At 32.8% G+C, this 72,089-nt stretch overlaps 1 protein-coding gene across 1 annotated transcript; it reads left to right on the top strand.

Annotated features, from left to right (window-relative positions):
• Positions 1–38,587: 38,587 nt before the first annotated feature.
• LOC149562660 (protein DETOXIFICATION 42-like) lies at positions 38,588–56,158 on the top strand. Its single transcript, XM_089826117.1, has 14 exons — positions 38,588–38,698; positions 39,439–39,661; positions 39,813–39,934; positions 41,793–42,161; positions 42,574–42,755; positions 43,020–43,155; positions 46,511–46,607; positions 50,445–50,545; positions 53,294–53,457; positions 53,705–53,776; positions 54,745–54,861; positions 54,958–55,053; positions 55,134–55,255; positions 55,553–56,158. The coding sequence occupies exons 2-14, from the start codon at positions 39,561–39,563 to the stop codon at positions 55,611–55,613; spliced, it is 1,740 nt and encodes a 579-aa protein (XP_089682243.1). The 5' UTR covers positions 38,588–38,698; positions 39,439–39,560; the 3' UTR covers positions 55,614–56,158.
• Positions 56,159–72,089: the final 15,931 nt, after the last annotated feature.

Below are 72,089 nucleotides of genomic sequence, written 5' to 3'. Positions count from 1 at the left end.
ACGGAGAAGGAATATCTAATGTTCAATTCACTAATGATACAACCATCAACATTGTGATGGATGAAGAAAATATTAGGAACATAATGATGAGAATGCATTTATTCTGCAAATCTTCTAGAAGTAAAGTTGTGTCCTTACCAAAGTCCATTATGTTAGGTTGGCATGAACACCCCTCCCCCCTACCTCATCATGGTGTGCTTAGTTTGGGTTTTCTTGGGGATGACCCAATTATATTATTAAATATCTAGGGTTCCCCTTCTTAGTTTGCCCAAATCTGGAGGAGATGTGGAATTTAGTGAAGAATAAACTTGACAAGAAGATCCATAAGTGGATTAATGGATATTTATCTCTAGCTAGGAGGGTGTGGGTATGTAAAAATATCCTCTCCTCATATAACATCTACTACATATTTGCAGGTGTTTAATCAAAAGCAGGTCAATTACCTCTAGAAACTGGTAAGAGAGATTCTCTAATTTGATGGGAGATGCAAAGAAAGATGCATGTAGTCAAAAGGAAATGGTGTAATTTAAATAAATCATTAGGAGGACTAGGATTGAAAGACCTTAGAATACAAGGTATTTATTTGGCAGTAAAATGAATTTCCAGAGATACAAGGGGCTATCAACCATGGAAAGTATTGATTAGGAATAACATCTTAAGGGTACATTCAATAGAGGCCTCTTTTTGGAAGGGACTACATCTCTATGATCTTTTATCAAAAAAATGAAGTGAAAGTAAAGGTTTCAATGTGTTTAAAGCTATTTGGAAGTGTTGGAAAATGGTAAGGCCTTATATTAGCAACAATGAACCAATGAGAAAAGATAGTAGAATCTGGAGGGAAAATTCAACATGGTGGAACTTAAAACATAGAGGAAAACCTCTTGCACTCATCCAAGGTTGCTCAACAAAAAAATGGGCTAGTGTGGGCATTAACACATTTGAGAATATAATGGAAAATGGTAATATCATCAGTTGGGATAATTTTTGCAATAGATTTAATCTTCCTCTCACCAACAAAAGAACCTATGCCATCATCCAAAATGCTTGTGAGCCCCTGTTCTCCCTAAAAGAGTATTAGTTGATGAGAACAAAAGTTCATTCCTTTCTTGGAGTGATGGATCACCCCTCCCCTACACCAAAGCTAAGTTGATCTATGATCTTATTACCTCCACTCATGCCATATATGACCATCTCAACTTTGCTTGGAACCTCTCATTGATCCCTAAAGATTAGAGGACCACCCTTGACAACTTATGGCATAAACCAGTTGAACCCAAACAACATTACTTCTTATGGCGCCTCCCTCTACACAAGTTTCTTGTGATTAAATGTGATGGGGACATCAATATCTAGACCTATTATAGGAAACCTAAATTTATGAAACATATCTTCTTTGAAGGCATGTATTCCAAAGAAGCATGGGTTGTGTTTGGTTTTCATTTAATCAAAACTCTAATCTCAATAATGTTATAACAAGAACAAGACTAAGTGCCAATAATAGTTCCAATTCCTTTAGGTCTATTTTGTCAATTGAAACTCTATGGCTTCTTTGTAAAAATAGTAATGACAAAATATTTGTCAACATAGCTAGACATCTTATTGGGTCTCTCTAGAGACTCACTTACTTTAACATTTTAATGCAGGTCACTTTAGCATTAAAGATAGATGAGACAAATATTATGGATCTTCTGAATGATGGAGCTGACATAATCTTATACTTAGTAGAACAAAATGCATTTTCATCCTAAAAAAGAATATGTACATAGTCTAAATTAAAATAGTTACATATTTAGAAACAAATACCCATTTCTATTGTATTATTATCATAATCATTTAGAGATGGGTATTGAAGAAGATCTTAAATCAAAATGGACAATTTGTTCAATATAGGTAAAAGTTTAGATTGAACACATTTTTCTAAATATGAATATTTATGAAATAACCACCTGATCCTATCATTTTTTTGTGCAATACTTTTTTTTAAAAGTGGACTCAATGGCCTGCACCAACCCTTTTAAAAGTGCAATCTAAAACTTCCTTTTATCTTTTTTTAGGAAGAACATCTTAAGTCAAAATGGGCATTTGTTCAATATAGGTAGGAGTTTAGATTGAACACATTTTTTCTAAATATCAATATTTATGAGATAACCACCTAATCCTATCATTTTTTTAAAAATGTGGACCCAGTGGCTTCCACTAATCCTTTTAAATGTGCAATCTTAGTCATTAATAAATCAATATAATTATAATAATTCTAAGTAGTGATCTATTATATTTGCATGAATTTTGTACCTCAAGAATAGAAAACTCTAAATTTATATGGAATAGGGTACTTAGATACTAAAATTTTATGTAAAAGAAGTCTCCATTTAATTAAAAGAAAACTTCTCTTTTAATTAAATAATTCATCTACATTGCATTAATTTTGATGGCGAAAAAAGAAGGTTATGCGAAAAGAACAAACCAAGCAAATAAAGTAGGGCACAAAGTTTTTCATCAAAATTTCCAAAAACCCTACTGCGGTAGAAACAAAAATATCAAAGAGGGAAGAAAATCGACAAATACATCAACAGAGCTGATTGGAAGACAGGTGCACCCCTGCCTCACAACCAAGAATCAGTTTGAAGCATTAGCAGTTGATGATGGAAAGGATCAATGTGCAGATTTATCTAAAAATTCTAATAACCAATGCCCCAAGCAAACTCTTTTAAATCAGCCGGTAGTGTTGCAGCAAACGATTGCGACAGGTATTCAAACTATTGAAAGTGTAGACAAGCAACTTTTTGTCTTTAATGCAACTAAATATGCTAAACGGTATTTGAATCCCTTTTTGCTAAAACAAAAGGGTTTCAAATTTTGCCCGACAAAAGAAGTTCCCACTCATCAGATCGATTTAGGAAAATGGCAATCATCTGCCACTTATATACCTCCGCATAGAAGGGAATATTTTTCTCCCCAAAAGAAACAATTAAATCATAAGAATCCAAAGGATGAAGATCAGGAAGAAAATACTCTCATTATAAGCAATCAAGAGAGCGAGGAATGTTGGCAAGATTGTCAAGATTTTGGAATTTTCGCATACTAGAATGGTCCCAAAACAGAACTTCTAAATCTGATTGACTGGCTGGAAGATCTTTGTGACCGCCAGGTAAGTATTTCTCAATACTCCAATAGATTTATTTATTTATTCTATGGTAGTAGTAAAATTAAAAGAGAATTTTTAAAGATTTCTGATCATTTATTTAAAGGTCATGCGATTTGTTTCTTTGATTGGATCCTCAATTGCAGAGAGGATAACTTAGAGTTAAATATTCCAACATGGTTTGTCTTCAATTCTTTTCCTCCAGAGCTTAATCTATTAGGAATTATTAGACGTATTAGTAGAGCGGTTGATAATCTAATAGGGGTGGATGCTACCTTTGAAAGTTGTAACAATCTAAAACTACTAATCAAACAAAATGTGAATAATTCAAACCCTAAACACTTAAAATTAATCACAAATAGATCAACATATAAGTTTAAATTTCAAAAATATGAGGGCAAAATCTCAGAAATCATCAGACTTGATGATAATAGAAATTCATCATTCAAATTCTTACCGAGAACCTCCAATCTAGATCAATATTTATCTGAAATCTGTCATAAACAAAAGGAATTTGAAAGGGATGAATTGATATTAGGGGACATATGGACGACCAACACAAAAGTTGACTCCATAACTTTTAAAGCAAATGATTTAAAGGATAAGTATGGCAAAAAGAATTATGAGACAAGAAGTCTTGAGGAAGCAGAACAGAAAGTTAAGAGCGATAAACAGGAAGAAAACAAACAGGAAATTCTCAAAAAAGACACAGATAATATACCAGATAGCAAAGAGGTTAAGAAATTCTCATTGGAACAACCAGCTCAAGAGAAATGCGCTACTCCGACAGAAGAGATCTTGAAAGTTGTTAAAAGACAAAGATTACAAAGTATAATTGTGGATGGAAAGAAACAAAAGAAAAAAGATAGGATATCAAAGAAATGGAGGGCAATCAAGAGAATGGACAGCAAAGAAGAAATACAGGCAGAATCAAACATAGCAGTTTATAAGGAACCAGAAGCTTCTCCAAGAAGTATAGAGGACAGGGAACAAGCTCTACTTTTTGAGCCCATAGCAGCATATGACAGGGGACAAAAAGATAAAATCCTGGAGGATTTAAGGATAGAATCTCCATTATCAAAGGAAACTAATGAAAAGGATTTTGCCAAAAGATTGACCAAATTTTGGCAAACTCCATCTCCAAAAAAGAATCACTTAGAGAGAGTGGAAGGAGCCACAGAAGGTATCTCCGAAGATATTCCCACTCTAGAATTTCAAAAGTTCCTAAATCAGAAAGAGGACAAGAGACAAATAATAGAGACAGAAAGGTTAGAGAAGGAGGAGATCGAGTATATAGAATAGTTGTCAGAAGAATTATGTAGAGTCTTCGGTTCTAAAAATGATGAGAAGGACAATATGACAAAAAAAGAGGAACTTCTAAAGAAATTCTTACAGCTAGGTGGAGCAAATTACACATTTACAGATCTGAGACGAGACTTACAGCTATTTGAACAAGAGGACAGATCTGATTATTATTCAAAATTTGAAAAATGGAATAAAGAACAACAAGAGGTAAATATTGTAACTCAAAAAGACCTATCAGAGCAGTTATTAATGGAACTTGCTACAGATGCAGAGACAGAAAAGGAAGGAATCTCAAAAAAAGAAACAACAGAGTATGCACAGGAAAACCTAGTACAACTGGGTATTTTAAAAAACTTGGAAGGAAATAAAATTCCTAACTATGGGAGGATGCCAGCAAAGAGAGGCAGAAAGTCGCTCAAAGAGCTCAGAGAAGCAGATGGTAAAGTTCGAGAACAACAAAAAATTAGTCATCTGTTTAATAAAGGGAAGGGGAAGTGCCTTCCCATGGAGTTATGAAGATTACAACTTGGAATGTTAGGGATTTAAATGCTCCTAAAAAAAAAGAATTTTAAAACAAAACATAAATTTTTTTGAATCAGATATAATTTTATTACAAGAAACTAAACTAAATAAATAAGAAGGAATCAATCTAGGTAAAAAATTAGGTTTTTGGAGCTATAGTATGCATGAGTCAAGAGGTGCTTCGGGGGGTTTAGGGTTTATTTGGAACCATAGGAAAGTTTCTCTAGATATTATAACCTTGAAAAATAATTGGATCTGTAGCATGGTTAATAGTGTTAAATCTGAAATAAAATTTATACTTTTTAACATTTATGGACCAGTAAGCACTTCTGAGAAAAACACAGTCTGGAAAGAAATCAGCACCTACTTGGAAAACTTTCAAAACATTCCAATAATTCGAGGAGGAGATTTTAATACAATTCTGAATTTGAATGAAAAAATTGGGGAAATTTCTAAGATTTCTCAACCAATGAAGGAATTCAAGGAATGATATATAGATCTTAATTTGATTGACATTCCTTGTTGTAATGGTATTTGCACATGGAATAATAGGAGAAAAGACTTTGCATATATAGCTGAAAAATTAGATAGATTTTTCATTAAAGGAGACTAGAAATAAACAATCTAAACATCCAGTCCGAGATTTTTCCATTTGCTGGTTCAGATCACTCTCCGGTGAGATTGGAGTTGATTGAGCCTCACAAACCATTTAGAAATGCTTTTAAATGTGAAAAAATGTGGTTTTTGGATTCTAGTTTTTAAGAAAATATCAAAGCATGGTGGTCTCAAGGAGAATTTGAGGGGTCAAAAATGTTTATTTTTGTCTCTAAAATGAAGATGCTTAAAAAAAATATCCTTAAATGGAACAGAGATCATTTTAAGAATATTTTTAAAGAAAAATTAGACATTGAGGATAAATTAAAAGAATTAAATCTAGAAATCATAAAATATGGTATGAATTATAAGAGTTATGAGCTAGAAAAAGAACTATTTGCGAAACAAGAAAATATCCTATCTAAAGAAGAAGTCTTTTGGAAACAGAAATCCAGAGAAAGGTGGTTGGACGAAGGAGACAGGAATACAAAATAATTTCATAACTCTACGCTCTACAATAGATCAAGGAATACCATTACTAGGATAAAAAATCAGTTCGATAAAGTCTCTAAAAACCCATCTGCTATAGCAGAAACTTTTGTAGAACATTTTCAACAACTTTTAAATAACTTGGAGGGATCTAACAAAATAGAGCAAGACCAAATGCTTGAAGTAATTCCAAAGCTAATAACGCTAGAAGACAATAAAACATTAAACTTGCCGATAACGCTAGAGGAAGTGAGAAATGTGGTATTTAATTTGAATCCTGAGAAATCTCTAGGACCAGATGGATTTTAGGTCTTTTTCTATCAAAAATGTTGGGATATCCTTGGCAGAGATCTTTGGGAGCCATTAGAAGCATCTAGAAAGGGAGGTTCTCTTTTGTCTGAAATCAATCACTCATTTATAACGTTAATTCCAAAAAATTCAAAACCAAAAAAACCTAGTGATTATAGACCAATTGCCCTTTGCAACACCATATACAAAATTTATTCAAAAAATTTAGCAAATAGACTTAAATTAATCTTGCCTAAAATTATATCAGAAGAACAAATAGGCTTTGTTCCGGGAAGATCCATCTTAGATGGAATAATCACCATACAAGAGACTATACATTCAGCTATGAAGAATAAGGAAGCATGTATGTTTATGAAACTGGACATTTAGAAAGCTTATGACATGGTCAATTGGCAATTTCTTTGTAAAATATTAGAAGCCTTTGGATTTTCTCGACAATGGATCAATCTTATCTTCAAATGTATATCTACCACTAGGATTTCGGTCCTAGTAAACGGGTCGCCGGAAGGTTTTTTTGAAGTATCAAGGGGAATTAGACAAGGGGATCCACTATCCCCTTTCCTCTTCATCATTATGGTGGAAGCTTTTGGAAGAGCCATAACAAAAGCATATAAGAATAAAGAAATCAAAGGGGTAACAGTTACTAGAAATATGCCTAATATTACACATCAACAATACGCAGATGATACGATCTTACCAGGGGAAAGCTCTCAAAAGGAGGCTTTTAAGTATAAATCTATTATTGATAGTTATATGAAAGCTTCAGGACAAAAAGTTAATGAAGTCAAATCGGAAATTTTCTTCCTAAATATAGAAGGAAAATTGGAAAATCAAAATTTTCAAATTATGGGATATAAAAAGAGTCCCTTTCCATGCAAGTATTTAGGTATAGACCTAGAAAGGAGGCCGAATTCGGGAAAGATATGGCTTAATACCTTGGAAAAAATGGAAGCTAGGATTGATAATTGGAAAGATAAGTGGCTAACGAAAGCATGAAAGAGTATTAAGATTAGATCAGTATTATCGGCCATCCCGACTTATCCCCTCTCTTGTCTTCCTCTTCTAAAACATATTTTTCATAAATTTGAAGCGAAATTGAGAGACTTCCTTTGGAAAGATTGTCCAAATTCTAAAAAATTGGCGCTTATCAAATGGGATAAAATATGTAAACCTAAGAAGCTAGGAGGTTTAGGTATAATAAATCTCCTATGGAAAAATGAAGCCTTAGGGGCTAAACTAGTATGGTGCTTGTATTTTGATAGAGGGCGAAAATGGGCTAAAATCTTGTTTAATAAATATCTATATGTTGAGGATCCGATTTCAATTTTTAGAATCAAGACACTTCCAAAGGGATCAGAAACCTAGAACTTTATCAGTAAGTGTCAAAATTTAATTAGTAAATTTTTAACTTGGGATGTAGGGAATGGAGAAGATACTCTTTTCTGGGAAGACTCATGGGATGGACTCCCACCCATCGACAACAGTCTTACCACAGTCAACCTCAAACAAAAATTGATGAAGCTGTGGGGTAGGAAAGTTAAAGATTATAAGGTAGATTCCATCATTGATAACAATTCTATATGGAAGTGGAAATCTCTTGATGGAATTAATATGGCTCCTCAAGAGATCTTGGAATATAATAAGATCATTTCAACCAGGATGATCAAACATACAAAGAGAAAGGATAAATTAATCTAGGCAGCTTCTAATGATGGCAAATATAATGTCAAAAATGGGTATAATGTCATCATTAACTCCCAAATCTGGGAGTCAATAGAGATTCCCCCTCAGTTATGTTGGGATACTGCATCTTTACCAAAAGTTGGTTTTTTTCTATGGTTAGCATTTCAAAAAAGGATTTTGACGGAAGATAGATCAAGGAGATTTGGAGTGGTAGGACCGTCCAGATGTCCTCTTTGTAAAAGAGAGTGTGAAGATGTTGATCACCTAATCTACAATTGTCCTTACTCTCGCAAATGTTGGGAATGGCTCATTCATAAATTGGGTTGGTATTCTTCGTTTCCGGTAGATTTTAAGAATTTCCTCACTGGATGGCCAAATAACATATGTAAAGGTATATATAGTAAACTTTGGAATATCTCCCCGTCCATTATTGCTTGGGAGATATGGAAAGAAAGAAATAGGAGGATTTTTTGCGATTCAAAATTGAAGGTCAATGATCTTATTACTAAAATTGAAGCTAATATTGTAGAAATCATGAATTCCTTCCTTAGGAAATCGAGAATGATAGAAGGTTCTTTCTCCTTTTGGGATGGATCAATCAAGAAACTTTGGCCAAATCTGATTAATCCTCCTCAAATGTATATTAAGGCGGATAAGGAAGCTAGGAGAAATTGTAAGTGGTTATCACCCCCGAAAGGTTGGACCAAGCTCAACTTTGATGGTGCGGCTAGAGGAAATCCGGGGGTGGCTGGAATCGGTTGTATCATTAACAATGATTCAGGTATGTGGTTAGCAAAAAAGACAAAACCCATAAATTCAACTACTAATAACCTAGTAGAATTCTTAGCATTGGAAGAAGGCTTGAACACTTGTCTTAAACTAGGAATCTCCAAGCTAATTATCCAAGGAGACTCACAGATAATTTTAAATGCAATTAGGAAACATTCAACTCCTAACTGGATTCTTAATTCTAGGCTGCAAGAAGTTTTACTTCTGTTTGATAAATTTGAAGAGACTAGGATTTGTCATATTTATAGAGAAGGGAATTCAAAGGCTGACCTCTTAGCAAATTTAGGGGCGGATGGATTTTATGTAACTAAATTCAGATCCTAAGAATTTCCCTTATATAGTATACCAATAAGATTTAGAGTTTTTCTTGATTAAAATAATTAGAAGGTTCATTATTATTTACCCTCATTACTAACTCAACAAACATAATAGATTTATTACTTGTCCTAGGATGTTTTAATCGCTAAATATATATAAGTATTAGAGTATCTTTAATTATAGGCTCAAGATTTTTATGGATTTTATTCTCAATCGCATTTCTAGAAGTTTCTTTAAGTCACTTAAAGAGGACAAAGCAATTATTAAGAGTAGTGGATTAGTAACAAATGGATGACAGACTGCATCAACATTATGAGAAGATGGCTTTCCTCATACAGGTTTCGGGTTAATTCGAGAAACTTCTTCTACCAGATTAGGGTCTTTTAAACTATCTATGTTAGCAAAAGGAAGGATTAGAAACAGTGAATATGGACACTAATATTTGTGTTTTTCATTCAACCGAAGCAAGAACAATGGCATTCATGGGGAATGTGAAGCCAGAGCGCTGGAACAACATCCTTAGATCAGTAGATGGAATGACTAGAATCGCGATTAGTCATGCATTGGGAGAAGGAATTTTCAAGTATGATCATTCTTGGAGGACGAATAGTGATGTGATTGGCACATTTATAGGATGCATGGCAAGAATTGGTTTTCGAAAGTGGGCAATGATCAGATTGTGTCTGGATATCTTCAAACCAACATGGAGCAAAGGAATTATGGAGGCTATTATGGGGCTAGACGAGCATTTGTGTGTTCCGCTCCTGGAGATGTATATGGAGCATCCACCGGGGAGTTTGAGTATCGCCAATATTCCAAGGCGTCCTACTTTAGTTATCAGAGATAGGGTTACTTTTGAAGCAACTTGGATAAAGATGGAACCATGCTTCCATTTTCTAATGGGTTGGAGGGAAATTACACCAGTGTTTGGGAATGAGTGGTTGATAAGGTACCTCAAGATACATAAGGCCTACATCCATCCGGGGGTTTCATTTGAAAATCTGGAAAGGGTTATCTTTTGCACTCCGAACATCAAAAAGACCAGTAAGGAAAAGAATTCTTTCGAGTTCCCTCCTTTCTTTGAGGCAGAAAATCCAAATGATGTAGCGGAAGTAATAATGATCTATTGGAAAAAGTAACAGAGGTCTTTGCAAGGTTGGCCTTTTTGGTTTGTCTTTATTTTGGTCTTTCTTATGTCGGTCTATATATCTAGGGATAGATGAGTCTGTTTAGTTTTCTAGATTAGCGTCGTATATATGCTCAGGTTGTGGTATGTTCCAACAGGAATAAATCATGAACATACTGTAATTAGGTAGAATGCTCTGTTTTAGCTTCTAGTATTCTAGTGTATGATTAGATTTGGTAGCATTCTAGGGTTCTGTACATAGACCTTAAAGACTGGGTATCTGATAGTGTCGGTTAATATTGTATAGTAAATAATTTAAATCGCAACATATTTGAAGTATAAGCTTTTATGATTTTGAAATTAGTTTCTCTTAGAGAAATAGGGCCAGTGCTTCCTAAATTGGTATTGTAAGAGGTTCTGAACTAATTTGGTAGTGAAGTATATCTTGCTCTCTAGATTCTAAAAAAGAAATGGGACTTGGACATTATCATATTTAGATTAAGGAAACATCGATCTGTGAGAAACTGACTACGATTAGAAATCGATGATGTTTTTATTAGGTATATGGGATTACTTTAAAACAATTAGTGTTCTAGATGATTTTAAAGGCTAAGATTCTTTAAATTTCTCTATAGCTAGATTAGGTCGTATATAAAGATATCTAGACATTCATTTTAAGTGGATTTATTCAGAATAGTAATGCCTGCTGATTCCTTGTAAAAAGTTATGGAGTAGTTAATTTTAGCTCGGTAGGCCAAAACAGGGTATTGGTCTGATAATTGAAACAGAGTATTTGGTTTATTCTGGTCTGTGAACGAATGGATTATTAGTTATATCTTAGGATTAAGATAGAGGTTTAGGCTGTTGGTATGGTCCATAATGGCATTTTGTCGCCTGATAAGTGAAAGATCTGGTTTTAACGATGCTAGGATTAATCTATGTAGCTTTCTTCTCTATAGATCAGTATATTTATAAGGATGTTTTGAGGTATATATGAATTGCTTTGGTAAAGTCATCACCATTTTATATTGTTTAATTTGGTTATTGGTGGTTTCATGCAATTTATTGGGAGACATACTATTATGGTGTTGTAATTTAAAATCAACTTTCTATATAGGAATTTTTATCTAGATAGTATTGGAACAATTTTGATAGGTTCTTAGTTTTGGATTTCGTGAAGTCTGTGAAAGGTTATCTTTTTCAATTTAGATTATGTGTTACTAACTAGTTTATTGAAAAGATTTTTAGAAGAAAGGCGAATTTGTTACAAAATGGGAAGGAATGTGTTTTAATAGACAGAGTATCAGATTAACAGGAAAGATTAAAACGACACTAAGATGGACATGAGCAGACTTCTTATTTGAGATCTTCCTTCCAAATTTGGATCAAAGAATGCGACTTAAGGATAGTAATTGTAATAAAATGTAAACAAATAGGGGTATGCCCTGTAATCGATTGCAAAGATTAAATGTAATATTACTAACTAGGGTATGCCCCTTGTATCAATGTAAAAATTGGGGTATGCCCCTTTTATCAATGTAATAATATAGGATTGCGGTCCCGGGCAAGACTGGAGGGTTTCTTTCCCTGTTCTTCCCTACCAGTGTCCGTCAAAACGGGGGACTCTTTGTAACACTTAATTTCAAATTAATAAAATTAATCAAGGCTTCAGCCATTTACCGATTTTTTTTATAAAAAAAGTTAATGTAATGACTATATTAATAAATCAATCATTTGAAGAGTTTTATAAAGTACAAAAAATAAAAAGATTTAATGTTCTAAAGAATATTTATAATTTTATCTTTTGATCATTGCATATGATCGCATCTTATTCCCTCACCATCAAGATGTATTTGAAAAGAGTTGCAAGGTATTTTGATGGATCTTGTATTTTGATGTTGAAGATTGAGTGTTTTGGCCTATTCGATAAAACATGCAAGATGACTTGCTCTAATTTCAATCATTTGCATCATAGGTGATTTAGGGAGCAATGCGAGCTAGATGCTAATTTGTGTGTGTTGTAAGAAAAAAAAATAACGAGAAAAAGAAACCAAAGAATCATTCAAGAACCTAAATAGTCCCATTTCATTAATCTACATATTTCCTACATGGCATACCCTTATAGAGTTATGTAATTATGTAGTTTAATCTTATATAATATCTATAATGTTCACCATCAATTATTTGTTTGCTTAAAAATTGGCAAATAAAACTATCCTAGCTTGAATAATATAAGAGCCGAAATAGTTCTATTTATTAACCTATATATTTTGTGTATAATAGACCTTTATGGAGATATGTGGCTATGTAGTTACTATAATTTAATGTCAAAAATTTTCATCATCAATTATCTATTTTCTTAAAAACATTGGCAAATGAAACTAGCATAGCTTGTCCTTGTTGTCATACATCATTAAGATTCAAATGTAATATCTACATATAGTCATTAATCAACTTATTTTTCATTTATGGTAGGAAATTGAACCAATTCATCTATGTGGTTATTGTGGTGAATCTCAAACCTTTCAATTTGAATTTCTTAATTTGGGCCCATGTTTCCCTCCCTACTACATAGATATGATAACAAACTATTTAACATGACTTATTTTAGAGCATGCTAGAGTGGTGTATTCAAAGATGAACCCTCGATTCATTTATTCACCATTTAAGACAAAAATGGATCTATTAAGCACTTCTAGAATTAAATTAAAAAAAAGGACATATAGTTGTTGAAGCATTAACATCGCATCAGTATAGTTATCAAATTTCAACAATCCATTAAAATTCAATTGAATAGCTTTTGGTTTTGATAATAGGGGAGAGGACCAAGTACTTGAACACCCTAACTTCACACTTATCAAAATTGTACGTAAAGAATTCAAATCACTCCTAATTTTTTATAGCAGCTTACTTGGTGAGTCGTCTACTTATAACTAAGGTTTCAAGTCCACATCACCCATTATAATGCCACATCATCATGCTTTTTGCCAAGTTGTCCAAAACAACCCCAAAAAAAATTGAGACTAGTGGTTGTGCATAAAGGGTACCCATAGTTGAATAGCTGATGTGGCATCACACCATTGGTTAATTTTTATAATTAAGGGTACATTTTATTCAATTTTGGGTAGTTAGCATTGTACTAACAACTTTAAAGTCACAAGTATTAGTACAATGTTGTCAAAAAAATTGGACATTAAGTCAATAAGTGTAGGTATTAAGTGAACAACTCCTATCACAACTATTGGAACATGTTCAAGTATTGGGTCCTCTCCCCTATATGTGTTTTGAGAATTGACTTTTTCAATTACACTTTGTGATCCATCATCAAGATGTAAGAGAGTGAAAGAGATGGAAAAAAATACACCTCAATTATGGATCACAAAGTGTGATATGAAATATTGATGTTAAAAATACATAGACAACCAAAATTATAAATTGCACAATTAAATCACGTCATTATTTTAAGAACATATTATACGACTACTTATTACCTTCAATCATTAATAAAAATCGATTTCCATAGATCCAATTAAAAAGAATATAGTCATTATAAACTTTCCTAAAATAATATAAACATTACTTATTCCTTTTTATACTCAAGATATGAAACGAAAATTATCAACAACGATTTTGTTAGAGGCACTCTTACGGCACTGTCTAAACAGCCACGATATTGCACCCGCCTCTCCACTGTCGTTTCAACGCCGTTCCGTCTGCTGCCCATCACTTCATCCGACGTGACCCCGCGCCCCAGAACCGCATTACAGACGCGTTCAGCAAGGACAGACGCATTCAGAAATCAATATCGACATAGGATCGACTGCAAAGGGGATTTGGACGCCATCAATTGCCCACCAACTTCGCCAACTTCGTGAACAGAAAGAAGCGGGAAGAATGGTGTTTTTGTGATTTTTTTTCGTTCTTTCTACTCATTTTCTGATTGTTGGGCTGCGTTTTTCATCGACACCCAGGGAAGTTTGAAAAATAATTGTTTCCTGTGTGTACGTGCGCTCCAAGATATCTGGAATGCGTTCCGACATTTATGGAGTGAATCTGCAACTTACACGTATGGGAATTTGAGCTCCTTTTGGGAATAGGCATTCACACTTGTTATATAGTTTTTATTAAAGAGAATGGGCAATAACATTGAAATAAAGGTCGATTAAATTTTTTAGTCTTTTTATATGTGGACTAATACTTTCATAAGCTACTCTTTTAATCAATAGTTTGAAATATTTCAAAATATATTTGTGTACATTATTTTTTTCATTGGTTAGACATAATTTTAATAGGAGTATGGTAGAGTTTTAACAAGAGAGCTTGAAAGAGTCACAACGTCTATCTTTTGGTTGACAAAGAAGATTGATTTGTGGCTAGAACATAATTGTAATCATTTGTGCCATGTTTAGTCACAATAGGCGTATGACTAGTCATATAACAAGTTTTCAATATTAGTTTTGTCGGCAATAACTCTTCTAGTACTTTAAGGATTGCTAGGTGCCCTTCGTTGTAGTGGTGGTGCTTATCATCAATCATACTCATGGAAGTAATATTCAAATAGGAACCATTTGAAGTCTAGTTTGTACATAAATCTAATAGTATGTGTTCTCCAAAGTTAAAGATTAATTTTGTATGAAAAAAATTCAGAAGTTTAAAATTATATAATTGATAGAGAGAAATAGTTTATATATAAAAAATTAATTAATAAATAAATTATTTTAAAATTACTTGGTAAAGTTATTAAGAATTTTATATATTTCAAGTTATATGACTTAAAAATAGAAATTTAATCATGGGATATCAATTTAAGAACAAACAATTTAAAAAAAAAACTTATTCGAGTTAGTTTTTAGATATTCTAAGTTACTTACTACAGTTGTATAACTTAGTTACTATTTATAAATTTCTATTCTTTTAAACATTTGTTGACTATTTTATATTTAGTAGTATAGATTTATTTATTTTTTCATTTTTTTTTTCAAAAATTATAAGCAAGAGGTCGAAGCCATATATCAAGAATAAAATGTGTACAACCCAACTCATGAGGTACTGAGAGGACAGAGTTCGATAATAATTCTTCAATCTAGCCTTATTTTGTATCATAAAAATAATTATCAACTCCTTAACCCATGGCATGAGGGTCTCCCCCAGTGATAAGACACTCCTTGTTGTCTCTAGGATCCTGAAACAAAACAAGAAAAACAAACCAAACATTCAACTTCCTAATACTATGAAGATGTTAAAAGAACTTTAGATACCCCGAGAAGATAATTGGTTAGTTAAATAAAAATCCATATTCCCAAGGATGCCATCAATCATAAATTGAAATGCATATTAAAATTATAAAAAGAGAAGAGCAGACTCAGTGTCTTAAAAAATCAAGAGCAGTTATATAAAAATATCACGGTAATTATTGCTAAACCTCCCTGGCTACTACATTCATATCAATAGAGAAATATTTGAGCCAATGATTAAACATTAGGCATGACAGAGGAGTTAATCCCCAAGTTGGCTAACTTGTTTGCATGTTTATTTCCCTCCTGGTAAATGTGGTTGAAAATGATACTTTTAAAACATTTTCTAAGTTTTATGGCCATTGATACTTTTGCATCTATTCTCCAATTAGGGAGGGTTCCTTTTCTCATTGCATTTATTATAATAACATAGTCACACTCTACTTCCTTTTTTTTTTAATTCACAGATTTACATAATTGGAGGCCTTCTACTAGAGTCAAGATCTCTGCCCAATTATTTGTGGCTTTACCTATATATTTGGACAAGTTACCACTTCTTTCCCCTAATCATTGTGAATGCTACAACTTATGCTTGCAGGGTCGGGGTTTCCCCTTGGTGCCTTGTCAAAATTGAGCTTAACTTGACCATTCTTTGGAGCTAGCCACACACATTCCAATCTTTTTAGTTTACATGGACTATCCCCTTCCCCCAAAAGGGAGGAATTTTCAAACCAATCCATCTTCCCCTCATCCTTTTATACCAGTAAGGGTATCAAAATATCTTTGTTTCACTTGACCTGACGCCTTAGAATAATTGGACATGATGACTTTCAAGGTTGAGGCCTCTCTAACTAAACTTTCCCCAAACAACATTGTATCATCTACAAAGTGTTGATGTGTAGATGGTTCCTCGTTGCTTGTTATAGGGATTCCTTTGATGACTCCTTCCAATTTAGCTCACGTAATTGATCTACTAAATGCATCTTCCATCAAAATGGAGAGGGAGAAATTGGGTCTCCCTATCTCAGACCAATTTGTCGGCTTTTGTATGTAACTCTTAGAGAGGGTAGCTAGAAGGTAAATTATATCCACTCCTAGCTTGCATCAAGCGGTATAAGACTAAAGGTTTCTTTCTTGTGAAGTTTGGGATCATGTAGAATCTTGTTGAAGATTGGTTGTAGGGTGGCATACTTACTTCTTAACCTATAAGTTGCAAAAGGTTACGATTATTTTAGGAACTATTGTCAAAATGGTTTGGGGTAGAGGAAATGCAAAAAATGTTATTATGGGCATATTGAGATAGATTACAAGTATACTTGAAGCTTTTGAAACAACCCAAACAAAAGGAGTACATCTTGAAGATGTTAGTGATGAAGAAGAAGCATCGACACCTAATCCTACACTTGACATGAAATAGATGAAGAGAGAATTTTAAGAGCATTGAATAGAGTGAATTCAATATCGTCTTTTGAACTTTCTACTTACATTGGAAGACTTGATACTAATGCTTTTTTGGATTGGATCTCTGAGATTGAGAAATATTTTGACTATGAAAGTATTTCCAAGGATAAGAAGGAGAGGATAGTAGCTAGAAAGTTGAAAGGACATGCATCCCTTTGGTGGAAACACTTGCAACTAGTTATTGATTTTCACTCTTCTAAAAGTAGGCTCTATTAGGAGCCAACCCTATTGAAGGTTAAAAAACACACTATTAGGTGTGACCCTATTAGAAGATTTAATCACCCTATTAGGAGTGGCCTTGTTAGAGGTCTTGAGACACTTCCAATAGAAATGCCACCTTGTTAGAAATGCCATTAATCTAAGTGACCCAAGGGAACACTCCTTATTTGTATCCTCTTCCTTTCCTTCATGGAACTTGACTTACAAGAAAGGTTGAATTAGTTCATTTCTTTTAGAGAGGTTTGTCTAGAGGGTGAATTTTCTCTAAGTATCCAACATGGTCAACCAGGCTCTTGCGTGAGTCACACACATAAACATATTGGACAACTTACTAAAAAGCCTAAGTTGTAATCACCCTTTAAGCCATGGTATGTTATTTATAGTGCAATAGGATTGCTTCATCCTCTGACACTACTCATTATATGTGTATCCTTGGTTTGGAGATATAATGCTTTTAGTTTTCATCACTAAAAGTTGGGCATGCCCTTGCAAGGGATCCCCTATTTATCCCTACCTTAAAGGCCTTATTAAGTGCATTTTTTGTTGTTCATCTCCACATTGACTTACATCTTAGATTGAGAGGGACACAATGCTTCAGGGTTAAATACATCAAGATTCTAGGTTCCTCCCTATGAGCCTATGAACAATATATTGAAAAAAAATTGGCCTTAAGCTAAAGTGTGGGTGACCTATAATTGTTGTTATTGGCTAAGTGAAAACATCTTTTGAACAAACATTCAAAATAGTCACAAGTGTTTTGCCAAGAGAGATCATATCCAAAATTGTGTTATTCTGACAAGGTTTATTTGTCCCTTATGAGATTGTTTGTTCACTTATCCAAAAGTTCCAATTTTTTTTGTTAAGTTAAACCAAGAAATACATAGCATAGTCATTTTCCTAAATCAACGAAATCCTACCAATTGGACCAAAAGAATTGTATTATCACCAAAAGTTGTGGCTATCCAATCCCAAAATGCATGATTGATTTCATCAAACATAAGAAGGCCAAGGTCCAACTACCTTTTGTCTTATAGAGAAAAGAAAATAGTTGATCAAATTCCAAGAAAAAAAATCCCCTATGAGATCACTTCAATAAGAAATCCTAGACAAAGAGAAAGGCGAAAAAGTTATTTTCAACCATAATTCTCACTATAGGCTCAACCATAATTCTAATAAATTGCATAGAAAATGTGATATGCCAAGTAGGTTCTAAAACAAAATTCTACTAGCATTCTCCTTGCATATGAATGATGAATGAAAAAATGCAAAATGATCTTATGAGATTGTAAAACACAAATGTAATTGGTAGGTGTAAAGGTCTAATGAACAACCTTTGCCATCATATTAAAAAAATTTTTTTACTAATTTTAAAATTAAATGGAGTAAATGTAATAATAAATTAATTCTTAAAATTAATGATTTAATGCAGAGCTCTTATCTAATTTTAAATTATTGTAATAAGTTACAAATGTTTTCATGGATGTCTATTATGTCACAAAGTTTCTGTTTTGACGAGAATTAAAGATTATATAAAAGTACATTTAATATTTAAACTTAAAAATTGAATATTATCTATACCAACCTTTTATATTAATGTCTATTTATCGATTATAGTTGTAAAAATAAAATTAACTCTAGACTTAGTGAAAAACAAAGAAAATAAATAGTCTAGCCTTTTAATTGTGCAAGCAGGTGTCTACACCCTTCAATTATAAGGACAATTGCATTACTTCAAACTTTTTTCTATATGCATTTCATATCAATTTAAAGAAATGGATTTTTTAATTCTAAATTATTAAATTTTGCAATGCAAAACAAATTTCATCTAATTAGAAGCTATGATTATTTTTAGTTAAGCTATATATTACTATCGACACTAACATTGCAACTTTTTTAGGTTCAAATGCTATTTATATGATACAAGTAAGATTTTCATGGTAGAAAATTCAATAGTTGATCACTTGATTTATGTCAAGTAGAATTCACTCATGAAAAAACAAGAAAAGAAAGAACAATTAAACTCATAATTTCTTTTTAAAAATAAAGAGTTACAACATGATGAAAAAAATTTCCATAACAAATGAATTCCACATCTTCTAGCAAAGATAGTTTAGTACTCAATAATCAATATCTAAAATATAATATATTATAATATTGTCCAAAAATGTGTTGATTGTGATCTTCTATATAAATATCATCAACATGTGATTATCCAAATATATGTTGGTCATGATCCTCCATATAAATATCATCAACACCATCTGTAGATAAATTGTGTTAGTTATAAAATTAATTTCTAAATCAAAGTCATGGAATTGATTATATTTAAATACAAAATTTCCTTACCATCTCCACTTATCAGTGTGTCTCTCATTGTTATTGTTTGGTTGAGATCAAGAGAAAAAGGTGACACATGTTCTTGGGGGTTGTTATCATTTAAAACTGCAATAACATCCACATTCAAAGACTAAAACTTAACGTGTGCATTAAAGGCAACAAAATCTATGAAAATGAATTTCATTATTTTATTACCTTTTGTAACTTGCATTGTGTCCATTGTTGTTGTCTTGGGTGAGATATCTTCTTGAGTTTCTTGTCCACCATCTATCATTGCAACAACATTGCATGCTTAATACATTAAATCATATAAAATAAATATACAAACAAAAGAATCAAAATTTATTGATTGTTATTTTGTAATTTCATTACCATTTCTAGTTTGGATTGCATTTGCATGACAAAAACTCACTCTAACTTCATCTTCATCAACCAATGGAGCAACATCATCTATAATATAATAAAATAATCTTAGTTTGCTTCAAGGAAATATAATAATTACTAAAAATCATTACCATAAACAACTTGTATTTCACCTGTAACCATTTGGTTCAAATCAATGGAGAAAGGCAATCGACGTCGTCGACTACTTTCTTGACCATTCAGGCCTACAAAATGACATATGTTTATCACACACACACACACACACACACACACACACACATTCTTATATAAATTACTAAAATGTTTTTGAATAAATATACTTACCTTTCTGCTTGATAACATCTCTTTCTTTTTGTATTGTTAGGCCTGATTGATTGATGACCTTCTTTTTCTTTTTCTTTCTAGATCCTACAGAGGGGAATTTAAAAGTTTCATGTTCCTTAGCTCTTTCATTTGAGTTTTGAGTTTTGGCACTAAGCTTTTCATGAGTAAAATGGTGTTTACGCATTTTACTTGGACTAAACCATGGTGTTAATCATCTCATAGATAATTTCTCTGAGCCAGGGTTTGATTTCAGTTTGGAAGATGAAGAAAAAGTTGCATGCATATCTTTTTTAAATCTCCCAACACATTGGCTAAACATGATTTTCTCATCTTCTCTAGTCGGTAAAGTTTGAAGCAATGAAGTTATGTAGTCAACTGAATCTAGAAAGTCGTCATTGGAAGTATTACAGAATTTCCAACCATCTGTTATAGAAATAACAATGACTAAGTTAAAAAAAAAATTTAGAATTGGTAATGTTTCATTATAAAATGATGGTTTTGAAGATTACCAGTACTTTGAGCTTCGACAATGACAACTCCAAGCACATCTTGATCTTCTGGATGCATAGAACCATCTATAATTGGATAATAGTTAGTTAGTTTTAGAAACATGAAATTGTTTAATACTTTACTATAAGGATAAATTAACATTACCAATGACACCCTTTTCATGACAAGAACTCCATCTAACTTCATCACTATCATCAACCACCGTAGTAACATCATCTATAATTTAATAAAAATAGTTTAGTCAACTGAATCTAGAAAGTCATTGTTGGAAGTATTAGATGATTTTCAACAATCAATAATAGAAATAAAAATGCCTAGGTCAATTTTTAGAAATCTAAAATTATTCAATATTTAATTATAAGAATATTAACATTACCAATGGTACCAATTTCATGACAAGAGCTCCCTCTAACTCCATCATTTTCTTCAACCAATGTAGTAACATAATTTGTAATTTGATATGATTAATTTAGTTAGTTTTGAAAATTACATAATAATAATTAGAAATAACTATTAAGCTTAAATCACAAATGAAACTTACCACCAACTTGATCTTGTTGGTTTATTTTGCTTCTCTTTAGACAATCTAAAATTTTCAGCACATGTTTGCACATATTTCCTCTTTTTGCCCACTAACAATCACATACATGTAAATCTGATCCAAATTTCCTAATGAAGTACCATTTTGTTGGATCAGTTTGACTTCTTACCTTATATGTATTAGGAAGAAGATCACGAGGATAGCAATCTGTATCAGCTATTGCTTTTGACCTCTCTAAAGCAGTTAGATAATATCTTTCCTTTTTGAAGTTAGTCAAGAATCCAGAGAACTGCAGATATCTTTTATTTTTATAGTATGGCTCTACTCTATGGAGAAGTGTATGAATAAGCCAATCCATTCTCCTTGTGCATTTCTTAGAAAGATCACTTAAATAGTGACTCTTAATATGAAAATGGTATGACTCTATAGCTGCATTAGTTTCTTGGTTTGCATGACAGAAACTTCGAAATTTTTTTGCCCACATCTCTACACAAAAACACATGATGTCTAAGCTTACACTACATACAAATTAGAAGATATAAATGCATCTTAAATAATTACATTTTGATTGACTTACCAATGCGTCTCTCATTTTGACACCAAGTTTTCTGAAAGTACTCAATAAATTTCTTCTCTTCTTTAAACTCCTCTATGAATTCTTTAATCAAATGACTGATCATGTCTACATTGTCACTCATTGCATACATGATTTCACCCAATCTTTCAAACATTTTTGCTCCAACATCTCTATTACTCGCAAACCTAGATTATAAAAATCATGTCAGGATATGATGTTTAAGCATATAATTTTTTGTATGCTTGAATTAAAATTTGACTTACCTATACACATTCTTTAACCATGCTCTACGCACATGCCAAATGCATAAAAGTACTCGGCAATCAAAGGTTGATCTACAAGTTACAATATACAAGTTAGTAATAATAATGACATTATAACAAAACTGAATTTTAAAATGAAAAAATCATTCTTGTTAGAAAATCTATATTTTTACAAATGAAATAGCAAATAATTACACTCTTACAAATCTAAAGTAAGGTTGATAAAACCTGATTGCTTCAATCTCAGCGCTGGCATCATCTGTCATGAATGCATTCACATGCCAATCTTCTTTTTGTGCTTTCCCTCTTTTGTAAACCTCTCTTAGCCATTCATTTATATCCTCAATTTTATTTCTTGAGGATATTGCCCATGCAACAGGTACACCGGCTTCTTGCTCATCAAATACAAGCAATGTATATAATTCATACTGCACAAAAATAAATAAATCATATATATATATATATATATATATATATATATATATATATATATATATATATATATATATATATATATATATATATATATATATATATATATATATATTAGACACAATTAAATTAAAATCCACAAATAAAAATTAACATTGTTTTACTTACATTGTATTTATTTGTTGAAAATGTGGAGTCCATTGCAATGATAGATTCATGTGAATGTTTCACCATCATTTCCCTCATCCATGGTGTCTGAATGCCTATGATAAATGGAATGTTTTCCACATTATTTGGTGTTTTATAATATAAAAATTTATCCTTCTCCTCCACATGCCACAAACATACACTTTTTGCATCATCTTCATTTTTTTGCGAACGTAGGGAACACACTCTTTTCCATGCATTCAACACATCTTTTCTCAACAAGCAAGTGTCTCTTTTATTCATCAACTTCTTGAGACCAAAATCTAAGTAGTGTTGTTCACATATTAATTCAATCCCCACACCCATAAGTAATAGGGATTCTATATATGATTTGCACTCACTTGATAACCTTGGTGCAAAACTACTCCTTGGATCACCAGAAGGGTCATCCTTTCCATGACAAAATTCACCACTAGCATCTTGATGGATATACTCGTTATATATAATAATAGCAACATCTTGTCTACCATACATGACTTTAACATGAAAGTGGGCTTGACAACCCCTTTTTTGAACAAACCTTCGCTTCTTTTTCTTTTCTACATTCTTATTTTCATTTGGATTTCTATCATCTTGAGGCCCAAAAGCACAATGATACTTTTCTACATTCTTATTTTCATCTGGATTTCTATCATCTTGAGGCCCAAAAGCACAATGATACTTTTCTACATTTTTATTTTCATCTGTATTTCTATCATCTTGAGGCCGAAAAGCACAATGATAACTGTTTATACATGTACAACAAAAAATTATTAATTCACATTATTAAAAAAGGGTGACATAACTAATTTGTTAAATCTAGAGACAAACCTTGAATATATCTTTGTGGCGTGGTTAGAAGGCTCTATCAAAATATATTCATTGTGCCTTTTTCGTATAAAAGTTGTTTCTGTACCATCTAATAAACCTTCACCTTTCACAAAGTGAGGGAGTCTATGAAGAGGGATAGCGGCGCACAAGTCTATTTGTTGGTTATTACCAACTCCAATAGGTGTCCATTCAAGTTCATAACTTGAAAAATGATTTTCTTCATTTGGGATGTCTTGCACATCTAGCTTGATAAGTGATTCCCATTTATTCTTTCTGCCCATCCTGAATAATATCAAATTTGTTAGAGACCCTAGGTATATTGCTTAAACATGTAGATTTTTTTTATAGTGATGTCATTATATCTATATATTAATATCCTACAAAATATTCTAAGCATGGACCCACTAGGTGAAGTTAATACATCTATTAAAGATACTTCAAAAAACTAACTAAATGTCATATTCTTTATGTAATTTATAAAGTTATGAAGCTAATATGATCTATAAAATACAATGAAAATACTATAAAGGTTTTCTAAAGAAATCAATGCTTATGAAAAAATGTCAAAACCAAAGGATGACAACAAAATGTATAATGATAGAACCTACATTGAGTTGAGTTAATGAAGATTTAATTTAAAATAGATGCTCATGAAGATGTTAGGATGATGATCAAACCTAGAATATAAAACCTACCTTGAGTTGAGTTAATGAAGATTTAATTTAAAATAGATGTTCATGAAGATGTTAGGATGATGATCAAACCTAGAATATAAAACCTACCTTGAGTTGAGTTAATGAAGCTTTAATTTAAAATAGATGTTCATGAAGATGTTAGAATGATGATCAAACCTAGATATGAAACCTACCTTGAGTTGAGCTAATGAAGATTTAATTTAAAATAGATGTTCATGAAGATGTTAGGATGATGATCAAACCTAGAATATAAAACCTACCTTGAGCTGAGTTAATAAAGAATTAATTTACAATAGGTGTTTTTGAAGATGTTATGATGGTATAAGTTTATAACATATGACACATGGGTGATTTATGATACACATATAGGGTAAAGGTTGTGTATACTATATGATAGGGATATATGATAAAGATTTAAATAGTAGTCTAAATGAACACATGATAGAGACATGATTAAAAACCTATGGTTGAAAAGGAAAAAGTCACCATTTGTCTGCAAGTAGGGAGGATGTAATCTAACATGATAAACACAAAAAAAAACCTATAATAATTATTTAAGTAGGAGTGACTGCTAGTATGGACCCGATAAATGTATATGTTCATTTAATTTTGAATTTTTAAAACTAACACCTTTGTATAGTATACTAAAAAAAAACTAAATTATTGAATCCTTCATCATTTTTTTTGTTTAAATATGTATTTCAATGGCGGAGTTAAAAAATGTAGGAATCTATTGATGGTTAATGGTAAGGATTATTGTGGAATGAAGTAACAAAACTGAAATAATAGAACCAATAGTAGAGACAAAACAATAACCAGTTTAGTGGTTTGGATTAAGAAGAGAAGTGGGTGAAGAAGAAGCATGGAATTCATGTCTTGGACTTGGTTAAATGTTCAAATGTTTCAATTATGGAATATTTTTAACTACTTAGGGTGTTTGAAGAAAGAGCATCCTTGACTCATTGGAAATCTTGCATCATCCAAAAATATTTTCCTTTATGTTTTTATTTCATTTTCATTTTGATACTTTTCTTTTTGTCTTGGTAGGCGATCGATCAAGCTGGCTTGCTATCTAATGCAATCCTTATGGTGTGATCTAGGCGTCATAGAGACACTATGTCTATCTTTGCAACTTGCTTTAATGTTCCTTGATAAAATTATCTAATGTTTGGTCTAATCCTATTCTAACTTACCTTGTTCTAATGGTTAGGGTGGCAAGTTGTGATTTACAATAAAGATTCACATGTGATTCTTAATGACACATTTCTCTAGATGTATTTATATGTATTGCCAACCCTATTGTGTGTCCTCCTAGCATGAGTTTAGGATTTGATCTACATCAACAAGAGGTTAGTACAAGATGGAAAGAGGAGGTTTGGTTTCTTTGAAGAATTTAATATCACACTTATGAACTTGGTTATGGGTGGCAGAAGATTGGATCTAACCTATAATTATTGGAGTATTGGTTGATTGGCAAAAATGATAATTTTTTAGGTATTAAACAATCCTTGTTACTTTAGGAAGATTATTTGTGTTGGTATATTATTGGATTAGACTAGAGAAATCGATAGTTGTAATCATACTACCAAACTTAAGGGAATTAAATATTGGAATCTTTATGAACACATTACATAGGAGGATGACCCTAGAAGATTATAGCACATGATGGAGTAATTAAATACAAGTTGAGAGCTAAAATCCAAAATGCTCGGTTGGGACAAATATTAAAATTGGAGATAAATTTAAAGAGGTTATTGATGATCAAGAATAAAGAGATGGTAGGATTCTTGTAGAATAAGAAATAGTATTGAATTCTAAGGCATAGATGGTTAGAGTCATAGACTTGATGTTTCTAACTTTTCTAGTTCATTACATCCTAAGGATTTGATAGATCAGATAAATGAGCTAGAAGTTTATGTTGAGCTTAAAGTCATTAAGGATCCATAAAGGTTTAAGTTAGCACAAACTAAGTTAAAAGGTCATGTTTCCTTGTAGTAGAAGGGATTATAGAAAGATAGGGAAGATAATGGAGAACATAATTTATCACTAAATAGAGAGTTATGATTTCAAGACTTAAATTCAAGTTCATACTACAAAATTTTGAATTGGACTTTTTTAAGAAGTTAAAAATCTTGCATCAAAAGTGTAACGCCCCACTAGGGAACCCGAGATAACAAGCCATCTAACTACCCACAATCCAAGGATGAAATCAAACAATCCCAAAGAAAACTTTCTCCACTTGAAAAATCATTTCCTTCTTTTATAAATAATAATCAGGCACATAGAACAACAATCAGGGATTTCAAGCAAACGTCTACAAGCAATGGGCAAGGGATAAAGCAACCTTGCACATGAACAAAAATAGTGTCGTAGTATAAATATAATCCCTAGAACCACTACTGTGTATGTTCTCAAAATATTTTTCAATCACGCACATAGTCCTAGAAAAAAAATTTGGTAGCACTAAGGTTCTTAGTTATGGTCAACTCTGCAGCTTTTGCAATCTAGAGTGGGCGAAATCCAATCCTGGCGTACCAGGGTTTTTACATATTCCAAGAATTTAATCAATCGGAGATACTGAGGAGATCCGACAACCCAACAAAAGACTACACCCGTGAGGATTTCTCCCACAAGGACATTTATATAGCGGTTGCTACTACCACGTCAAAAATGGCTATTACTGCTTGAGGTACCATCCACGTGGTTGACCCAATAAAGGGAATGTCCACTACGGTTTAACCCTCTCTAATCAAGGAAGACTCACAAAATTGTACCACATGAGGACTTGGTTTGGATTTAAGGGTTCCAAGTTTCTGATGTTCCCAAAAGGGAACAGAGCATACTCCTCTAGCCTTTTCACCTTACCTAAACATAGCAAACAAGATTCTTTGACACACTAATTTGAAATCATCTCACCAACTTTTTGGAAAATCCAACAACAAACACCACCAGTCTCAAAAGAGAAAGTACTAGTGGATGTTGAGGACAAACCCAAGCAGAATAATGAGACAATGACAAATATCCTTCCCTACCTACAAGGGGATCCATCGTCAAGAGGAGCTTCGCATGTAAAGCAAGCGAATGAAGCTCAATCTCTCAAGATCTCCCAAATAGTGTTCATAGGGCCTAATTACTATGTGAAATATATATGCATGAAAGCAAATCTAAATCCAATTTTAGAGCACCAAATGAAGTGTGAATCTATGAAAGCATGTAAAAGCACTCAAGCCAAACAAATAAAATGTTCGTTTTAGTTCCAAATCCAAGTGTTATAGAGATCTAGCAAAATACCTAGTAATTCTTGCAACACATTTTTCTCTATTGTACCTTTTGTTTATGCTTGAACGCTCGCTCGCAACAAACAAAGCAACAAGCAAAACAAGAAAACACAAGATATGCAATATATATACCAAAGCCAAGAGATATTCCTAGATTAGAGGAGAATAAAAATTAAATGAAAAGGTGTGACCCACATAAGAGAATGTGCAATTAACATTTAATTAAGAGATGTGGAATGTAAAACTCCATAAAAATTATAAGATGAGGGGTGTTTTTTTAAAAATTTAAATGTAAAATAATCTCTTTTCTTATAAAATAAAGTGTGTGACATTTATTTAATTTTTTTTTTTTAAATAATAATTATTGCACATAACATTAAGTGAGGAGGGGTTTTATTTAATCAAAAGGGAGCAAATTCTTTTAATTAAATAATACAAAAATCAAGATGATCCAACCATTTATTTAAAATTAATTAAATACATTAACTTCAATTTAATCAAGGAAATTGATGTAAAATAATAATGATTAATTAAATAATTCAAATAACTTAATTTCATGTAAGGAAATGGTGATGTAAATATCAATTCAAGCTTGAAATAAATTATGAAATAGGGGCACGTAGTCAAATATAAAATATATATATCGTCAAATAATGTATGTTTCTACTGATGTGGAGTTAGATTCAATTGTTGTTGATATAATTGATGATCTACATGATTCTTCTTATTTACATTTACATGATACTACTGATATGGTTCTCATATATAAATATTGTGATGATAAGTTGCATAAATTATTGGTAGATTACTATATAATTCATTTTATTCCTGTGAGTGAATATGTTGATTGGTTAGTTGTGATATGGAAGATTCTAGTGTTTCAAATAATGAAAAAAAGATGTTGGATTTACAAATCTATTCTATTGTCTTTGATGGATTTGAAGCCTTTGGCAAAGATGAAGATCAGTGTAACTGTTTATTTTTGGATTAAAAAGTGGGACACACTTTTCTATTTACCTCAAGAATCTAATACATAGGAGCATCTTGGGTTCTTAGTAGTTTGTTTGTTGTGCTTGACATTGTGTTCAATTTTTGTTCACTAACATTATTGGTAGCTACTTTGGTGGAGTGATCTTGATTCTTCATGACATGCTTGATGCTTTCTTTGGAGTTTGGAGTTCTCTTCACCAATGAGCTCAATCTCTATTTTATGATCCTTTTACCGAGTGGCCTCAAAACTTATCTTATTTTTCTTAGTGACTTCCTCATCGAGGGTTTTAACTTGAGTTATTTTTCTTTTCTAGCTTGTGGCTTGATTTGGTCTAAGTGTTTATATAATCTTATAGGCCAAGTTGTGGGCACTGGCTAAATAGCCGAATATTTGTACTAGTCGTTAACCAGTGCCATTACCTCCGTCCGTTAGTTGTCTATTTGAAACAAGACCCAAGTATTGCTGACAGTCCCATATGGAAAGAAATTTTTTATATATATTTTAATTTACGTTGATCTCATTATGACCGCCAATGTGACTTCTGTAGGGGCTAATAATGTTAGTGGGGGATTCATTTTTGCTATATTTTCAAATATTGATAACCTTTAAAAAACATACAAAAGTCCAATTTAAAATGATAAAATATTGATATTAGTACAGTATAATTTATAATTATAAAAAATTGTAAATTAAATATGAAGATATTTGAAATTATATATATATAAACTACTTTTTAAATTTGAAATAATTTAATTAAATGAAATATATTTTAAAATGAAAGAATTTAATCTTATCTAAAAATATTAAACTTAAATGAGTCTTAGTATATATTTTTTAATAAAAAATATTGATAAATTTTATTTTACAATCTAAATATTTGGTTATTTTTATACTAACATATATTGTTTTTAACAACTTAAAATTTGATTGATGTGTAATTTGTTTAATGATTTCCAAAAAAAAAGAATATGTATAACAATAAGTCAAATTTATAATTTATATTTACAAAATTATCTCAAAAAAAAAAATAACAATATAATATAAAAATATATTAAATCTAAAATGGATTTCAATATAACTTTTTAGTATAATGAAAATATAATTTAAAATAGATTTCAATATATAAAGAATAAGTGTTACAATATATATATATATATATATATATATATATATATATATATATATATATATATATATATATATATATATATATATATATATATATATATATATATATATATATATATATATATATATATGATTTTATGTAAATATAAATTTGTTATTTGATAGTTTTTATTTAGTAAAGAATTTAAAATTTAGAATTTTTATTTTATATTTAGTTTGGATGAGTATTATATATAATTGTTGTGTTAGAATTGTTAATATATAAGAAGGAAACATGATATATTAAATTAAATTTATAATATTTATGTAAATCTAAATTTATTTTAATGTATCAATTGTAATGTGCAAATAGAAATGATTTCACACTATTGCTCTATCTATTTTATAAATTATGTGAGAAAAACATTCACATAGACATAATGACATATTCTGACATAAGGAAGATTGATATCTCTAAAAATATAGGATCTATCTATATAATGCTAATCTTAAGGCTATTTGCATTGTGGAGGTGTGAATAGGGACAAAGATCGGTTAGGTATGGAGCCCTTTCTATCCTATGATTATGTGAATAGAGTAATACTATGTGATGTTTAGGTTTTTTAAATGTGATGTTTATGTATTTTTTTTAAGCTACATAATAATAAGATTTTAATCTCAACAATAATAATTTAACATTTAAAGAGCTTATAACACAATGACTAAATAAATAAATAATTGCACATAAATTAACAAATATTTAAATATTTTTATTTTTATATATCTTTATATAAAGTTTATTTATTTATCTAACTTTTTATAAGTTATTTTGGTTGACTCTTACATTTATTCTTTTTATTTAAAATGATGATTGTTATATATAATTTGATTATTTTTTGTATTTGATTTATATTTTTTATATTGTATTTTTTTTTAGAGATAATTTTATAATTATAAATTATAAATTTGACTTATTGTTATACATATTCTTTTTATTTAGAAATCATTAAACAAATTACACATCTATCCGATTTTAAGTTGTTAACTAATGAAAAAATATATGTTACTATAAAAGTAATGAAATATTTGAATTGTAAAATCGATTTTAATAATCATTTTTAATTAAAAAATACATATTAATATTCATTTAAGTTTAATATTTTTATTATAAAATTTTTAAAATATTTTAAATATTATATATACTAACATAGTATTAAATATCTTAAAATTTTCCGCTACCCATTTATAAATTCATTAAGTACAGTACCCTAAAATGAAGTAAAAAAAAGGCAAAAACCTTAAGAATGTGAAATATATTTACAAAACTATATACCTTCCTCTGGCATCGGAAAAGAGGAAATGAAACTACACATCATCTACAGTATGGAAAACATAGGATCGGTGTATAAATCAAATTTTCAAATAGGCAACTCAAAGAAACTTCTATGTTACACACATAAATGAAAATTGAACAAATCTAAGAAACAGAGCAAATGAACAAATGAACTAATGAACCTCACCCCAAATTATCACCTTCACAAAATGTGCAACCAATTTCCCGCCAAAACAATTAAAATGTAAACGGAGATGGAAAGAATACCTGACTAAGGGTGATGAAATTGCGCTCTGATTCTCTGTTGTTCCCCCAAGATCTCTTGAATCCTCAGTGCAGATGAAAACGCTGTCTTTGGCTCCCGATGAAAATGCAGTCCCTGGGTGTCGATGAAAAACGTGGCCCAACAATCAGAAAATGAGTAGAAAGAACGAAAAAAAATCATAAAAACACCATTCTTCCCGCTTCTTTCTGTTCACGAAGTTGGCGAAGTTGGTGGGCAATTGATGGCGTCCAAATCCCCTTTGCAGCCGATCCTATGTCGATATTGATTTCTGAACGCGTCTGTAATGCGGTTCTGGGGCGCGGGGTCACGTCGGATGAAGTGACGGGCAGCAGACGGAACGGCATTGAAACGGCAGTGGAGAGGCGGGTGCAATATCGTGGCTGTTTAGACAGTGCCCACTCTTACATCTAATTTTATTTGCACACACAAAGTCATTTATGCACATTTCCAAATTTGGCTCAACCAAAGCTTAGAAACAACCCTCTACAATTTATTATATAAAAATTATGAACGAAACAATAGTTAAATCAGTTGGACTCTTATATTTCATTTAATTTCTGATTCTATGATTTCCATTGGAGAGTCTCTTACAACTTTTTGATCAACTCACTTGTTGGATATATAAATTTACTAATTTTCCTTAGTATTAGATTTAGGGAAGAAAGACATGAACGTAAAGTTTGTGATAACAAGACGGGCACATGCGTTAGTATTAAATGAACTGAATATTAATAAAGTGGCAAGAATGAACCAACAATAACGGGGGAACTGTATTAGGAAGAAGAGGAGTCCATGACAAAGAAAGAAACTTTAATGGTCCCACCTTGACCACACTTACCTTAAAATCAAACGGGATTTGCTCAGGTAGAACCTGTCTCTAAGGTTTGAATTTATTGTACGACACGGTAACTTGTATGGGTCAACTTTGTACTTTCTTCTTTAGTCGAGACAAAATTTTCCAAAAATACCCATGTAGGATATGGAAGGACAACTATATATATGTTTTAATAGAAAAAGGTTGGGAGGTGGAGGGCTATAATAATTTAATAGTTGTGCTAGATATCTTTCAATTTATAGTTCTTAAAAGAGTTCTGGAAAATGAGAACACTTATATTAATAATAATAATAGTTGATTATTTTTCACTTTTTTAAGTTTTTTAAATTGGTGATTGACTAATTTGTATATTATTATTGAGATATTTCATAAAGACTACTAGAATATTTAATCACAAGTACTGATGTTTACGAGTGTTTTGAAATGACACTTTTATGACTCGACGATCCCTACAAATAGATCTGCAAATGCCTAAAAGTTGAAAGCTTAGCTTTAATCTCTTCACTCACCCACAGAGGTACACCAAAAGAATTGACAAATCTGGCTTATAATTTAAGAGTTATAGGTATGTGAAGTTAGCCTAAATGATTACTAGATCTTTCCCCCTATCTATCATACGATTTTTGAATAATGATTTAATCATTTTCATGTCCATCATTTCATGTTAAAATAAATAAATTGATTGAACTATATTTTATATATATAAATAATTCACTATATAAATATTTAATCAATATAATTATAATATGTATATATCAAATCTAATACATAAAATATACAAAATATAAATTAGAAAATACATTCATATGTCTTTTTTGGTAAATAGTTTAAAACAATAATATTATATAAATAGAAACTTCTATTTGTAATAAGAAGTGTATAAAATTAAAATATAATTATAAATCTAAAAATTTCATATAAATTAAAAGTGTTGCTAAAATTATTAATATGAAACATTATATAACAAGAGACACAATGCATCATAGTTCCTGCCTAACACATAATGGTTGTAGAGGTGTAGATGAGTGAGAATCTAAATTAACATTGTGAATGCATTAATTTTTGCCTAGAAATGCACTTGTGATCTAATAGGATTGCTCATATTTTGTTGTTAGATTCTAGTCGTAGAAATGCACTTGTGATTTGATAGGATGGCTCATATTTTGTTGTTAAGTTCTCATCCTAGAAATGTGCTTGTGATTTGATAGGATGGTTCATATTTTTAATCATTAACACCGGACAAAAACTAGGATAGAGATATAGATAGAGATAAATAGTAGTATATAACAATAACAACAGAGAAAAAAAAAAGGATAGATAATATAGAGGAGGAAGAAGAAAAGAGATAAAATAGTAAGATAGAGTAAAACCAACATAAGTTGTGTGTGTGTGAGAGAGAATTAAATATAATTATTTTTCTTAGTAAATAGTCAAAATAAAATCATGGTTATAATAAAAAATTAAAATATATTATATTTTAATTAATGAAACTAAAAATTTAATTTTTATATTAAAACTCACATTTCTATAAGAAAAAATGAAATGTATTGAAATATAGAAATATTTTATTACTAAAACTAATTGTTTAATTTTACAAAATTAGAGAAGGTTTACTATTCAATATTTTGTATTTCTAATTTTTTTAGTAATTTTTAATTATGAAATAATATCTATATAATTTAATATGTATATTTGTAAATAATAAATAGATTTAATACATATAAATTTGATGTTGATGAATAAATATGATGTAATAACTAAAAAATAAAATATAACTATTTAATTTTAATACATAGTTTATAAAAACTTAATAATAATTTATATATCTTTTAGAATTGAATTATTTCTTTTTTGTGGTTATTTCTTTAGTATTTTTTTGAGATAAAATATAATTATTAATTTAATATTAAAATATACATTTAAGTTTTAAATGTATCTAAACTAAATGATAAATTGTTTAAATAAAAAATATTAATAATAATAAATGATATAATTTATAAATTGTGACACTTATCAATTATATATATTACAAACACTATTATAAAATATAATTAAAAAATGATATTGTTTAATTTTATTTTTATAAAAGTAAAATAATAGTAATAATTTAACTTTTTTTATTAAAATAATAAAGTTCTAAAAAAATTAGAAATTCAAATACAAAGATATAACATATTGAAATTATATTAAAAAGACATATATATATATAATTAGAACTTATGCATTACATGAAGTTTTAGGAACAAGTTATGTCAAATAGTCAAAAATAAACATCAATGTAAAACTAATAATAAATATATTTAAAATAAAAAATTAAAAACATTTAATAGATTGTGATAATTAATATTGATTAGACATGTGGTGTGAGGTGGAAGATAAAATGATTGAAAAAATAAAATCTTATCAACTTGTCACAAATGTGAAAAAGATAAAGTTGTAATTAATACATTCATTAATACAAGATGAAGTTGTTAGAAAATATTTGTATTTTTTGTTGAAGAAAATTAATTCCCCCCCAACCACAAATAGTATGGACCAATAGAATGGATGAAAAATGTGATTTATAAAATAATAAAAAATTAGAAAAAAAATATAAACATTTGAATTCTTTGATTTGATTGGTTAGTGTTAATGTCATATTTGCATTGACATGAATGCATAAGTATTCTTGCCTTGGCAAGAACCAATAATCAAAATAGAAATATATAATAATCAAGATGTGATCATATATAATAAATCGAAATAGAAACATGGATATATTATAAAATAACATAATTTATCATATATATTATAAAATCACGTGTTTATATTATTTAAATAAAATATTAAATTGTCGATAACAAATAAATTGATGGTTTATTAGTATATTTAAATGTCATATTTATGTTTTTATAGATCTATTTAGTTTGTCAAGACATATGGTCTAATCGTTGAAAAGTGTAAAAATGGTCAATACAACCATTGAATTCCAACCTTGGTAGAGAGGAAAAGTAAATTAGTTTTTTTCCTTAAAGTTTATAATAATGATTGTTGTTGCTTCTTGTGTTTTTTTTCACTAATTTTTTAGATCATATTTTGCGATCTATTATAAGGATGACATAGAGTTCATGAGTGAGGGTGATCTATAAGTTTTGGACTAGTTTGTAATCTACCATAAGAATGGTAGAAAGCACATGGAAGAGCGTAATCTACGAGTTTCAGACCACACTCTTTGATCCATCATTAGAATGATAGATTACTCATAGAAAAGTGTGATCCATGGGATTTGGATCACATTGGATCTATCATAGGATGATAGAAAAATCATATAAGTGTGTGCTCCATGAGCTTTAGATTAGACTCTGTGATCCGTCATTGAGATTATAGAAAGCTCACAACTCCTCCATGAGCTTTCTATCACTCTTCCATGAAATTCCTATCATCCTGATGATGGATCACAAAGTGTGATCGAAAGGGTTGATGCAAAGAAATACACACAATTTAGACCAAAAACAACAACAAGAACATATTTTTACTTTAACTTTTTGAATTAAATAAAAGAAAATGAGAGTTTACTCCAATGATCTGAAGTCTTGTTCTTTGTAGAGCGATCCTTACATAATCTCTTGGATGGTGCAACACGTCATCATGCATACTAGATAAGTGATGTTCATCAAGCTCATGATCCAAACTATCTGAAACAATAATAAAAAATAAGTGAACTATCCCAAAAGGAATTGAGAGTTTAGTCTAATGACTCAAAATACTATTTTTAACACAGTGAGCCGCCCATAAGCTCTTGAGCATTGTGTACATGTATCATGAAACCATTCTAGCAATTTGAAACATTGTTCTTAACGAGACGATCCCCAAATAGTGTGTATGCATACCACAAAATTAGTCTAGCGATCTACAACATAATTATTTATGAGATTTACTCCAACAATATGTAATACACATCATGAAACTAGTTTAGGGATCCAAAGCATTATTTTTTAACATAATGAGCTACACTGTGTAATGCATACCATGAAACTAGTCCAGAAGCATTGTTCATTAGAATGAGTCCTAATAATATCTTCAAAGATGCAAAATTCACCCTCATATGTGCATAATGACTAAATTATGAATAAGCCTACAATTCAATCTCTTGGGAGATTTAGAATACACCATCATGCACAAAATGACAATATTATGAATCAACCCTACAATCCAATCTCTTAAGAAATGTGTAATACACCCTATACACATAACACCAAATTATGATCAACCTCACAATCTAATCTCTTAAAAGATTTATAATACATATTGATGAAATTATGAATTAATCCTACAATCCAACTTTACACCCTTATTTACATAATAATCAAATTAAGAATCAATTCTACAATCTAATCTCTTGAAAGATATGGGATACACTATTATTTACATAATGATCTAAATAAGAATCAACAAGGAAAGGAAAGGGGCTTTTATAGTCCACGACACCAACCATAGTTTTTGGGTTCACATATGGTGACAATGATATGGGACTACCTCATACTCCTTTTTGGTAGGTACCTAACTGCACTAAAAACGAGGCATACATGACCTACCCCCAATAGGATTTGAAGTTGTGACCTCTCTTTCAAGAAATGTATAATACACCCTTGTATACATAATGATCAACCCACAATTCAATCTCTTTAAAAATGTAGAATACAATCTCTCTTGAAAGATGAAGAGTACACCTTCCTATACAATTAGGACCAAATTATGAATCAAACCTACCCAAACCAATGACCCTCCCCGAGAGAAGCGATTACATTGACTCTAACACCGTACAATGACGCCAAGTAAGAGGATGCTGAAATTGATAGCTCTAAAACATTGATGTGTCTTTCAACTTTAAAGTGGAATTGACAAAACTAAAAACAATTAATAATAATAAAAACTAAGTGAACTATCCCAAAAGGAATTGAGAGTTTAGGCTAATGACTCAAAATACTATTTTTAACATAGTGAGCCCCCCATAAGCTCTTGAACATTTGTACATGTATCATGAAACCATTCTAGCAATTTGAAACATTGTTCTTAACGAGGCGATCCCTGAATAGTGTGTATGCATACCACAAAATTAGTCTAGCGATCTACAACATAATTCTTTATGAGATTTACTCCAACAATATGTAATACACATCATGAAACTAGTTTAAGGATCCAAAGCATTGTTTTTTAACATAATGAGCTACAATATGTAATGTGTACCATGAAACTAGTCCAGAAGCATTGTTCATTAGAATGAGTCCTAATAATATCTTCAAAGATGCAAAATTCACCCTCATATGTGACTAAATTATGAATAAACCTACAATCCAATCTCTTGAGAGACTTAGAATACACCCTCATGCACAAAATGACTATATATTATGAATCAACCCTACAATCCAATCTCTTAAGAAATGTGTAATACACCCTATACACATAACAACAAATTATGATCAACCTCACAATCTAATCTCTTAAAAGATTTATAATTTATAATGATGAAATCATAAATCAATCCTACCATCCAACCTTACACCCTTATTTACATAATAATCAAATTAAGAATCATTACATAATAATCAAATTAAGAATCAATTCTACAATCCAATCTCTTGAAAGATATGAAATACATCATTATTTACATAATGATCTAATTAAGAATCAACAAGGAAAGGAAAGGGGCTTTTATAGTCCACAACACCGGGCATAATTTTTGGGTTGACATATGGTGACAGTAATATGGGACTACCTCGTACTCCTTTTTGGAAGGTACCTAACTGCACTACAAACAAGACATACATAACCTACCCCCAATAGAAATTGAACTTGTGACCTCTCTTTAAAGAAATGTATAATACACCCTTATATATATTATATACATAATGATCAAATTATGATCAACCCACAATTCAATCTCTTGAAAAATTTAGAATACAATCTCTCTTGAAAGATGAAGAGTACACCTTCCCATACAATTAGGACCAAATTATGAATCAAACTTACCCAAACCAATGACCCTCCCCGAGAGAAGCGTTTACGTTGACTCTTAACACCGTACACATGAGGCCAAGAGAGAGGATGCTGAAATTGAGAACTCTAAAACATTGACGTGTCTTTCAACTTCAAAGTGGAATTGACAAAACTAAAAACAATTAATAATAAAAGAAAGGTAGTACCGGACGAGTAGTTCCTAGACAATTGTTAAGATTTACCAGTAAGTGCCTGCCCCAAGAGAGTCATGTTTCGGCCTTTTCCATGCCTACCAACTCAACTTCTTCTGAAAATATTGTATAGACGCTATAGATGAGTCCATTCATTTGACTGATATGCCCATCAAGTACTCTAAATTAAACAAGGTCTGTGTCACACCATTCAATAAGACAATGCCACCTGAAAGCAACGTATCACAGCTTCGAGGAAATGACATCACTCATGGATTTGAAATTACTTCATGGAGTTTCATCCATGCCAGACTGTTCTTGATTGCTCATCTTATAAATGCCCACTTCTTGCTAAAGGTTTTACGCCAAAAGTTCTTGTTAAAGATGGCTTCTTGAACTTGGATGACATTTTGGTTCAGCTGAAAACACTGTAAATTCATCTCTCTTTTTCCCTTTTTATAGATTGATTGAATGTTGGATTCTTTGTATATTTCTGAATTCAATTGTGTTGCTACTTTTTACATCGATGTTTTGAATCACACTCTATTATTTATCATCAGAATGAGTGCTGAGCTGTTTTTGCATCAACGTTTCCGACCGCACTCTGTAATCCATCATCAGGATGAATGCTGAACTGTTTTTCTTTTATGTAAATTAATTGAATGCCGAGCTTTTTCTTGATACTGCAGTGGAATTCAATTGAAACACTTAAATGCTTACATTAAACTGATTTTTTCAAAGAATTGTGTATAAAAATTTTAACCAATATTTTGAATCACACTTCATAATGGATGATGATAAATCATCACAAAATATAACTTCAAATATTGATACAAAAGTTTAATTAAAAAATAGCTATACTTTGATACCATAGATTGTGAAAATCTCTGGGCACCGTCTTTTTTATGTTTGTGAGATTCAATTGGAACTGGTTATGAGCATGGGATTCAATTGGAACTGTTTATAAGAGTCACTGAGTTAATGCTTATGTTAAACTGGTCTCCTTTCTTTAAAAAAATTGTGTATTTTGTCAATATTTCAAATCATACTTCATAATAAGTGATAAATCATTGAATATGATCTGAAATGTCCATAAAAGTTTTCTACACTTTAAATCCAAAAACATGTCCACTTAAATCATTGATCTTCTTTATGTTTGTCTCTCAACAGGACTTACCAGTGAACATGGATTTCATCAGACCCACCCATTCATATTGGGTGGTGTAGAATCCAGTATGATCTATATACTTTCTTGATTTCTTCTTTCAAATTCACACTCAGTCAAGAAAAATATGGAATCCGGATCAAATTCTGAGGGTGTGAATCCAAGTCCAAGTCCAGTCGTAAACGAGAACCATTGGAACCCATTTAAGATTTTCTTTGAGGATTGCAGGTATCTATCTGTTTTGCTCCATTGCATATCTATCTGTTTTGCTCCATTGCATTTTACTTGTTTATCTAATGGATACAAAGTTTAGCTTTCTTTTTTATTTAGAAACTGAGAAAACTTCTTGTTAATGATTTGGTACTGTGTTTTTTGTCAGGAGTACACTGAAACCAGATAAACTTGGGAAGGAGATTGCAAAGATTGCATTTCCAGCAGCATTAGCATTAACAGCTGATCCAGTTGCTTCCATTATCGACACAGCATTCATTGGAAGGATAGGTAGGCTCTAGTTTTGCCATTACATCTGATTTTTACTGTTGTTTTATGGCTTTAAAAAATCCTTTTCTGTAGAATACCATAGGATCAGAGTAGAACAACCTTTTCTTTCACACTCTATGATTGATCCGGATTCGTTTTGGGCCAGTTTAAGAAAAACAACATTATTATTGTTCAAGTTCTTTATTCAAAGATTCGTGGTCTCACGACCAACGTGAATTTATATGTTTCCATGATTCTCTACTACACTCTATTTTAAAGATAATATAAAAACATAAACAATTAACTTTGAAAATAGTATAAGAAAGAGTAATTATCATCTAAGTTTGATGTTACAAATAAATTATTTAGTTGGGTGAGACTTAGAGAGGACCATGTTTTGTTGCATAAACAGTGAGTGATTTTATATCTTAAAGATAAATTTCACAAGGAAAGGAAGTAAGTAGGAGATATTTTCACATTATTACTATTAATCAAATGTTCACTTATTCCAACCATAGAGTTGAGATAACAATAAGTAAGATGATGAAAAGACTCTTTTAACTCTCTATCCATTTATTGCTTGGCTATGTAGTAACCAAATTAATAGAGTGATTCATTTCCTAATTATTATAAATTATTATTGTTGGATAATTACAAATACAACTGCTATGGGTTAACGGGTCCTTTCCCCTATAGAACAATTGGATATGTTTCACGTTTTAGGCCCTCGCTCTGCTGAATATAACGGCTATTTGGCTGTCAATTTACAGTATGTGTTGAATTGTGATTTTGGTGGAACAATGGTTCTGGTTCTCTGGCAAACGTGATTTTTTTTTATTTGCTCTTAGCCTCCCTGTTTTCAGTTTAGTTCCACTTATAGAATCTTCCGCTAGTTGTGAAGAATAAAAATCTGATTAGGGAGATTTGGTGAAAAAATTGAGCGTTTTCATATAATGTGATGAGGAGATACCTTATACTCAATTTAAATTTGTGAGGGTTTTTAAGATGGCGGATTCATCGAAGTCTATCTTTTGCATCTCTGCTTTTCTAGTGTCTACAGAATTCCGTTTATCAATTTTGAGGGCTTTCCTTTTGAATGCTTTAGGTGTAAGCAGGGCACACTTCCATGCATCTTTGGGGTTTTGTGTTTTCGAACCACAGAAATGGATTACAAAAGTAGTTTGCCCTAATGCTGATTTTGGTTAAACTAAACATGGCATGTTCCCCTGTTACTCACCCTTCCTCTGTGTTGGCCGAGAGGGTATATTTGGATAGGGTAAAGGAAAATTCTAATTCTGGTTCCCATGGTTCTGTGGGTCTGTCTCTTATGGCCAATACATTGTTTTTCTGAAGGAGTCAGAGGCTGAAGTTTACCAGAAGATCATGCACTTTCAGAATTTGGAAGAAACTGCGGCACAAAAGATCGATAAAGTTATTATGGGCTCCGCTGAGATTCTAATTTGCTTGGTCTTCTTGGATTTCGTTTGGAAAACCTAGAAATTTGTGGAACCACACTGAAACGTGGAGGAGGATTGAAGCCGAAAGAAATGGATGGAATGGTTTGTCAATTACGTAGATCATTTATTTTTGGAGTTAGAAAATATTGATAAATTGTTCCATTTTTACCATTTTTATAATTAAAATCTCATTTAGTCTTATTCTTTTTGGTTACTGTTCCTTAAGTGATTGTTATGCGTATTTAATTGAATTTGGTAAATAATGTATCGGAGAGTTGAATGACTTCAATGCGAATAGAGCAACTTACACAAATTATTAGAGATACAGAGAGAAAATTTACATCATTTCTGTTGTTTCAACATCAGCACTTCCTAAAATGTAAGGTAAATTCTTTTGTAACTTTTAATTTGTTTGGTTTTAGGGCCTGTGGAGCTTGCTGCTGTAGGGGTTTCGATTGCAATCATTAATCAAGTTTCAAAAGTATTTAACTTTCCCTTGGTAAGCGTCACGACATCTTTAGTGGCTGAAGAAGATGCTACCACTGAAATGGTTCAGGGACCGACAGACATTGAAAAGTCTGTAAAGGAATGTCCAACCAATCCAATTAATAATGAAAAAGATATAGAAGATGTTGTAAAGGAATGTCCAACCAATCCAATAAAAAATGAAGACGTCATAAAAGATGCTACCACAGAGTTGGCTGCTGAGGGATTAGAGATTGCAAAGTCCATAAAAGAAGGTTCATCCAATCCAACCAATAATGAAAATGATGGTCAAATTTCTTGCTCTCGTAAGTATTCTCTGTTGAAGTATAATTAAAGGTAGACTTCGATTGTAAATCTATAATATAGAGTTATAAACCATTATTTGTTACAGAAATAGCATTACATATTTCAAAGTTTTGATCAATGAAAAAGAGGCTAGAAGGTGAAAGGCACATAGATATTTAGTATTCACCTTCCTTCCCACGTAATGAATACTTGGAATTGTGTGCTAATTAGTCCTTTTATCTTGTTATCCTTGATAATTCAAATCATATTGTGAAAATATCACCAAAAATAATTTAATCATTTACAAAAATTATGCTTGAAAACAAAACCCATAAGAATTATAATTATAATTCTATATACGGTTGATTTTTTTAAAAATTGAATGTATCAATTAGTTTGACATGAACTCTTTTTTTCTTTCTGTCTCAAAAGCCATAGCTTCAGAGGTGGTCAACACAGGCTTACATTCCACAAGTACTACAGTGTGTATTGAAAAGAGACTGCTTCCATCCGTTTCATCAGCACTGGTAATTGGTGCAGTTCTTGGCATTCTTCAAGCTTTGATGATGTTTGTTGCAGCAAAAGTCATCTTAAGCATAATGGGTGTACATGCGGTAAGTAGTGCTACAATATGCTAAACTGCATGCTCAATTGTTGTGACACAGTTTTGATGTTTTTTGGTTGGCGGTGCTATCTTTGTGTATTACTATTTTGATTTTAAATTAGTGAATTCTTATATAAGAAGGCTAGAAGAATGGATGCATGAAAGTAATGATATAAACCAATACAAGATGACTTATTAAAAATGAAAACGCAATTTATTGGATCAAAAACCAAATGAGCTATTACTTATTGAGAATAACTAATTGCATTTACAGAAATCACCTATGCAACCTCCTGCAGAGAGGTATTTAAAGTTGCGTGCACTTGGTGCTCCAGCAGTAGTTATATCACTTGCAACACAGGGTGTTTTCCGAGGGTTTAAAGATACAATGACTCCATTGTATGCAACATGTGAGTAAAATTCAAAATCACTTTCATTTGACACAAATTTGTATATTTGCAAGACTCTACCAGTCGTTTTGTGGTTTTGGTTATCTCTACATTGAACATGTCTCTATCTTTGTACATTTTATATTCCCTTTGTCATTCACATAGTACTAGGTTACTTGTGCTAAGGTCAATTATGAAACAATACCTCCTTAGAAAATCCAATTAAAGAGGTCCTCAGATTGTCAGTTTTAATTTGTGTTGGAAGTGAATTCATCAGTGTTGAACACTGGTGACGAATTCAATCAAGATTGAAAGCTACACATTTTAATATTGTAATGTAAATTATGACGATGCATTTGTAGGGACCTATAGAGATGTGAAAGGATTATTTTAAGACTCGACTGTATTACTAAAACACCTTTGGTTGGGTGTACAATATATAGAAGGGACTATATAGAATGAGCTTCATAAATATACCAAGGGAATGCAGGAAGAAATATAGGTGTTAGGTGAAGTCTACAATCTATACGTCAACCATTGCAATAACCAGAAAGAGTTTGGCTATGTTTTGATTGAGACATTGACTTCAAGAGCTTGAATCTTGTGGCTATTAAATATATGTTCTTGATTCCTTTCATAGACCTTATTTTGGAGGAGACTGCTTTAAATACTATTTAGTATCTTCTCCTTTCTGGATGTATCTTCTTGCTTCAAAAGAATTGGTGTCACAAACGATGAGATAAAAACCACAATTTCATGATTTATAACATTTCTTATGCTTACAAACATTGCTTATTGTTCATAATAAATGTAATAATTTTTATGCACTTTCTTTTGGGCCCTGGCTTTTTCACCTGTTTAGCTCTTTAACGAAACATGTTCTAAAATTAATGGAAATATATACAAACACTCATCATGAACGATCCTCCTATTAGCACCTTGACTAGGGTTTGAGAAATTTAAGTACAAGTTCTTGGTATGGCTTCTCTTTCCCTTGAAAAAATCTCAGGAGATTGACACAAACTATTTGTGAGCAAGATAAATTAAAAGCTTTGCAGTATTATGTTAAACTATGAACTACATAAATAGTAAACGTATGTATATAATTATACAAGAAAAATTATGATTACTAATTGTTCTTTAGGAACCGAGGGAATCTTAAGCATCCCTTATGGACTTTAGTTCTTTCCAGACATATTATACCTCTAGTCCCTTGTCACTTTATGAGTAAAAGACCAGGAGTCGAAATTATAGAATTTATTCAAGAAATTTTGGTTCATGGCATTTGTGGTAATAGGGCTAACATTCAATATGCTTTACATGTTTCCTAACTAAGTTTATTGTTTTAGTCACTTGGTTACTTCTCCCTGGAGCATCACTCCAAAATAATGGCTAAGTTTATATTTTTATTTCAGTTGGAGAAGATTAAGATTGTGATCTTGTTAGTGTTTATTTGCATGCCCCCCTTTATGCAAAAGTGCTGTAAGGCTTTTATGTGCTCTTTCAGCCCTTGTACGTACCTTGATTCAAATGAGATCATTTGTATACAAAAGAAGCCTCACAATATACACTCTCCTGAAAGAACACTATACCTTGTATATCTACTTATTCTTCTAAATTGTCAATATATAAACCAAATAGGGTAGGTGATATTGGACATCCTTGCTTAACTTTTATGTTACTCCTAAAGCTTCCTAAAAACCATGTTTGATTACTAATTTTTACTTTAATATCATTAAATAGTATTTGAATTGTTTCTCTATGTTGTTCTTGTATGCCTATATCCTCCACTATGCTCCATAATAGCTTTCTTGAAGTCCACAAAAAAGATATAAGCTTCCACAATTTTTTTTTGAGTTTTTTCAATTATATGTTTCAAAGTAATCCCTTGAGCTATTGTTCAGTTCTTTAGTTTGAAACTGGCTTATTAAATTGTCCTCTTAGTATTTCATTCTACTTGCTAATTATATGCCCAACCATGCTTTGAAACAACTTAGCAAATACGGATTGCTCATAATGGTATGGTTGCACTTACATTGTTTAACTCCCCACTTCAAGTATTCTGCATTTATTCTAGCTTTTTCCCATCCACGTCACAGTCCTTAACTATTCTTAGCTTCTTAAGGTCTTCTTCAATCTCTTGTAAAATGAATACTTTTATTGTTGTGTTGACTGTAGGGGTCTCTTTTTCTGACTCATGTCCATACAATTGCTTTGGACATTCTAGCTGTTGGATGGTTTTAATATTATTCTCTACTTTCTTTTTCTTTGTTGGAATTTCCACCAACAAATTTTTGAATTTCTTATGCTTAAATATATTAGACTGATTCTAGTCCAACTCAGTTTGCAACAACAGGTTTAGAAGTAACATCAGCAACATACTTTTTCAGCACACCATTCAATTTTTGGATGGTAAGAATCACACGTAGGTGGTAGTATTTAAGGCTGTAAAATCATGCTTGCATCTGATTGATAGCATTATAGGCATTTTTTTGAGAATTGTACTTTGCACAATGAATAAAATATGGTTGTGGCAGTTCTTTTTTTGGTATCAAAGCAGCATCCACCTTTTATATGTTGCTTTCACCACCAAATTATATTGAATTGTGACACAAATAATTTTTTATCTGTGTTAGTCTTGTATAGACATAGAAATATACAAGTCAATATATAAGCACCAAATTGGGTTACTTCATGGAATTAGGGATGCTGAGTGCAAATAACATTCGATTCTTGTACTTTTGTATTAAGATTTCAATTTATACATGAAAGTTAATAAGGCAGGGTTTTTCTTGCTCTCAACCTTTTGAAAATGTTTGGATATGCATGCTATTGATGTGATTAGTGAGACACAATATAATAAAAAATGCAAATTAAACTTTTGAGTCTATGCAGAATCTTTCTTTTTAAAATGGATGCTATAGGCTTGTTCATGACAAACGGTAGAAATTTTAGACAAAGAAAATAATCTGCAAATGTAAAAGTGTCAATTCTATTTGCTGAACAGATGGTAAGGTGAATCGTGCCAAAATTTTCATATTTTCGAGTGCTCAAAAATGGAAACCACGTTAACAAGATTAAAAATCAATATGAAATAATGCCTGGATATTAATAGTGGAAGACTTTATTTAAGATGCAATGGAGATGTGTTTCTGGTATTATATATAGAAACAAGGCTAGAACAATATTATTCTCAAATCTTACGAATGCTATCAATCAAAAATGTTGTTCTACAAAGTAAATGTTGTATCTGTTAGGAAGTCACTATTAATAATCTATTGTCCTTGTTATTTTTCTATCTCTATTGAATTCTTAGTTTTGATTCAGTTTTTTAAAGATGTATTCCACTCTCTAATGCCTGCATTCAAAATTTCAGTGGCAGGAGATATATGTAATATTGCCTTGGATCCAGTCCTCATATTTGTTCTTAAACTTGGAGTCAGCGGTGCAGCCATTGCTCATGTTATTTCCCAGTGAGTAAAAATAATACATATGTTCAATTTTGATAAAGGTTGAGAAAAATTGGAAATCATATATTAGATCTGTAGGAAGATCTTCACCCCATTGTGATATTTTAAGTGAGACCTTCTCAACTGTTTAATTTCAGTCCATTTTTTTGGTAAGTTAATTGATGCTATGGGCGGCAACCTTTCTATGGCAGCATGCACAGCCTTTGGCATGCCTATCCAAGAACCAGGGCTTAACCTAGTGCTACAACTTTATTGAAATTTGATGCCCATTGCACCGATAGTCTTCTACCCAACCCTTCTAGAGACTAGGCCAAAGCCTTGCATATTTACAGATTCCTAAAATAGTAGCAGCCCCCCCAAAATGGTGTCACCTGAGAGCTTCAAATAGTAAAACCCTGTCCCAGACTATAGGCAGAAGCCACTAGCATATATACTATTTCCTATTTAGATAAGTTATACGAAAAAAGAAAGCAAAGCAGACCCTTAGCCATCCTCATCCTTCTCCCTTCCTCAGCTCTGGCTTTGACTGGGCGTTCTGGTACACATTGTTCATGGCTCACCAGCTTAGCAACATGGCTTGGGTCCTCATCCTTTTCATCCTCCACCTGTTCCTCTTTTATAACAGAACTGAATTGGCCCCCTCACCATCGCTGTTGAGGCCCTTACTTCTCAAGTAATTCTTCACCAGTCACCATTCAGCATGATTCCCAAGAGCTTCTTGAGGAACACAATGTTTCTAGAGATGGTTGACTTTCTGTGCATCAAACACCTCTGGTTCAGTTTGGAAACCATAGGTAGTTTGGTCACCTCCTGGTGCAGAGCACCTAATTACTTTGGCATATGATTTCTCAAGGTCTTGAGTAGCTCATTTATGATGTAATAAGGTCATGTGGACCATTCAGACAAATTCATGTGATAATGTCTATAGACATAGCTAGCAACTAGGTGTAGGCCTAAATGGCTTATGTAGGTTACAAGCCACCTTAAGGGGCTAAAATTGATGTTTTGATAGGAATTGTGTGTTTTTGGGTCACCTTGGGCATATTGGACAAGTTTGAGGTCACTTGGTTCAATAATGCAAGTTTTGGAGCAAGAATTTGCAATATTGTCATACAAGTTTGCAATGTTGTCATGCAATTTTTTTGCAAAGTTGCTCTAACGGCTACTTAGTTTCAAAAGTAGTTGCTATGATGGTTAGGATGGTTGGGGAAGCTGAGTATATCTCTCCTATGATCAATTGAAGACTGTTGTTGAAGGGTTTTTAAGTAATAAAACATTTTTTTTTCAGAATTGCATATAAAGTCTTACCATTGATTTCTGTCACAATGTATTGTATGAGCAAACAATCTTAGATCTCTATAACCTCTTCTCATGGTTGTCTAGGGTAATGAGTTAACTTTCCTTTGCAACAAGTTTGAAGTGCTCAAGTGACCAGGGAAGTGAGAGCCAACCCAGACTCTGAGAACTGGTCGCTGAAGCAGACAAACCCTAGACCCTGAACAAAAATGAATATTGCTTGACATTCCACCAATGGTTTTGGCCAAATCCTTGGGGACTATTAGGCTTATGCATGTACAATAGGATGCAAAAGGAATTTTTTTGTTCTGATCAAACTGTGAATTTTGAGAAGAAGCCCTAGGCTTATCATCTCAATCTGATAAGCCAGTCCTAAAGAAGATGTAACAAACATATTGGTGAGTACCTAAAAAGGGCTTAGAACATTTCATTTTCATGTTTTTGAAGTGGTCCATGCATTGGAATGGTAGTGCAGTATGACTGGTGAAGGGATCTAGAATTAGATCTGTTGATCAGTCTAATTGAGGGTTTTAGGCCTAATTGAGGGTTTTGTGGTTTACCCAATACTTGCAAGAACCCAGATGCCATTTTGGAATATTATTTTGAGGGGCCAAATGGGTGTCTGAAACTGTGATCATTCCATGCCCTTGTTCAGGAGAATTGGAAATAAAGATAGAAAAACTGAGTTTGGAGGGCTAATTCAACTAGGTCTCCTAGTAGGACTTTAACCTGTTGTTTTAGACAATGGGTGAAGAACCCTACTAAAAGTGCAAGGAAGTAATATAGGATGTTAAAGGGGATTTGTTGGGCACTCACCACAGGTCTATGGAGAACTTGAGATCCTGATATGCTAAGGTTAGGAGTTGAAGAGGGTAACTTTGTGAGGGTGTGGCATAGTATCGCTTTGTAGAAAGTGCAATAGGATTGCCTAGTGTAGGACCCTTGGAGAGGAGGTCAGGGCAAGTTCTGAAAGCTTAGGTAGAGTCTTGGAAGGTGCCAAGAGAAACAGTGTTCGATTGAAGGAGTGTTCCCTCAAAGAAAGTAAAACAACTCTAACCTCTGCGTCACCTCCTTCCTACGACAATGGACCACATAGTAGTCTAATGGGAGACTAACTCACTTCTCGTCCATATTCTTCAAAACATCCTCAATTTCACCAAGAAATGGACTTTTGAAAACCTTTTGGCATAAAATACTGGCCCCAAACCTTTGTTTATTCCATTTCCAGAACAACTGCTACAAACATAGCAGACATATCAGTGTTAATGCAGTGCTGAGGACTTTGAGATGCTTCTTTGAAACCTCACCCAAAAAAGACATTTGATGATTGTTGGAGACCAACCTAATGGGGATGTCCGTTATCTAATGCTGCCAGTGCTGCTCTCAAAGACAAAATGCACGAGTCACCGAAGGCCGCTAGAAGTTATGAATAGCATAGGGCAATTTGTCATATTGTAGCCACATTCCCGTGTCCTTTCCATGATGCCACTTAGTCCAATCTGTCATTGCGAATCCTTTCAAATCTGTTTCGGAGGCAGATAATAATACTCCTCATTGAGCTGAACGCATGATTTTATTCTCCATGCCTAGCAATGATATTTGCAGCCCAAGAGCTCTTTTGGAAAAGGACATGTCACGTTCGATCTCTTGGGAAACCTCCCATTGTGACCTGTTATTATCAAAATATGTTATACCACTGCACATTCGGTACATTGGCAAACATGCTAAAAAGGTTCCACTGTTCTCTATCGCCATCGCCTTTTGTGAAAATGATGTCTCAATGCCATAACAGGACTCATTAAAGAATACTCCAATCCACCCGTGAGTTCAGCACCACAGCATTTAAAAAGCCCTCTCTGTGGCATGTTTGGCCAGCACATCAGCCAAATCTTTTCCTACACAGTTTACATGTGACAGTCAAAATTCTGAGAACCTGCTAATGAGATCATGGATAGGCTTTAGCCAACAACATGCCATCCAGTTTGGTGTCAAGTTCTGTCTGATGGCATTGATATTGATCAGGGAGTCACCTTCAAGATATAGTTGTCTCACATTTAGCTCCAGTCCTAATTTTATTCCAAGACTGCTCTGAACTCTACAAGATTATTTGTGGTTTCCCCTGGGTGCTTGGATCTTTCCGCAAGTATATTTTCATTGTGGTTGTGGGTAATACATCCAGCATCAGTAGGCTCCAGATTGTCCTTCGGCACACCATCAAAGTTGATCTTGATCCTCCCATCATCTGATGCCGTCCATGACACCCCAGCACTCCCATCATCTGATGCCATCCATGACACCCCAGCGTGGTGATTGAGAGGAAGATCATCCTTCTTAGCCCCATTAATGAGGGAATTTCTGTCAATTTCTTAAATTATATAAAATTTAAAAATAAATAAATTATACTTGTTCCTTGAGCATTACTGGATGACCATCAGTATAATTGTAAAATATTCTATAGAATTTCTTAAGGAAAATGCATTTTTAAACTTACATATTTGTCTTCTGCATCTGGATTTATTGATGATAGTATCTTATGGATTGCAGGTATCTTATAGCATTAATTCTTTTATTGAGCTTGCACAGACAAGTTGTGCTTTTGCCACCTAAAATCTCTGATCTGCATTTCGCCCGGTTCTTCAAAAGTGGTAAGATACTATTTAATTGCGTCAGAGCATAAATTATCTTTTCCACAATGAAATTACTTTTGAATAATTTCATCCTGTTCATATTACAAATTTTTTACCGAGCTTTAATAATGCCAAAAGAGAATAGTCTTTATATTAAAAAAATTGTATGCTTCTCTGTGGATTTCAATACTTAAATTTGGTTATGTTGTTTCAATGTTAAAATGGTTTTGTGAGAGACAATTGACATGGGCATGCAAACAAGGAAATTGGAGATGCCACATCAAATGCTTGCAACAAATGAAGGGATTCTTGGTTTCACCTTCATATAGTTTGTAATGAATTCTATTACTATAATATTACGAGGGATTGCTATGTGCATCTATAATAGAATCTACCTCATTTAATGCAGTACAAGGAGGAATCATACAACCCTCTATAATATAGAAGAACTTAAATAGTTATATTGATTAATGCACCAATTTTTCACTTAGGGATTACCAATTAAATTCTATTAAATATTAATAATTGATCTTTGCTATGTGGTCTAAGTTATGAATCAATTTAACATGTTGCAAATACAAAAATTATTAATTGACCTTTCCTAGTAAAGTTTTAAAGAATTAGTATAGATATCTTAATTATATCTTAAGGAAAGGTGAGAAATATATGTTTTAAATTATTTTATTTATTTAAATGCTATTTTGTTTTACTTTATAATTATTTTATTTACTACCTACATACATGGACACATGAATCTGATTTTTTTGTTAAAAATTATTTTATTTGGTCTATAGTTACTTAATGTATACTATTGTTGAAAATAGAATATATATATCTTTTTGTTTTATAATTCTTTTGATAGTAAGCCTGATAAGGCCAAGTAACCATGGGAACAAAAGCGGTCTGTTGCCAAGGAGGCCACTAGGTCTATCCACATACAACATATACCTGTCATAATGACAATTGGATCAGGAGCTGATCCATAACTATCAACAAGCCATTACATTCTAGAATTAAATGAAAACCTAAAAACTATCCTTCCCAATTATAATACCATACCACTGGTCAGACATACCGTCTAAATCTTATACACCAATCACATAGGTCTGGTGTGGCTCTGATACAGTTAACTGAAACTGAATATAGATAGATATACAAAACCAAAGTAAATCAGAAATGTGCTTCTCTCAATTCATTTTACAGACTACAACTAAACACAGGAAGAAATACTTTGCAGCTTTAGCCTTTTGTAGAAAACTAAATAGGACAGTGGATGATCATTTATAAACTCTATCCAAACTGCCCTATATTTATTCACTAACTTACAACTGCTTTATTTATAATAACACTTGCACAACTGCTCAGATGAACTATCATTTTCCTAAAATAGAAAGCACTAAATGTAGTACCATTTTAAAAATAGTAAATCCTAAATTTAGTACTCAAATTCCTAAATTTGTAGCTATAATTTCTGCATATCTGACTATTTCTTGTGACTATTCCAATTTTGGTTCTTCTAAGGAACCTATATCTTCATTTATAAGCAGTAAAACACAGGGACTCACACCCCTCCCCAAAGCCTCAAAGTACCTGTCCCCAAGACGTCCCCGCACTGGGTAATCCCACCTCCACCAATCTCCAATCACACCGCTGCTGGGACGGATACTTGAATTTCTATTTTTCAATGTTACTATTGGGTATGTATTATGTTAATGTGTTAAATGTTCAATGGTTATGGTTAGTGTCTCGATTTTGCTACATTCAAATGTTTCAATTTGGTATATCATACTGAAACATCATTTCATAAGTAGCATTTCAAGTTCTACATGTATAGTACACAACACCCCCTTGCCCCTTGGCCCCCTTGCCGCCGTCCCCCCACCATCCTGAAATTGAGGCCCTTTGCCCCCCCATCTTGGAATTTGTCTAGGCATCCCGACCTCCCGATGCACCCCAGTACCAGTGTTTACACTGTTTATAAGTGTCTTTTCATTTGTGGATGTAGAGTTATGGCCTTTATTCCATTCAAAATTTAATATCAAGTATGGAAGAACGAGAATAAGAATTAGTATGAACTTTGGAAGAATAATAATTTCATAGTCATAGGAATACTTTTATTTGGCTGCCACCAACCTATCATAATGTTAGAGGGTAACTTTTTATTTTGATATCACCACCTTCGACATAAGGATCGTGATATTCTGAAATATATATGTTGAAATTAATTAAGCCCTGCAACCAATAAAAGATTAATTTTAGAAAATAAGGATTTTATTATCTTCAATTTCAGAATACACATTTTTTAAGTATACCCAATTTGAGTACACATTTTATAATCTTCTATAAAAAAAGTTCTATTTATATTGGGGGTAAACACTTTTGAGCGAATCTATGAACCATTACATATGGGGGACTCATACCCAACAAGAACACTCGGTAATAATATCCTAATAGACTTTTTAACTTTGGTGGTAAGAATCATACCGCAACAATCTTAGAAAGAATTATTTTAAGATTTTCAACCAATTAATAGATTCGTCTGAATAAGTTTTAGAAACCAAATTGAATATAAAGAAAGTTGTTTCAACCATTGGGGGTATATCCTAACAAATTTGGGGGTATATCCTAACAAATTTGACAAGTGTAGTTGCTTAATTGATTTCCTGAAAATGACAGTTTAGTTGCAAATATTTATGCTGGGTAAGGATTTTTGTTTAGTCTTCTTCTGAATTTCTTACCCTTTGATTATGTCTTCTTTACGGATAGGTGGTCTACTTCTTGCAAGAGTTATAGCTGCCACAGTTTGTACAACTTTAGCAGCTTCCATGGCTGCACGGCAAGGGGAAATTTCAATGGCAGCATTTCAAATTTGCTTGCAGATTTGGATGGCGACTTCCCTTCTTGCTGATGCATTGGCTCTTGCTGGACAAGTAAGATGTTAAGAAGATTAAACATGTGGTAGAATTTGTTGCTAAATATATAAATCCTCTGGGCTTGGGTGGATTGGCTATTTTAATCTTACAATCAAGCTAATCAATAATTGACATTAGAACAAACCAGATTTGTTATAGGCCTTGATGGAGTGTTCATTAGTTGTTTGTATTTAAGAATGGTAGCATACGAGTAAAAAAAGTCGGCATTTTTTTCCTATTAACTATTTTCTTGTTTTACACTCAGGCAATCCTGGCAGGTGCTTCTGCAATAGGTGACTATGAGAAAGCAAGGAGTGCTGCTGCTAGGACATTACAGGTAACTATATATTCTTACTTTAGTATAAATTTATAATAATACTGTTTTGTGAATCTTAATTTTCCTTATGAGAGCACTATAATCAATCAGTTTTTCTTTTCTAGGCAAGCCCTTAAGCTGCAAAGTTACATGATAATAGTTATTGGTTCCATTTATGGTTTGTCAAATCTTTGGTGATATATATTTAGCAGATAGGCGAATCAGTTATGGACTTATCTGATAGTTGTCAATGGCTGCATATTATCTGTCATATACTCTGTTCAATATCATCTGATGGCCTTTATTATTACTAAACGTTTTTTTTATGGGCACCATGATTGATCAAATATAGGTTTAAATTCCACTAAACTTGAACATGACATTTGTATGAAAATAATTTTAGTTCATGAATAATTTACTCTACGAAAATCTTGATGGATCTGTGTTGGTCGTTTCCTAAGTAGGATGCATTGCCTGCTTTGCCAATGGATCCATTTCATGATACATTTTTGTTCCACTGTCAGGTGCACTATAGCATGTACTTTATTGATCCTGGGTCTTTTCATTGTAGAGACTTTATTTAAAATAGATAGTTATAGGAGAATGGTTTTGTAGCTTTCTTTCATAGCTTTAGTATTCTATTTGGTTAAAGTTTAAGTGTTTATTATTATTATTTTTCCTGCTAAAATATTTTCAATTGAATGAACATTCACCATTGCACAGCTCTTTGTATAATAGAATTTCCCCAGCTATTTCTTTATAAGTTACTTCAAGCAATAATGTTGGTCTTCATCCTAACTTACAGATTTTTATTGTTCTGCCTTAGGACTAAAGGCTGCCCTTGTAAACCATAGCTATAATAAACCAGAACCCCACACCAAAACCAACAGAAAACTTTAGCACTTTAGAGCATTTGTCATGCTTGCCACGATATGAGTCATGTACATTGACTGATCTGTATCAGTGATTTACAAAATCTGTTGTTACAGATGGCGATGGTTCTTGGAGTTTTTTTGGGTGTGGTCCTTGCTGGAGGCGTGCACGTTATAGCGAGAGTGTTCTCCAATGATATACGTGTATTGAAGATGACCTATATTGGGATGCCAGTGAGTATTGCTTATCCAATCAGTAATACTTGGTGTTTGACAGTGGAACCATTTAGTATTTACACATGCACTAATATTATCCTTCCTTCTGTGCAGTTTGTTGCTGCCACTCAACCATTCAACTCTTTGGCATTTTTTTTTGATGGCATTAATTTTGGAGCTTCTGACTTTGCCTTCGCAGCATATTCAATGGTAAATTGTTTGCCCAATGCTTGAGCTTGTTATCAGAGACTGCAAATTCTTAGTTTTCTCACATATTACTCATGTCGCAGATCTTGGTGTCGATGATTACCATTGGATGCTTATTCACACTTTCTCCACATTGGGGTTTTGTTGGTGTATGGATTGCATTGACAATTATGATGACATTACGAATGTTTGCTGGTGTATGGAGGTAGATACATTCTTCTTTTTGCCTTGTTCTCAAAACGTCATCATCACAAGTTATACACAAAAATCACAGGAATGGTTCATTAGTAAGGCAATCAGTAAACAGCCACATATTTGTTATTTGAGGTATTGAGTAAGTCAAAATAACAAATGTGTTGGCTGTGTAAACTCACATAAACAACTTATAAATTACTCAAATTAATATGAATTTAGGAAGCCTTAAATATTTATATTGGATTGCAGATATCATAGAATAAATAATGTGAAACTTTGAAGATTGAGCATCGTATGCATTTTGCAGGATAGGAACTGGTTCTGGACCTTGGAGCTTTCTCAGAACTCAGAAGAGGTCACCATTATAGTCTTGGGGAAGTTGTCTTCCTCTATAGCTGGGAAGTTACAATCAAGTAATAAAATCTTTGAATACCCTTGGTTGATTAATAATTTTCCAAGAATCAGCCAGTTTCATTTGCAAAAAGGAACAGACCGGTCTTGAAGATCGATGCTGATTCTGTTCTTGAAGATCAACGTTGATTCAGTCAGAATGGTAGAGACCAGTTGAATGAAAAGGCTCCTTCATTATATCTGGGCTCTTTTACGTAGAGGGCCCTCAAGTATCTTGTATTCTCAAGATCTATCAGGACCTGTGACTTCTCTGATGTCACCAAGGAATTTTACTAGGGGTTTTGTCTCTCGTAGCTAGAAGGATTGTAGTGTAAAGAGATATTTGAGAAATGTAAACTAGAAACTCTCATATGGGTGCACGTACACCATGTTTACATGGGATGAGCTCATTGGCTCATGTTTTCATTCCATCACTTGCTAATTAATTGTTGTAATGTATATATATAATGGGGAAATTTGTAAATTTTTTTTGTTTATTATTATTATTAAAATTTTGTTTTTATTTGAAGTGTCTTGAATCTTGATAAATAAATATATTGAAGATGGAGTAAATCAGTCATTACACTTAACGCACTTACTATTGATATTCATTCCTATGTTAAATTTGTCTTATTCACTTGTTTATCGTTCCTATCCTTATGGGCATTCCCATGCATTTACCATCCACCAAGATCTAGCTCACTTTCTATATTAGGACTAATTTGAAGTCACATAGTTTTTTTTTTCCTCAGATAAAGACACCGATGTGAAAAGACTACATTAGAAGAACTGATGGAAACCCATTGGAATAAAATGGGGCTACTGCTAGAAAAATACCCTAAGACAACCAGTGTTTGCAAAAATTGCAGTCTTCATCTGTTCACTTACACAGCAAGATAATGTGCAAAGTCTTCTACCAGTTTCTATTTTCCACTATTTAGCCTTTTTTTATATGCACATCTGCATTTCAGGGCATTCTTATACCACCACTTCTTTTCGTGGTGTGCCCTCTGTTTTTTTTCAATGAATTGAACTGCGAGAACTTCTGTGGCACTTCAATGCCACAAAATTCAAAAGTGACTTTATTTTTCACCTATATACTTTTCATCTAGGACAGATTAAACACATATTTGTACAATATGTTGTTGTTTGTTTGTGTATAAAAGACATTCAATGCATTCATTCTAATTGAGAGAGCATCCTTGGAGTAAGAATTAGTCCATATTTATTTTGCCTCACCGAGTACATGAAAATCAATCTAGCTCAATTTTGTTATTCTATATCTATGATTAAAGGTTATCATTGTTGAATGTCTGGGGATTGACCTAGGTAAATATTCTTCGTGATATAGTATATTTTTAATTATCGTCAAGTTCTCAAATAGCTCAGAAAAGATCGAGAGAGGAAATTGATACACTTTACAAAATAGAAAACAATTTTATGGGTGCATGGCAAATTGGTGGCAATAAAATAATTCTTGACAATCATATTTATCCCTGTACAATCACATCAAACCATTTTCCTGATTTGTCATCCACTATTTCTAATTTGAACGCATTATATATGTGTATACATATATACACATGTATACATATACATCTACATCTACACACACATATATAAACTTAAGTACATCTGTTTCTACATATATTTCAATATTCAATAACTACAAATTGTCAAATATTAATACTATTTATTATTATTAATTAATTTGAATTAGCTATGTAGTTTCCTCCACTATTTTCAATGAATGAGAATTTAAGCTAGTAAGATTATACATTCTTAAAAAAAACTAATAAGAAAGTTTGAAAATGAGGGGATTTGTTAATTTAGAATTGAGTTTTGGGAAAATAGTTGGACCTTATGGGGAAGATGTTTTTTGTGCATTTAGTTTTACAAAACTGAAATTGGAACATTCTGAAGACATTTTGATTTGATTCAATTTGTATTAACCTTGTTTAGTCCATCTTCTTGAATCTACAATGACTCTTGAATAATAAAATAGATTGCTCATAATAAAAAAATTTCTACGTATCGCATGATGAAACAAATCTATTGATGATAGAGAGGCCTTTGGTATGAAATAATAATGTAACCATAAAAGATATAAAAGTTTTCCCACAAAATCGTATGACATTAGCTCTACAATAAAATAATTTTAGAGGATGATTTGTCAAGCGAAGGATTGGAGAAATGATGAGTCAAGAAAGGTAGATAGTTAGTGGTGCACTTTGTCTATGCAACCAAGTCATGGACAGAGAAAAATGGACATAAAATCTTGAAGCCATTAAGTTTTCTAATAGACTTGCAAACCTAGTGACTATTCTAGCCTATGATATTGTCAGGATTACAGTTTTGGTTACTTGGATATGTTGTTATATGTTGTATTGGTGACAAAATATGTGTTTTGAGTTCATGATAGGGAAAATTTGTACATCCCAAAGGTTGGATTGGTCAACGAAGTTGGGATATAATAGGTTAAGCTATGCAAGCTTAGAATCATGTTCAAGAATTTGTTTAGATGCTACATCTACATTCACAAATATTTTGGATAAGCATTGCATGAATTACAGTTCATTTGGTGAAGACTAGTAGCAAGCGTGCAAGAAAGAAGTTGTAGGTAGTATGGTTGTATTTTATCATTGATATGAAATCAAGGTGATCAAGCTTGAGTTGTGGTTGAAGACATGTTTGTGATAGAATATCTTGAAGATAATTATGGGAAGGTCACTGAAGTACAATGTGTGATATGACGTTGTTTTGGGAATTATTTTGGAAGTCGTAAATAATATTGTAATGTGTAGTAAAATATATCACCATTATGTATGTTACATATGCAATTAGTTGATGCAAATTTAAAGGAAAAATCATTAGAGCAGATCAGGAATAGAGTTAGTTAGTGGTGTTGAACTTCAAAGGAATTGTATTAACAATTAAGTTGCAAGATTGGTCAACTCACTTATTGAATTTGTTATCCTAAAGATTTATTCTTTACAGTTGTTGAAACAATTTAGATAGTGGGTTTAGTTGTCTTCTTATCAGCCTCTAACAGGGCTAGAACCTTTTAACAAGGGTTCAAAGGTCTTAATTTGTCTTCTAACAGGGTCACATCCTTTCACAAGGAATTTTTATATTAGTAAACCATCTTGTGGGTGCCATCTCCACTAGGGGTTTCCCTCTTATCAAGGTTTTCCTTAGTCAACAAATCATTGTGTCGTTGTGTGTGTTTTATCTCTTGTTGTTGATCATTGTTTTGGTTATTGAAATTGGATTTAAGTTTGATTTGCACATAACTGAATCCCCCTTCCCCTCTTAGTTGTGTTAGTGGACTTTATTTTCTAACAATTGGTATCAGACCACCAGATCCTCGTGTTAACAACTTGAGGAGATCCATGACATTTAGGAAGGAAAGTCCTAAATTTGATGCAGAAAACTATGCCAATTGGAAGGTTAAGATGCAAAATCACTTGACCTGCACAGGGATTGATAATTGGATAATTACAAAAATTAATGTGGATTTCAAGGAAGAAAAGGATCTACTAACCTGTACAAATGAAGATACAAAAATCTTTATGTACAAGATGTATGCTAGAGAAGCACTGATCTTTGCACTACCATTTTTTTGCAAACCAAAACCCGAAGGCCTGATTTGCAAAATTGGTATGATCTCTTCAAATTTGTGCAATTAATTTTTAGATCTACATTTTTATTGGCTTCTCCGCACTTGTTTTATTCAGAGCTGCATTTTTTCTTTTTAGATTTGCATTTTATTTTTGAAATTTTGCAAAAAAATTGGCCTTTTAGGCCAGCAAGAGAGATTTTTTTTGTAGGTCAAGATTGGAGCTTGTTGGTGCAAATCAGATATTGTCATCATATTCAAAAGGTCAAAAAACCCCCATATCGACTTTTGTTTGATCAAAATCAGACATCTGAGGTGAAATCTAGAGTCAATTGATTTTTGGAGGTGTGACAACGGTGATTCAGGAAAAATAATTATAGAGGTGATTTTCAAATAATGATATCTCCCTCATACGGACTCCTTTTTTTGAGCAATTTTTGTTTTTGTTTTGGGGTAGAATTTCATGATCTACACATTGGTGCAGGATGTTTAAGATCTTTGTTCCTGAATTTTTTTGCAAATCACAAATCCTAATTTTTGCAACTTCAAAGGCTTAGTTTGGGCTCATCTGGACGCATATTCAGGTTCCCTTTCCTTTGAAATTGCATAATTTTTCATCTGCTTTCCAAATCTGCAATTAGATTATAGGCTTGTGTGGACAAAAATGCCACTTTCACAAATAGGTCATTTTTTGCATTGTATTGCTTTGATAAAACTTCAACATTGTTGTACATCTGAGCTACATTGCTAAGTACCATATTTGAACTCCAAAAGGAGGTTGTAAATAGAAAAATCAGAAGCCCACTTTTGTTCATTTTGATAGGTGGCCTATTGTAAACACACTACATATAAAGTGCCAAAAACATCATTTTGGGGGGGGGGGGTTCTCTGATTGAGTGAATAGGGGGGTATGTTTTGTGTTTTTTGTGTCTCTCTTTCTCTCTTGTGCTCTTTTAATTTTTTGCATCATGGGTTCACCTAAAGCTCCACTTTTTACTTCACACAAACTAATGGAAAAAGGTTTAAATCTATATGTTGATGGTACTATTGTAAAACCCATTGATGCTGCTGCACAAGTCGATTAGCAAGTTAAAGACAACTAGGCTTTAGGAATTATTAGGAGTTGTGTTCATAGAGGTCTCTTCTTCCACATTTCTAGCTTTAAGGATGCCAAGAGTGCTTGGGAGAAACTTGAAGGGTTGTACAGTAAGGTGGATAAGGAAAAGGGACTCCAAATTGAGGATGATCTACTTCTACTGGATCCTAAGAATTTTGGCACAATTCAAGACTATGTCAACAAAGCCAATAAATTGAGAGCACTACTTAAGGACTGTAGTAATCCCATGAAGGACGATAGATTGATTCATCACATCTTGAAGAGGCTACCTTCAGAGTATGCATCTTTTGTTTCAAGTTACAACACTTACAGGTTGACCATGGGAAGTGCCTTCACTAAGCCTTCATTTGATGCATTTGCAAAAATGTTGATGTTGGAACAATCCAAGTTGATAGATATGGGAATTCTCAAGTCATCCAAGTCTACAACATTGGTGGCTAGTAATGAGAACCAAACAAATCAAGTCAGAAAAAGTTCTACGAACAGCAAGAAAAAGCATTGGAAGCAAAAATCACAATCAAAGACATCAAAATCTTCCTCCTCACAACAAGGCAATTCTTCTTCCAACAAGAAGGGAAACAACAACAATAAGGATAAACTATTTTGTGCATATTGCAAGAAACCAAATCATGATGAACATCATTGCAAGACTAAGAGAATAGATGAGTTGGAAAACTTACGTAGGAAGAACAAAATCAATGTGCCAAATGCTTCCAAGGATTCAAATCCATCCACTTCACAAGGAAAAGGGCAAGCATTTATTACAAGTTTAAGTTCTTTAGGGGAATGGATTCTTGACTTGGGTGCCTCACATCATATGGGTTTTTCAAAAGGACACTTTTCTTCATTGAAGCAGTCTAAGATACCTCACATCTTTGTAGGGAATCATACTCAGGTGGAGGTTGAAGGGAAAGGACAAGTTGAGATGGAAAATGGAGAGTTCAAAGATGTTCTCTATGTTTCTAACCTTAGCACTAATCTCCTTTCAATTTACCAAATCATTCACTATGGAGGTGGCAATAAAGTTGAGTGAGTTCCTAATTTAGTAATGGTACACAATCTTAAGGATGATTCATTGGTTGTAGTGGGTAAAGTTAATCATGATACAAGGCTTTATTCTTTCTCCTACTTTGTGCCTAAGCCTCCTTCACATGCCTTGTTGACACAATCACATTCACAATGTAAATTATGGCATGCACAGTATCGACATCTTGCCTTCTGCTATCTTCATCAACTTAGCTCAAAAAATATGGTCAAAAGTCTATGTACAATCAACTTTTCTACAGGTGAATGTTCAACCTGTTCAATGGATATGCATCTAGAAGAAAATTATGACAACGGGAAGTCTTGGAGAGCATCAACTATTCTTGAGTTAGTTCACATGATTCTAGTAGGCCCTTTTTTAGTAACATCAGTTAGTAAGGGTCACTATGTCCTCACTTTCATTGATGACTTTTCATGCTACACTTGGGTCTACTTTCATAATCACAAGAATGAACTGTTTGATAAGTTTTTAGCCTTCAAGAGTCATGTTGAGAAGCAATCAAGTAAAGCCATCAAGCTTCTTCTCATGGACAATGAAAGTAGATATGTGAACTCAAGACTTAGAGACTTTTGTAAACTTGAGGGTATTGATCTTCAGAATCTAGTAGCATTTAGCCCACACAAGACAAGTGTTGCAACAATGAGGATTAACTCTTAAGTCAATGGGAAGTTGCATGATTCAAACTCTCTTGATCCATCTCTTGAAGTCAAAGCTATAAGTAGTGCCAATCACATCCTTAATAGGTCTCCTCATAATGTCTTAGATGGAATGACTCCTTTTGAGGCATGGTGTGGAAGAAAACTAGTTCTAAAACACTTCAGAGATTTTGGTTGTCCAGCATGGGCACACATATCTTCAAGGGAATGCAAGGCACCACCACCAAGGCCTTGTACTTTCATTAGATATGATGAAAGTGTTAAGGCATATAGACTTATGGATCCTGAGACTCATGATATATTCATAGAGAGGAATGCTCATTTTGAGGAAAGTTCACTAGTCTTATCCTCTAATCCTCTCCATACTTCATACATTGTGAAAACTGATAGTGACAATAGTGATAGTGATTCAATAGGTTTATATATGGGGGATCCTATTAATAGATGGAAAAAAAGGTCACAACATCAACACATTCCACATGCATGCATTGCTATAGTGATAGGTCCATGTAATTTAGTACAGTTGGGTACACCTTGTCTTCTAGTTTCAGCATTAGGGGATGACTACTTGACAGACATTTCAGGTTTGTTTGTGCAGTCCTACATAGCAGATTTGGGAGACATTATTGATGATATAAATCTTCTCTTTAATGAAGAAGATCCTTCTTCAGTTGTTGCGAGGGAACACTCTAACCCTCTTGTCCATTCTCTACATGATCAATCTTACATGGTTGATATGATTGCGGATCCTTATGTACAACCGATGTCGATCTCTTTATCATTCGAGGAGATAGTTGGTTCTTTGGGATATGTTCTACATCCATCCTTGCTAGATCTCAACTTGTTCTTTTCAGCAATGTTGGAAGGGGTGACCATTAGTTTCGACACAGGGATAGTTGAGCAGGTTTCAAAGACACCATTCATCTTTGGGATTCTTTCTACACATTGGGGAAGCATCTCATATGTACCTACGACATTGTTTCTTCCTAAAGGGAAGAACATTATTCAACAATCATGGATTAGCTTCTGCATTCATCTTCGAGAAGCTATCACTGACTGACATTCTACATTTGGGGGGGGGACTACCTTGTCTCCTTTCTTCTTCTTCTTCTCTCTCGTGGGGGGGGGGGGGGGGGGGAGGACTTTTTCCTCTTATGGAGTTTTGTTCTTCTCATACTTCTCTATTGTATATACATGATGTCTGGTGTAATGAGGGTGTCTTAATTACTCCATCCATCCATGCATCTTGTTTTTTCATCTCTCTTTTTAGGGGAGGGGTTTTCCCATGAGGTTTTCCCTCTTTCTCCATTTTCAGACAGATTGCATTGCATTTGTACATGGGTATCTAACATGGCCTAGTAGTCGGGACCCATCATGCATTTTCATTATAGCTTTCGTAAGCTTAAGTACTACAAGAATTTGGTATAGCTCTGATACCATGTAAGAATTTTCCTTACTATAGACCAAAAAAGAGTATGATCAATATATCAGAGTATGTCCTCATACATTGCTCTATAATATATGTGATTAATGTACACACTAGGAGTACCTATATAGAAAGGCCTCTTTGGAAGCACCTAGAATGTCTCTAGAAAGAGCTAGGACATAAGATAAGCATGACAACTAAGAACATGTCTTATCCATCATTATAGATAAGAGGATAAGAATGACAAGCTGCATCTCAAGTAGAGATGTTGTAGACACTATGTGCTTAATTAGTGTGCTAACTCCTGTGTTGTAGACACCATGTGCATAAAAGAGGTGCAAAATCCTATGTTGTCAACATGACAACTCACAAGAGTACACATACTCCTAGGTGACTAATAAATAAATAATAAAATAATGGATTAACCTAAGTAAACTTAAGTAAGTGTAAATAGTAAATACTTATTTACACCAACACCCCCCTTAAGTGCAACTTAGGGGAATGCACTTGAGTTCACAAGAACTAGGATGAAATGCATAATGGGTCTCAACTACTAGGCCATGTTAGGTACCCATGTACTCAATGAGATGCAATCTCTCATAAAGCGGAGAAAGAGGGAAAACCTGATGGGAAAAACCCTCCCCCAAAAAGAGAGACGAAAAGACAAGATGCATGGATGGATGGAGTAATTAAGACCCCCCCCCATTATGACATACATCTAGTATATACAAAAGAAAAGTAGAAGGAAAAAACTCCTTAAGAGGAAAAAGTCCCCCCCATAAAGGAGAAGAAGAAGGGGACAAGGTAGTCCCCCGCCCAAAAGTAAGGTACCGATCAGTGAGAAATGCTCCAATGTAGAAGCTGACCCATGACTGCTAAATGATGTTCCTCCCCTTTGGAAGAAATAATGGTAGAGGTATTGGTGAGACACTTCTGTTGTGTGTGGAAAGAATCTCAATGATGAAAGGTGTCTCTGAAACCTGCTCAAGTGTCCCTGTGTCAATACTAATGATGGCTCCCTCCAAAACTACTGAAAAGAACAAATGTAGATCAAGTAAGGATTGATGTAGAGCCTATTTCAAAGAACAATCTGTCTCCTTAAATGATAAAGAGACTTCCTACAACTGCTATACATAAGAATCCTCAATCACATCAACCTGCAAAGACTGATTATGTAGAGAATGGACATGAGGGTCAGAGTGAGCCCTCACAATAACTGTAGAAGGATCATTTTCATCAAAGAGAAGTGGTATATCATCAAAGAAGTCTCCCAAATCTACTATGTGTGACTCCATGAAAAAACCTGAAATGTCAGTCAAGAAGTCATCACCTGAGGCTAGAACTGGAAGACAAAGTGTACCCTACTATGTTGAAGTACATGAATCTGTCATTGTAGCAATGGATGAAGAATTTGCCTCAAAAAGAAGACAAATATCATCAATAGTGTCTCCCACATCTTCAATGTGAGACTTCATAAATAGGCTTGCAATGACAGGAAGGAAGTCATCACATGAAGGTAAAGTAGGAAGACATGAAAGGTCCTACTACACTAAATCCAAAGCATATGTGGCTAGAATAGGATCAATGGGAGCAACAAGAGCATCTAGAGGTGCAATCTCATGATCAATGGGAGCAACAAGAGCATCTAGAGGTGCAATCTCATCTAGAGAGGAAGAAACCATAGCTAGAGTGACTGAATGTAGAATGTCCTCTAAAAATGGAGGAACACATGGATCTCCATATGCTTCCCAAATAGACATCCAAATATCATAAGGAAAATTTTCCATTCTAATAGGAGCACAAGATTTCTTACTGATACTATTATAAAGAAAGTGATGGAGGTGCACAAGATGTCTCCAATTAAAATGTGGTGGCAATGAATAGAGATAAGGAAGCAATTCTTGATGGTCTCTTAGATGATCAAGTATCAAAGTACTCCATTTGTGATAGTTCCTTGTTGTCAACTATGGTCTAATACCAAACTAACATATTTGACAAGACTCCATTAGATCAATTAATGAACACCCAAAGAATCAAAGAACCCCCCCTAATGTATGATTTAGGCACTTGGTAGCCACTTTCCAATTTAGGGCCTAATTCTAAAAGCAATTTTCTATCCAAAAAAACCTATAATTTGATTGTAGATCTAGAAAGTAGACAAAAAAATATGCACTTTAAAAAAAAATGGAACCTGAATATGTGTCCAGATGAGCCTGTACGAAAAATTTGTTATGGTAAAATTTGAGATTTGTGAGTTGTAGAAAAATTTAGGAACAAAGATGTCAAACTTCCTGCACCAATGTGTAGATCACAAAATTTTACCCCAAAACAAAAAAAATTGCTTGCAAAAAGGAGTCCATATGAGGGAGATATCACTGTTTGAAAATAACCTCTGATGCTATTTTTTTTGAATCATCATCATGCCTCCAAAAATCAAATTGCTCTAGATTTTTCCTTAGATGTCTGATTTGGATGAAACAAAATCTGATTTGGGGTTTTTTTGACCTTTTGAATGTGATGCAAATATTTGATTTGCAGTAGCAAGCACTAATCTTCACTTGCAAAAAATCTCTCATATGGCCCGATGGCTAGAAAATTTCTAGAAAATAATGCAAATCCAATTTTTTTTTATAGAGATGTAGATGAAAAAAATGCAGATCTAAAAATTAAATATACAGATTTGAAATGATCATACCAATTCTGCAAATCAGTCCTTCAAGTGCTGGTTTGCAATTTTTTTTTGCCTCACAATTGACTTTGGCCTAGGGTAGGCAACTTTATAGCTAATTTTGACTAAATCAATGTTCTAGACACAATGGTGAGGTCAGATCTAGCTCTAGACACTCCCAATAACAATGATACTCTGGATTTAGGCCAAGGTGCTGAAGCAAGAAAATGTTCTCAAATAGCTATGTGAAGAGAGATTCTCCAAGAACTCTGATACCATGTAAGAATTTGGTATAGCTCTGATATCATGTAAGAATTTGGTATAGCTCTAATACTATGTAAGAATTTTTCTTAAGGCAATATTCACCCAAGATCGTAGAACTCGAATACAAGCACAACTGTAGACCAAAAAAGAGTATGATCAATGTATCAGAGTATGTCCTCATACATTGCTCTGTATTGTATGTGATTAATGTACACACTAGGAGTGCCTGTATATTAAGCCCTCTTAGGAAGCACCTAGAATGTCTCTAGAAAGAATCAAGAGATAAGATACACATGAAAACTAAGCACACATCTTATCCATCATTCTAGATGAGAGGATAAGAATGACAAGGTGTATCTCAAGTAGAGATGTTGTAGACACCATGTGCTTAATTAGTGTGCTAACTCCTGTGTTGTAGACACCATGTGCATAAAAGAGGTGAAAAAACCTATGTTGTCAACATGACAACTCACAAGATATGCATACTCCTAGGTGACTAATAAATAAATAATAAAATAATGCATTAACCTAAGTAAACTTAAGTGTAAATAGTAAATACTTATTTACACCAACAAGTGCATTCCCCTAAGTTGCACTTAAGAGGGGGTGCTAGTGTAAATAATTAATTATTATTACACTTTACTTAAGTTTACTTAGGTTAATGCATTATTCTGTTATTTATTAGATTAGACACCTAGGAGTATGCGTACTCATATGAGTTGTCTCGTTGACAACACAAGAGTTAGCAACTCATTTTAGCACATGACATTTACAACACAAGAGTTTGTGTATTTATTTGAGTTGTCATGTAGACAACATAGTTGTTTGCACTCTAATTAAGCACATGGTGTCTACAACATTTTTTTACATGACACACCTATGTAGGCTTATCCTCTCATCATCACACTAACTTCTATGCTCAATGGAGGATAATATACTCTTGGTGGACATGTGCTTAGTTGTGAGTCTTATCACTTTATTGACTCCTAGTCATTCTAGAGGCCATTATATACAAGTAGTCCTAGTGTCTATTTACATAAATTCATTTTCATATTGTTATTTTGATCATACTTTATTGGTCTATTTTGTGCTAGTTCTTGAGCTTCTTGATCTTGGGTGATTTTTCCCTAAGGAAAATTCTTATAGAAATGAACAAGAGGAGAGGTGAAGATAGTAGAAATGATGATTATCTCAGAAAGATTCAAAGATTAAGCCTTAAAAAGTCAACCAACTACACATAAGAAGGCTAAATTTTAAAATACAATTTTGATCATCAAGATGAACCCAACTTTTGATTTCAATCCCCAAATTGGATTGACGATGTCAAAATTAGGTAAAGTTGCAAAATTTTCACAAATCCAATGAGTTAAAAAATTAGGTCAAAAATAGGTGAAAAGATTGAAAAAGTATATAAGGGGCCCAAGAAGTCATAGATGTGATGATAAGATTAACCCCATGTAATGAAATTAAAAGAACAAAAGTAGTGAGATGACAAAATCAAAAGGAGATGAAGACATGATTGAGAAGAATCAAGGAGATGAGCACAGTTGACTAACATGTCTGAAAAAGATAAAGAAGTCTCTCTCAACACTCAAGATGAAAAGCTAAGCTAAATGAACCCTAAAATGCAATCTAGTATGCAAAGTGAAATTGCATGGGTTATATAAGTAGGTCCTAGTTTTTTTAGTATGCAAAGTGAAATTGCATGGGTTATATAAGTAGGTCCTAGTTTTTTTTTTATCATTGAGCCTTATTAGGGAAATTGAAAGATCACACAATCATCACTAGGATAACTACAAGGATATGAATATGATCTATACCGGATAAGTATGTTTGGGACCCCAATCTATGCATCAAAGACATAAAGGTCAAGATGATGGTATGATTAGACTCCATAAGTTTAGTGTAGAAATATTATTCTTGCATAAAGAGAAAAAAATGTTGAGATGTCCATAAAAACACAATTGCAAAAAGAAGAAAGGATGTAACATTATAGATACTAAGTGTCAAGTGGGTCAAGAAAGAAGCTCAAGACACTTAAGATCTAACAAAGTAACCCTATAGATAGAAATCAAAGTAAAACATGCCTCATGCCACAACCCTTTAGTTGATGAAATCCTCAAGAGAATATTAGGGAGGGAACACTTAGGAAAGAAATCATCATAGACAACACAAAGAAAATAAGCCAACAAGTCTTAACTAGTATAGAGTTTAAGTGCATGTGTGAAAGTCACATGACTATCTCTCTAGGACTTAAGTCTACTAATAAGAAATATTGCATTACCCTAGGCTGTAGCCAAAGCATCTGATAAGTGTTGAGAAACAATCAATGTTAAGGGGGAGTGTTGAAAAATATTGTTTGAGATCTGCTAAAAGGAACCCTAACACAACTAAGAGACCCTCATAATCTTAGGCAATTCGTGCCCCCTAGACTAAGATGAAGATTGATTCCAAACTAGGTAAGGAAAATAAGATGTAAGATGGATGATCTTAGACCACAAAGTGATATGCTAATAGACATAAGTGCAAGGGTGTCAAGCAACACCTGTTTCTAAGTTTTCACCACTTGAAAGGATTGACTAGCTCTTAAGAAAGATCACATCATTTTGTCCTAGTGTCTAGCAAGGTGTAGTGGATGGTGGATTAGATGGATAGGTAATGATGCATGAAGTAAGTGATTATGATCCTCAAGGACTAACTCCTCAAGAGTACCCAAGATAGGGAAAGATAGCCATATGGAGTATGTTTTAGATCAACAATGGAAGCTAATGAGCTATATATCATATAGGAAAATGATCATATGTCATCAAAGAATATAGCCCAAAATAGTGTACATGTCAAGAGGCTTCTAGTAATCATGTTTTTATTTTGATCAAAACCAAGAGGTCAATTTGATAGCATGGAAACAAGATAGAAAAATAAGAATGAAGCTAGATATGAAAGCTATGAGTAAATGAGCAAGATCATGATAGGAAAGATGATGGACAAGTTAACCAATGCACACGAAGAACTCAACATTACCTGTTTGCCAGGTTTTCATCATGGTACTTATCCAAGGTGCCACAAGAAGGGGTTTTCACTATAGGATGAATTTATTTCTTTTGTACTTTTTGTACCAAGGCACTTGTTTACCAGGTTTTCATCAAAGAACTTTTTCTTTTCTTTTTGAATTTTTGGAAAGAGTTCAATATTTTTCAACTTGGATAGTTCTCCTATTGGAAGGATATGTCATGATAAGCCAAGACCATAGAAATGTATGCTCAAACATGTTAATAGGGTGATGGTAGAGAGATGGTAGAAAAGGTATGTGGAGGATAAGGTTTTCTTCTTTGGAAGGCTATAAGGAGTATGGATAGTAGGTAAGTGCAGGATTGAAAGGATTTAATAAGGGTAGGTGAAAAAGTGGGCAAGATCAAAATTGACACACACCTTGAAGGGTGATGGAATGATGGAGAAATCATGGAGGAAATAGCTTTAGGTTTTGATGTATGAGGTGGTAGGAGACTTTTGATAGAAGATGGAGCGGGAGCCTTTGGAAGTTTTTGAGGAAGATGTTTGGAAGAGGATGGAGTAGAAGCCTTTGGAAGCTTGAATGTTAATTTTGAATTATTTTCAACATTCAATCCTTTAAAAAGGGACTTGGGAATACATATAGATTTAGAGTTTTCTTTTCCTTTGGATGCTTTAGAACACATTTTTAAGATGGATTTAGGAACCCATATTTGCTTTGGTATTTCTCTTTGTTTATTAGACCATTGTGGTCTCTTTAATGTTTTTCCTTTCTTTTCATTCACATGTCGATTAGATAGAATGTGGTGATCTTCATTTGTAAATGGATTCTTGGATTTATTCCTTTTATGTTGTATAACTAAATTGCTTCCAGAAGACTTGGGATTTGTAGATGGATAAGGATGATATGTCTAGTTCATATGGATAGATGAATGAAGATTTGTCAAGCGTGAGTGTGTTTGTTGATCTTGAGGTATAATGAGAGAATTAGATGAAAAGATAGGAGTGAAAGGTATGGGATATGGAGGAATGAAAGGTTTGAATATAGATGAAAGGTTGGAAGGTTTTAGCTTTTATGGGTAAGGACTAAGGATAGATTCAAAAGATGTGAATTGATAATGGGTAGGGATATCAACATCTTAAGAGTGATCAACATGAACAAGACCACCAATAGGTTCATGATCATCTTTGATAAGAGAAATTTCTTTAGCAAGAGCATTTTTTTGAAGTGGATATGGACAAGTGGAACAAAAGGGTGAGGGAATACTTTGATTTTGACAAGTTTCTTGGGATATCATAGGCATAGTGATTTTCTCATGATTCTCAATAAGATCAATGGAAATAGTAGAAGTGGTATCTCCATCATACTTGGGAGATGGAATATATGTAGGATAGGTAGGAGTGACATCTTGAAGGAGAGGAAAGGGTTCTTTATATTGATATTTCTTGACATTTATGTCTCGATCTTTTTGAGAGTCCTCTTGACATGAGCCACTTCTAAGGACAAGGGGGAATGTGATGTTTTCATGACATGATCTTGAAGAGGTAAAGAAGGACAAGTTGAAGTGGGCACAATATGCATAGAATGACATGAAGGTTGAGGATCTTTAGTCTTAGTAGTACGAAAAATATTTGTAGCCAAGTGAAGATTAGCTTGATTTTATTTTAGAGGTTTCAATTTAGGGTATACATAGTCAATACATAAAGCATTAGGTTTTTTTTTAATGGAGTCATGTTGGAAATATTTGAAGTTTTAGGAGGTTCATGAGTATTGGAAAAAGTGGTGTCAAGAAGAACAATACTTGACATAGGTTCATTGACATGATCTTTCTCAAGAGTAGTATCTTCATCACATTAGTTTATAGAGTTTCCAATACCAACTACCTTATCATCAATAAGATATTGCATTTTATGTTTTTAACTCAATGCAATTTGAAGTACTATGTTTGTTGTATTAATGATAAGCACAATAGATTTCCAAGAATGGGTTTCCATATGAGCTAGACTTAGGAAACGTGATGAGATTAGTGTCAAGAAGTGTTTGCAAAATGATGTCATAAGAATATCCCAAAGGAGTGAAATTTATCTCAAAAGTATGTCTGGGATTTTCTTGTTGTTTCTCAAGTGAATAACATGCATCCATGTCTTCATCATATTGGTCAAAGATAATTTTGGCATAGGCTCAAAGGAGGTATCACTTTCTTGTTCTCTAGAGAGGTCTTCAGATCTAGAAGATGAATAAAATTGATGCCTTAAAGTAGAATATGTAGACCTAGAAGAAGAGGATGACCTTGGAGAATATTACTCATATGCATATGGAAGACTCAAGAGAGAATCATGTGATGATGCCATTTTTTCTCTACCATTTTTTCAAATTGAGTATTCTTTTATTAGGTTCTTAGTGAAACTAAGGTGAGCGGATCATTGGTCCCTTCTAGTTTGTTATATCAAGTGTTATAATTTCCTAAAGATATCAAGAAACTCAAGATCATCTAGACTTGGTTTAGGTTTGGAATAAAAAGACTTGAAACCCATAGTGGTAGATAGAAAGTCAAGCATGAAGGAGACTAGAAGAAGCTAACAAGGTGAAACAAGATAACTAGATGTCCAAGCTAGAGAGGTAGAGTGTTCACTTGCCAAGATAGTAGAA

This window comes from Cupressus sempervirens, chromosome 4 (assembly GCF_028749045.1).
Source record: "Cupressus sempervirens isolate cs-2001-9-10 chromosome 4, ASM2874904v1, whole genome shotgun sequence".
Lineage (NCBI taxonomy): Eukaryota > Viridiplantae > Streptophyta > Pinopsida > Cupressales > Cupressaceae > Cupressus > Cupressus sempervirens.
This window is presented reverse-complemented; position numbering and strand designations above follow the sequence as displayed.

Excerpts from the sequence above, each read along its gene's own strand:
- LOC149562660 (XM_089826117.1), top strand. The coding sequence starts at position 39,561 with ATGGAATCCGGATCAAATTCTGAGGGTGTGAATCCAAGTCCAAGTCCA. Across the intron at positions 53,777-54,744 it reads CTGCTGCTAGGACATTACAG|ATGGCGATGGTTCTTGGAGT; the intron begins GTAACTATATAT and ends CTGTTGTTACAG. Across the intron at positions 55,256-55,552 it reads ATGTTTGCTGGTGTATGGAG|GATAGGAACTGGTTCTGGAC; the intron begins GTAGATACATTC and ends TGCATTTTGCAG.